The sequence below is a fragment of the Myxine glutinosa genome, chromosome 13 (assembly GCF_964187855.1).
Source record: "Myxine glutinosa chromosome 13, kmMyxGlut1.1, whole genome shotgun sequence".
NCBI classification, from domain to species: Eukaryota; Metazoa; Chordata; class Myxini; order Myxiniformes; family Myxinidae; genus Myxine; species Myxine glutinosa.
Genome location: NC_136273.1, coordinates 73,694,273 through 73,766,361, shown reverse-complemented (window position 1 = coordinate 73,766,361; position 72,089 = coordinate 73,694,273). Strand labels below are relative to the sequence as shown.

General features: G+C 43.9%; 3 protein-coding genes across 3 annotated transcripts in view; 1 reads left to right on the top strand and 2 right to left on the bottom strand.

Moving 5' to 3' along the window:
* LOC137415024 (thialysine N-epsilon-acetyltransferase) overlaps positions 1-9,486 on the top strand; it is a 98,272-nt gene extending 88,786 nt beyond the window's left edge. The window contains exon 6 of the mRNA XM_068100578.2: positions 9,255-9,486. Coding sequence (XP_067956679.2) covers positions 9,255-9,452 — 198 coding nt within the window. The 3' untranslated portion in view covers positions 9,453-9,486. The remainder of the gene's footprint in view (positions 1-9,254) is intronic.
* Positions 9,487-15,104: 5,618 nt separating this feature from the next.
* On the bottom strand, positions 15,105-53,756 carry LOC137419019 (indolethylamine N-methyltransferase-like). The gene is made up of 5 exons (XM_078767024.1): positions 53,746-53,756; positions 23,387-23,601; positions 20,494-20,701; positions 20,211-20,346; positions 15,105-15,716 (listed from the first exon to the last, which is right to left on the bottom strand). Exons 1-5 carry the CDS (start codon positions 53,754-53,756, stop codon positions 15,207-15,209), a joined length of 1,080 nt encoding a protein of 359 aa, XP_078623150.1. The 3' UTR covers positions 15,105-15,206.
* Positions 53,757-53,885: 129 nt separating this feature from the next.
* On the bottom strand, positions 53,886-54,794 carry LOC137415030 (olfactory receptor 10H28-like). Its single transcript, XM_068100585.2, has one exon. The coding sequence runs from the start codon at positions 54,792-54,794 to the stop codon at positions 53,886-53,888; it is 909 nt and encodes a 302-aa protein (XP_067956686.2).
* Positions 54,795-72,089: the final 17,295 nt, after the last annotated feature.

The window sequence follows — 72,089 nt, the reverse complement described above, 5'->3', positions numbered from 1 at the left end:
TATATATCTAAAAGTATATCCCCCCCCCCCCCCTCTATTTACATGCAATGGTTTGGTCCAAAGCTAACGGCTTGCGAGTACGGTGACAATCCCCCCCCTCTATTTACATGAAATGGTTTGGTCCAAAGCTAACGGCTAGCGGAGTTTGGTAAAGAAATCGCCATAGCGTGCACAAATGCGCAGGAAAGCGAAAGAATCGCAAATTAGTTTTAATTAGTTTTAAAACATAGTTTAACGCCAACATAGCGGCAACATAGTTTGCCAACGTGAAATAAATGAATACGCTCTCAAATGTGCCAAAAAAAAAAAAAACGCTACCCGTGCGCTCTACCCCGCCCGTACGCCCGTAAACAAAAAAAACAACGCTCTTTGCTTCCGCCCTTCGCTCTGACTGAATTGGGAGAAATAATGCGCATAAGAAATCGAGAAATTATTATTTTCTCCGGAAGAAATCGAATTACGTACCGTAATGGCGCACGCGCTGGGCTCAGCATCAGCTCGCTCTCACATCGGCCACGCCTACGCAATAACGCGTTCTGTGATTGGATGCCGGAAGTGCAGTCCTCACTGTCCGGAAGGTCGTATATCGCAGTTACGATGAATCGCAAATTAGTTTTTATTAGTTTTAAAACATAGTTTAACGGCAACATAGTTTGCAAACGTGAAATAAATGAATACGCTCTCAAATGTGCCATCCGAGGCAGAGTGTGTCCGCCACGTTCGGCACACGCGATAGCTCGCTGCTCTCTGATTGGTTGAATCGTTTTTTGGACATAGCTCGGTAAGTAATTGTCCGATTAATATGAAACCTTGAAAAGGCACATCCTCGGGTCCCCAGCAATATACCTGGCAAGTTTCAAGTATATCGGACTGGTAGTTGTCGAGAAACAGCGGTCACAGACATACAAACAAACAAACAAACGTACAAACAAACATACACACAGAGATTACTGGAATTATAGATAGATACTGTATCGCCATGGCTTGCAAAAGTAACATGTAGAGCACAGTCCCGTTAATTATCTTCAATGAAGGTGTGTTTACATTTACTCAAACATCCAGTTTTCATTCATGCACTCCCTTGGAGTTCCCTTCGTATGCTTGCAAAGTTTGGGGCTGCTAGGTTTTATGGTTTTGGAGTTATGGAGGACACACACACACACACACACACGCACATACATACATACACACACACACACACACACACACACACACACACACACACACACACACACACACATACACACACACACACACACACACACTAAACTGGCCACAATCAGAAAATCAATAACCTGCATATCAAAACAAGGAAACTCCTCACACCATCCACAAAATGTTTTACAAAAATCAATGCATATTGAGAACTAGAACGCCACTCAGTAGAGCGCATACTCCCGCCGTGGGTCAAGTTGGAATAGTACGATTTCACAAAAGTTTGAGGGAGTAGTTCAGTGACAACACAAGACAAGACAACACAAGACAGACACTGCACAGATATATATTTAGAATATATAGAAGAGAATGTTAAAAAAAACAAGGCAATTTCACTCACATTTTCGGATTCAGCGTTCAATTCTATATAAGTGAGTGTATTTTGAGGCGTGTGTGACTTCAAATAAAATTGTAAGCCAGGAAAACGTTCGTTTCATTCCTTAGGGATACAACATGTAAAACTGGGCCAAACGTGAAAACAAAACTCGCTCATTTTAAGTCGTACAAGCTAATGCGACCACTCATTCTTCTGGGAAGAATCCCGTGCACATGCTTGTCACACTTATAAGTCACCTAAGTCTTTATAAGTTCATCAAATACTGACACCGCGATTGACATTCGCTGAGGTAAATGTTGATATCTCTTCTAAGGTAAAAAAAAAAGAAAAGAAAAAAAAAGAAAGGTTTTAAAGCATTATACGTATCAAACGATACATTTTATGAAACGGGGAAACCTAACACACACTTTGGTGGTTTTAAAATGACAGAATATGTCTTTTTTTTCTTCTTTTTTTAGAAAAAAAAAATTGAACATTGAAGACGACGCTGCTAAAAGGAAATACACCGCTCTAACGCATAACCACGAGTTTAAACTACATTTACAACAAATATGAAAACTATTTTCATATCACAATGTTAAATATAGAATATATAGAAGATAATGCTAAAAAAAAAAGAGCCCTATCTTCCAATGGTAAAAAATCCTTCAAAAAATTCCTGGATCCGGAATAATATCCTGAGCTTCACCAAAAACTAATCAATTCTTCCTTCTCCCAAGGGCAATCATCCCACCAACTTTCATCCAAATCCGTTCAGAACTTTTCCAGATATCTTGTTCACACACACACACACACACACACACACACACACACACACACACACACACGGACGGACACGATCGAATGCATTACTCCCTGGCGGGAGTAATGAACCTACCGAGATGAGAAGTAGGTAAGTGCCTGATGGAGCTCAAACAAGTGCACCGAATGATAACTGTAGGATTGGCTGAGTATGAGAAAAGTGCAATAGACTACCGAATCCAATTAGTAACCAAACACCAAGACAACAAATCGCATAGGAAAAAAATCCAAAGACAGGTGCAAATGGAAGATGTCACACAAGAAACCGAAACGAGTACAGCCCCAACAATTGCGAATAAGAAGAAAGAAAAATATAAAACGAAATATCAAGACAGTCGTGGCCAAAAATATTGGCACCCTTGCACTTTTTTCAAATAACTCACAATTTTCTCTAAAATAAGTTGAAATTTACAAAAGTATTTGGTCTCCACAATTCCTTATTTCAATGTTAATGTTACAGAACCTTTGTTTTTAATTCAGAACTTAATTTATCCTTTTAAATAACAAAATAAAAAGAAATGGCATTGACAAAATTATTGACACCCTTGACTTAATATTTGGTAGCACACACAGCCTTTGGACAAAATAACTGCAGTCAATCGCTTCCTGTACCCATGAATGAGTTTCCTACTCCTCTCTACTGGGAGTTTGGTTCACTCTTCTTGTGCAAACTGCTCCAGTTCTCTCAGATTTGAAGGGTGCCTTCTCCCAACTGCTGTTATCAGAACTCCCCACAGGTGTTCAATGGGATTTACATCTGGACTCATTGCTGGCCACTTCAGAACAGTCCAGCGTTTTGTCTTGAACCATTCCTGGGTGCTTTTTGAAGTGTGTTTGGGGTCATTGTCCTGCTGCAAGACCCATGTCCTTCGACAGAGACCCCGCTTTCTGACACTGGGTTGAACATTGCACTGAGGTCAGCTTGAATCTGTTTGGCAGTTGATCAAGGTGCTTTCTCCACCATTCGAACAATCCTTCGCTGCAATCTTAGATCAAGTTTTCTCTTGCGGCCACGTCCAGGGAGGTTGGCTACAGTGCCATGGGCCTTAAACGTCCTGATAACATTGTGTACGGTGGACACAGGAACATCAAGGTCTCTGGAGATGGACTTGTTGCCTTGAGATTGTCCATGCTTGGCTACAACCTTGTGTCTGACATCCTCAGAGAATTATCTGGTTTTCTTTCTTTTCTCCATGCTCATTGCGGTGCACACAATGACACAAAACAGCAGAATGACTCCTTTTCTCCATTCAAACTGGTTGAATGAGTGATTTTTTTATATTGCAGGCACCTGCAACTCACCACAGGTGAGTTCAATTCTAAGTAATGGAGAATCACCTGATTGAAATCTAATTATTTCTAACAACTTCTAAAAGGTGCCAATAATATTGTCCGGGCCATTTTAGGATTTCTGTGTGGAATAAGCTAAGATTTAGTAATTTTTTCAGCTTTTTTTGTTTTGTTTCACTGCAAACCAAAGAAATATATTTGTGGATACCAAAGTATTTTATAATTTCAACAATTTTCTGGAGGAAATGGTGCATTATTTGAAAAATGTGCAAGGGTGCCAATATTTTTGGGCACGATTGTATATACCGACAACTGGCAAAAACGATAAAAGAGCAGGAAGGTATGAAAAGAGTTGGACAGATTGTGAGTAGCCAAAGAAGGCTCTTTTGAATGGCTAAAAAGAGGTCAGCTCAACTAGGATGGAGAACAAACCATTATACATGCCCAAGACCAATAGACAGGAGGAAAAGTCAGCATTTGTAACTCCTTGAGGCATTTCTTGTTAAAAGTTGGTAACAAGTGTTTTTAACATAATTTGGGTATGCTGTATCCGAATCCGGTTGTTACCAAGCTGGCAAATGCTTTATAGTGGCTCAAAAATCGCAATTCAAAATGGCCGCCAAAATCGCACATATTTGATGTGTCAAATTTTGTTATTTCATGCTTTAGGTTAAAACTATGTTAGCAGAGTAGGTATTTGGTCTTTTGAAAACACTTTCAGCATGGATAATTCAAACTAAGTTGATACCAAGCAAATACAAGCTGCTGGCACCCCGCCAGAGGACAAAATCCAATCAAAATCCAATGATTGCGGTGAGATCATCAATCGAATCTGACGCATTGTCCAGTTCATTTTTCAGCTGCTCGTCATGCTCCTCAAGGTAGCTTGTAAGTTGTGGTAGAAGCACTTGCCAAAGTGCCTGCAATGTTAGTTTGTGAGCTCGCATTCCTCTAGAATATGACTTGCCTGCCATACAGTGTTCTGTGGTGGACGGTCACATAATTCCACTCTCGAACCAGATATCTGCTAACCCCGACGACTGCATGTGCTGGCCAATAGCTTTGAGAAAGTTCAAGGAGATATGAAGACCACCAAGGCGAGGGATGAGAACTTCCTTGAACTCCGGTATCGCAGATTTCAACTCCAGTAATTTGCAATACATTGCTTGGTCTACTGTGAGTACTACATACTTTTGACCTAGCTTTGAGCTGATGTGCATGCAGCGTTTTATGACCGTAGTAAGAGTGTCAAGCTCATGCGCCGGGGCTTGAATAATTGGTAAGTAGCCAATCGTTGTCATTTCTGGATCCGTCGTACTGTAAAACTGATTGTGTTGTGTCCATCCCAACTGTGGATTTTCATTTTGCCGTTTCATGAAGAAAGACATATCTGTAGCTCGCGCCAGTTGCGCTGATGTGTTTTCATGTTCAACTTCGGTGTACCATTCTGGCTGGATTTCTGCAGTAAACGCTGGTGTACGTTGTGTTTCCCTGACATTGGCTTCTATTATGTTATTCATGGCATCTGGCACTGAAAGTGATTTATGCTTCGATGGTACAAGATCATGGAAGTTGAAGTCTGGAGCAGGACCTCGTTGCCACACAGCCATCGAGTGGCATGGAACGTGTTCTTTCCATCCATCGATGAATCATTGATGTCAATGTTATCTGCAGAAAAATGTACAAATTTTCCCGGTGTCAAATTAGGGGGAATGACTGCACCATTTTCAGTATCCATGTTCTGGATGGTATGCTCTGCCAGAGCATTATCCACTTGTAGGATGGAATCGTAGCTGAGGACATGACCTGCACTATTAACAGTTGCACCAGATGTTTGGACCTCGTTGCCTGGTGCAATGTACTTCCAAGTCCAATGTGCTTTGGGGTCCACTTTTTCCCATGGCTGACTGCAAATACAATATCTTGTGCAATGTTTAGGACGTTTGACCGAACTTTTGCCTCAAGTACTTCGTCGTCATTTTCATCAGTGTCACCATCAAGAGCTGACTGGCCTTCAAACAGAAGACGAAGGAACATATATAGGGAATCTGGTATACATGCAGCTGCATCATCTTCACTGACGTTGAATCCTTTGTGGCCTGGCTGTGACACGAGGTCTCCTCTAATCTTAAGGGCTACGTGGACTAATGAAAGGAAAATGTCATCTCCAGGTTGATGGACTGGCGTGAATAGTTTGTCGTTGTCTTGATCTTCCATCTGTGAAATGGGAATATGGCGATATTTTGTGGGAATGAGAAGCGTTTTGTTTCCCGAGGGTGCCCTATCTAGCATAGGGATGAACTCGTAGATCTCCGTCAAATGATGTTTTAGCTTTTCTGTGAAAGAAGCCCTGCGGCTGAGAAACGATGGTGGAATCTCAATGTTTGCATCCTTGGTCAGGCAGCAGTACCGATTGAAAACATCATGTAGTTCCAATACATGTCCTTTCTGAGCTGAGACTTGCAGCTCTGAACATAGCCACGCCATGGCTAGATCAGTTCTGTGACTAATGCTTTGAATAGCTTGTGTGGACCTCGTAAAGTTCACATAGCATTGAAGGTGGTATTTGCCTTCTGACGCAATCAGATCGTTGACACATGCAACTCGAATACGTAACACTTTATCAAACTGTGCCGCCTCGATTATCTGCGCACTCATTTTCTGTGTTGTTACAGATACAAGTCTATGCTTTATATGCACAGTTTGACAGAATAAGCATTTGTCCCAGTCAGTACCCAGGACAGATCCTCACAATATATGTGTTGATCTGGAAGAGATGCATGTTTCTTTGCTGCTCGATGCTTGTTCTCCATCTGTGTCCATACTACATCCTGATGTTTTCTGATGCTGGTGCAACCGCTGAATTTTTCCCTTGTCAGTAAATTGTGCGTAGCAATGTCTATGCCACACAACTGACTCTGCATCTGTTGACTGAAGCACAACTTCGAGTCTATCAATAACATCTCTGTTGCTATCATCTCTGAGTTTACTTCATGCGGTTACAGCATCTCGGAGTGTCAGCAAACCCTGCTTCCCAGCCTGGTGCACATCCTTGTCGTCCTTCTGACAAATGATAGAGACTCAGGGATGGTGATGAAGATCGCCTCTTGAGACGAAGCACTGGGTCCATTTTTCTGAAAAGAGATAAGCCATGGTTAACACTCGTACCCAATAAGCATGTTCTCAAATATACAGGTTATAATACTATACTTATAATTAAGTCTTAAATAAGCCGCTCCGAGTGTACACATTTAAACTGTAGCTTAGACAGCAATATGTTAGCATGTATACCTTACCTAATGCCATTGCGCTGATTAAGTATGTTAAACACCTTAACTAAGTCCACGGATTGTCGTCCAGCATAAAATGATTCCAATAATCTGAAAGAGAACTTATCTTCTATCTATAATTCCACTAATCTCTGTGTGTATGTTTGTTTGTATGTTTGTATGTTTGTCTGTGACCGCTGTTTCTCGACAACTACCGGTCCGATATACTTGAAACTTGCCAGGTATATTGCTGGGGACCCGAGGATGTGCCTTTTCAAGGTTTTAAATTAATCGCAGAAGTAGTTACCGAGCTATGTCCAAAAAACGATTCAACCAATCAGAGAGCAGCGAGCTATCACGTGTGCCGAACGTGGCGAACAGACTCTGCCTCGGATGGCACATTTGAGAGCGTATTCATTTATTTCCCGTCGGCAAACTATGTTGGCGCTATGTTGGCGTTAAACTATGTTTTAAAACTAATTAAAACTACTTTGCGATTCTTTCGCTTTCCTGCGATATGCGACCTTCCGGAGCTCCTGTGAGAGCGTGCGCCATTACGGATAGTACGGGTACGGGCATGCCATATGTTGGCGTTAAACTATGTTTTAAAACTAATTAAAACCATTTCATGTAAATAGAGGGGGGGGGGGATTGTCACTGTACTCGCAAGCCGTTCGCCGTTCGCTTTGGCGTTGCGAATGGACCAAAACATTTCATGGACCAAACCATTTCATGTAAAGCGTTCGCCGTTCGCTTTGGCGTTGCGAATGAACCAAAACATTTCATGGACCAAACCATTTCATGTAAATAGAGGGGGGGGATATAATTTTAGATATATATATAGTACGGGCATGCCCTAGTGAAAAGCAATAACATGAATGAGGCAGTATAACTACCACTACTCCAGGTATCATCCAATATGTTTGCTGTTGTAGAAATAGTCAGTATTGTGATTAATGAGTTGTTTTAACTCTAAACCTTAAGTACTACATTCAGACACCAATAACATATCTGTGGTTAGTGGGAAACCAAATATATGCATTTTTCAAATTTTACTGCGGCCATCTTGGATTTTGTCCTCTGGCGGGGTGCCAGCAGCTTGTATTTGCTTGGTATCAACTTAGTTTGAATTATCCATGCTGAAAGTGTTTTCAAAAGACCAAATACCTACTCTGCTAACATAGTTTTAACCTAAAGCATGAAATAACAAAATTTGACACATCAAATATGTGCGATTTTGGCGGCCATTTTGAATTGCGATTTTGAGCCACTATAAAGCATTTGCCAGCTTGGTAACAACCGGATTCGGATTCAGCATACCCAAATTATGTTAAAAACACTTGTTACCAACTTTTAACAAGAAATGCCTCAAGCATTTTATATAAGGGCCTTTTGAGGTTTTACGTCCTGTCTACAAGGACACTACATCAATGACTTAAAGAAAATGGTGGGACTGAGTCAATCGGACATGTGTCGGTTGTCTAAGGTAGAAACGGAAAGTATGAGCCACCTCCGATCAGGATGTAAAAAGCTCGTGTCAGAGCAGCTGTACACCCAAAGGCACAACAAGGTATGTAGACAACAAGGTCAAACACAATCCACTGTCACATCTACAAAAGTCTCAATGTCCCAGTTCCAGAAAACTCATGGAAACATGAACCAAAAGTAATCACTGAAAATAAGGAAGTAATGCTCACGTATGACCTAATGATCCAATCAAGCGTGAACGCAGAAAACAAAGAATTGCTACCGGATATAGTACGGAGGTACAAAAAGGAAAATAAGGCATTGCTAATTGAGGTGTGAGTCCCCAGCGATTTTGGACTAAATAACGCAGAAATCAAGAAAATGACCAAATGCCAAGCCCTCAAAAAATTAAGTGAAAAGGTCCTGGAAGCTGAAGAGTTCCGAAATTGTACCAGTGATTATTAGAGCAATGGGAATGATAAATAAGAACCTTACATAGATCTTAAAAACCATCCCTGGGAATATTACGACAAACGAACTGCAGTTGGAAGCTGTCCAAGGCTCGGTAATGATCCTCAAAAGAGTCCTCGGAACCATACTTTGAGAACAAGAAAACGTCACAAGCTGGTCCATGAATCACGATCCCTTACTGAAACGGAGGTGGATACTTTGAGACCTGGCAGGACTGAGTTCCACCTTCTGCAACCCGCATATGGAGATAACAACCAACTACACACACAGTCCATTTTATTGCTATAGAAATATTAAGTTGCTATTTATAAATCAAGAAAATTTATTGACAAATTGTTAGTTTTCACACGAGTTCATCACGTTTTTAAGTGACATTTTCATTTGATTGCTCTGTCTGCGGTCAGATGACTTTGCAGGAAGGATGTACATTCATGAGATGGTTTGCTGTGGCATGGAACAAGGCGGCAACAAACTTCTATCTAAAGGAGGGTGCACAAGATCTGACAATTAAGGACGATGAGCACAGTTTTGGCTTTTCTCAAGCTGCAATGGAAGCTATGGCAGAGCATTCCGAGAAACGTCTTGTGACCAATGTGTCGTAATCAATAAACAAGCTTTTGTAGCCCTTACAAATTGCTAATTTGTCCTTGTCTTTAATTATTTAGTTGCATGAATCATTGTGCTTTGTGTGACACAATGTCACAATATAAAGGTGTGACTGCAGTCAGGGTTGCCCAAAGTGTGCACCAAGGTAAAGCCAGGTCCGAAAAGGGAGGAGCACAACGAAACCATTCCCCAAAGTGCAAGACACCCACGTCGTCAGCTAGGTGAGTCAGAAAACCAGTGATCAAGCTGACCATTGAACCCGTTCCCCAGGAAACGACACTTGTTCCACAATTCCAGGGTTATTTTAAAACTTACCTTTATTAATGTTTCATCACAGGTCATTTAAAGGGGAAGTCAAATGCAATTTGTTTTTTCTGAATTTTTGATTTCGCTGGTGACGTCACATAATGATCTCCCCTTGATCCTAACAGTGGTTTACATAGGGAACAGTGCATGCCGAGCTCGGATTCCGATACTGATTCCACCATCATTAGCAACTCTGAAGGTTCTCAGTATGTTGAAACTGATCATTGGGATTTTGAAGAAACTATCGGAAACAAATTTAGTGATGGAAATGCTTTCAGGGGAATTGTGGAACCGTATTGTTTGGAACATTGTGTAAACGATTCATACGAAGGCGGTGTTCGTAGTGCAGATGAAAATGCCGGTCGAATGTTCACAACAAATTGGTAGGTTTGTTTTTCCATTCAACTGATGGTTTATCAAGGATTTTGTATTCATTGATAAATAAAATCAGTTATATTTAACTCCAGAAGAAATACGGCACGGACACAACTGTGTCACTGCTTGCACTGCCCAAGCACACGATTGTTTTTGGGCACACGACATGGGAGATTGTGGAGGGGGTGGGGAGAGGGTGTGGGTGTGGGTCTGTGGGTCAGACCAACTTCTCCAGGTCTGAAAAAGGTGAAACTCCAGCCTGGGAGCAACAAGAAAGAGCAATAAGAGATTGCAGACTCTCGCCGGGATGTGTTTTCAGTGTTTTTTTAAAGGCTTTTGTGTTAAAATAATATGGCGGCCGAACCACGTGACCGATGACATCATCATTTATTTTTCTCCACCAATTTATCCCCAGATGATGCTCAAGAAATTTCATCTTGATCAGATGAAGTTTTGTACATGTCGAATTATGATGTCATAATGGAGGCACCTATGACATCATCATTAACAGATCTTATTCCACATGGAGAGATCTTTACAATGAGCCATGTCTCAATTTTTTCTATGCAGCACTTTCGGAGATATAGAGGTGCAAATGTTTTCGGTTTTTCCAAGATGGCGGCCAAACTACGTGACCGATGACGTCATCATTAATTTTTTTTTTCTCCACGAATGTATACCTACATGACGCTCAATAAATTTCATCTTGATTGGATGAAGTTTTGTACTTGTCGAATTATGACGTCATAATGGAGGCAACTATGACATCATCATTAACATATTTTATTCCCCATGGAGAGTTCTTTACAATGAGCCATGTCTCAATTTTTTTAATATGCAGTGCTTTCGGAAATATAGAGGTGCAAAGTTTTTCGGGTTTTCCAAGATGGCGGCCGAACCACATGACCTATGACATCATAATTATCATAAAAAAATTATACAGGTGGAGTTGCACCTATGTTGAAAATTTCCTGTCAATCGGACCAATGGTTGTAGAGAAAAATCATATTTATTCTGTGCGGACAAACAGACAGACAGACAAACAGACAGATGAAAAATCACTCAGAGCAACACTTGGCAAAACAGAACAAAGTAGAATGGCATTCAGTAGAGCATCCTTTTGACCTCAAAATAATGAGTGCTTGAATTTAGTGACCTGATATGCAAATCATCTTCAAAGTTTAATTTAATCAAATGAAAATTGACAATTTTAGAAATTTGAAATTGTTGTTGACCTTTGGGATATGTTGACCTTTTGGCTAATGTTGATCTGCAAAATAGTTGGTGGTTAAATTCAGTTAGCTGATTTGTAAATGCTATTCAAATTTCAAGTCAATCGGATGAAAAATGAGGATTTTAGAAATTTGAAATTGTTGTTGACCTTTGGCCTATGTTGACCCTTTGGCCTATGCTGATCTCAAAAATAGTTCGTGGTTGAATTGAGTTGGCTGATATGTAAATGCCATTCAAATTTCAAGTCAATCGGATTAAAATTGAGGATTTTAGAAATTTGATATTGTTGTTGACCTTTGGCCTATGTTGGCCTTTTGGCCGGTGATGATCTCAAAAATAGTTGGTGGTCGAATTCGGGATGCCGACATGTAAATAATATTCACATTTCAAGTCAATCGGATGAAAATTGAGGATTTAAGAAATTTCAAAAAAGCGGTTGACCTGTGGCCTATGTTGACCTTTTCGCCTACGCTGATCTCAAAAATAGTTAGTGGTTGAATTCAGTTTGCCGATGTGTAAATCTTATTCAAATTTCAAGTCATTCGGATGAAAATTGAGGATTTTAGAAAAATTTAAATTGTTGTTGACCTTTTGGCCTATGTTGACCTTTTGGCCTATGCTGATCTCAGAAATAGTTGGTGGTTGAAACCAGTTAACCGATATGAAATTCCTATTCAAATTTCAAATCAATCAGATGAAAATTGAGGATTTACAAAATTTGAAAAAAGCTGTTGACCTTTGGCCAATGGTGACCTTGTCACCTATGTTGGTCTGAAAAATAGTTGTTGGTTGATTTCAGTTAACTGATATGTAAATCTTGTTCAAATTTCAAGTCAATCGGATGAAAATTGAGAATTTTATAAATTCGAAAAAAGTGGTTGAGCTTTGGCCTATGTTGACCTTTTGACGTTTTGACCTCAAATACATAGATGATTTTGTCCAACCACGAACTCCGCCATTTGGTGAAGTTTCGTGAAGATCGGTTTAAAATTGTGACCTGTAGGCAAGTATAAGTGAGCGGACAGACAAACACACACACACACACAAACCGGAGTGATCAACATACTTGCAAGAACATATATTTTTGTTGTTCAAGTAACAAACAAATGAAAAATCACTCATAGAGGGACACTTGGCAAAACAGAACAAAGAAGAATGGCACTCAGTAGAGCATCCTTTTGACCTCAAAAATAATTTGTGGTAGAATTCAGTGACCTGATATGCAAATCGTCTTCAAAGTTTTAAGTTAATCGGATGAAAATTAACAATTTTTAGAAATTTGGCCTATGTTGACCTCAAAATTAGTTGGTGGTTGGTTTCAGTAAGTCGATATGCAATTCCTATTCAGATTTCAAGTCAATCGGATGAAAATTGAGGATTTTAGAAATTCGAAAAAAGTGGTTGACCTTTGGCCTATGTTGACTTTTTGGCCAATGTTGATCTCAAAAATAGTTGGTGGTTGAATTCAGTTGGCTGATATGAAAATCCCATTCAAATTTCAAGTCAATCGGATGAAAATTGAGGATTTTAGAAATTCGAAAAAAGTAGTTGACCTTTAGCCTATGTTGACCTTGTGACATATGTTGACCTCAAAAATAGTTGTTCGTTGAATTCAGTCAGCCGATATGTAAATTATTTTCAAATATCAAGTCAATCGGATGGAAATTGAGGATTTTAGAAATTCGAAAAAACTGGTTGATCTTTGGCTTATGTTGACCTCTTTGCCGATGTTGACCTCAAAAATAGTTGGTGGTTGGTTTCAGTAAGCTGTAATGCAAATCCGATTCAGATGTCAAGTCAATCATATGAAAATTGAGGATTTTAGTAATCTGAAAAAAGTGGTTGACCCAAAGGCCTATGTTGACCTTTTGGCCGATGCTGATCTCAAAAATAGTTGGTGGTTGAATTCAGTTAGTCGATATGTTGTTGCCCGATATTGCCGATATGTTGTTGACCTTTTAAAATTTCAAGTCAATCGGATGAAAATTGAGGATTTTAGAAATCTGAAAAAGTGGTTGACCCAAAGGTCAAAGGTTGACCCAAAGGCCTATGTTGACCTTTTGGCCGATGCTGATTTCAAAAATAGTTGGCGGTTGAATTCAGTAAGCTGATATGTAAATCCATTCAAATTTCAAGTCAATTGGATGAAAATTGAGGATTTTAGAAATCTGAAAAAAGTGGTTGACGTTTGGCCTATGTTGACCTTTTGGCCTTCTGACCTCAAAAATATATAGGATTTTGTCAGACCACGAACTTCACCGTTTGGTGAAGTTTTGTTAAGCTCAGTTTAAGATTGTGACCTGTAGGCAAGTATAAGTGAGCGGACAGTCAAACACACACACACACACACAAACCGGAGTGATCAAAATACTTGCAAAAAAATGTTTGTTTTTTTGCCAAGTAACAAACGGACTCAAATGCAACACCTTCTCCTCGGGCGAGGGTAACTAGAGAGTTCATAGAACATGATACCCCATGCAGTGTTGAAGTATACACTTCAATTTAAAATAGAATACAGATTTTGAAGATCTTTTTTTTCAATTCGGAAGTTTAGCGGTACTGAAGCAGTCTTGTACACCACCCTCATACACTGTAAGAAGATGACGTTGAGTCACAGCTTAGGTGATGGAAGCTTTATTGATCACGATATAACGCAGCATCAATCTGCATCGTATGTAGTCATATCTGCGGCCTCTTCTTCACCGCGATGCAGCCTCCTCTCATATGGCACGCCCTCTCATGCTATATTGGGGGTATTGACTATCGATATATAACATGGTTCTTGGAGGTATTATGAAGGCCATTTATGTTCTACAGTGTTCAAGTATATAATTCAATTTTAAATAAAGGTTTAAAGGCCTATAAAAAAATTAATTCCGGGTTTTACCACAATTTTGTCCGGTGTCTATTACATCACTCGACATAACACAATCAATTATTCGTGCCTGTTGTTTGCGTCCTTTATAGCGTCCTTAAAAACAGCAAGTTTCCTGTTTGGAATGATTTCCAAATTTTATTTGACTGCCTCGCAGGCAGACAAAGTGAAATTATCTCAATCCTATCTGCACATGCGTGATCGGTACAAATTCAGATCCAATGTACTGTAAAACGGCAAACTTGTCTTCCTATTCTTGTTCCCATTTCTGTTCAAAATATAACATTCAATTTAAATAAGCTGTTCCTCGATTTTAAACTGAAAAGACAGACAGACAGACGGACCTGAACCAATTGCTTAACTCCGCGTTTTGCTTCGCGTGCGAGGGGGAATTACAACCACATTAAAATTTTACCAAGCGCAGCAGTGCGACAAAGTGTCAGAGTGAATGGAGACCGTTACCATGTGTTTTTTCTTAATCGGGTGAAATTATGGAGTACCAAAAAGGTCAAACTCTTCCAAATGAAAATATCCTTCTCCATGGCAATGCTGCACCCCATGAAAAATGTCAACAACCTGTTCTACTCTGGGGACCGGGACATATCACGTGGTCTGGAATATCAAATTCTATGCAATTTGCAAACATTTAACTTCAAAAATAAGCTAAAGGAGGAATTAAAATCATTCAGGCTGCTGGCGATAGGTCGCCTACTCTTTCCGGTGTATTAACCGCACTCGTGTATTAACCGCACCCCTTACTTTTAACTTTTTTGCCAATAAAAAAGTGTGGTTAATACACTGGAAAATATGGTACATGTTGCAGAATATGCAGTATTGATAATTGTTGGTCCAACAAAAGTTCATTTCAGAATGCAAGTTTATTTCCTTTCTATTCCTTTGTGATACATTGATTCAACAGCATAGAGTAAGCGTGAATTTTTTTTTGGTCAAATTGGTGACTTCAGACTTTATCTGCAATCAAAAAGAAAAATGATGTGACATCGGTTACATCCTCCTCGAGGTCTTTCGGCCTCGCGAGAGTTTTAAATGTTTGGATGGAGAACCCCGCACCTTGAACTGAATCCCTTACAAACTGCTCACTCATAGATAGCGCACTAAACAACACGGAGCCGACTTTGTAAAACGATTGACCCAAAGCACCGATCAACACAAAGTGACCACTTGGCAACAGAAGAGATCTCAAGGCTTGGAGCGCCCCGCGGAAAGATGTCTCATCGGATGAAGCGCACTCGAGGCAGAACGAGGATTGAACGACATTGAACTTTGGGAGAACCTCGGGATGTAGGGGGTTTGGCAGGGTAACATCACAGGGAATGATTTTCTTGATTGCATTCCTCAGCTTCTCAGCCTTCTCCTCTTCACAGCTGTAATGAGAAGGGAGGGCAGCAAGGTCAATATCCCAGGAGTTGGATAATAAAAGTTCAAAATCTATGATCAAATAAGTCCAATTCTATTGCACATTGAAGAAGAGTCACTTCAAAAATTGTAATGTTATGAACGATGATATGATGTTTTCCCAGTGGAATAAAATAGCAAAACGTTCCTGTATAATGAGTCAACATTTAGAATTGGGTGAAACGTTATCGGTCATCAAGTCGTGTGAACTCAGGGCCAAACATGAATTTTTGGGAGAACCTGATGAATCCGTAAACACTTGCAACTTCTTCTCCGAAACCGCTGATGGGTTTGTGACCAAACTTGGCACAAATGATATTTGTTATGTTGTGACTAAAGTTTGTTCGCGGCATTAAAAAAAATTGGGGTCTAAGGGGGTTTACTGGGGTAAAAGTGGATCCCGGTTTGACCCCCTCAAAATAGGTTCTTGCTTTCTTCTCTGAAACTACACACACTATTTCGATGAAATTTCGCCACAACCTTCATCACCCGTGATGTACAAATGTTTGCTCAAGGCATAAGAAAAATTGGGGTCTGAGGAGGTATACGGGGTTGGGGGGGGTGGGGGTTGCTCCCCAAAATAGGTATTTTTTGTTTGTTTGTTAAATGTCTTATGATTATGTTGGTATGATTCTACATGCTACCCTGTCTTCTATCAACCATTGAAATTGGTTTAAAATACCTTTATTCGGTGCAGTATACTGTTTATTCTACCAGGTGAGCGCCGAGGGTATTGCCCCTATGTTTTTTTTTTTGTTGATAGATTGATGTCTCTAGTAATATATTTAAGAGGTCTGCTCAGCCAAAGCTGTTGTGATATTTAGTTATTGGGCAAAAGTTATTAATTATTGTAAAAAAAGTTACTTTTGGGCAAAAGTTATTATTATTTTTAAAAGGTAACTATTTGGCAAAAATTATTATTTAAAAAAGGTAACTATTGGGGAAAAGTTATCTTATTATAATAGAGCAAACGCATATGGTTATGTATGTCGCTATGTATGTTTATTTGCGACGAAAACGTCTTCTTCAAATAAAATTACCACCCTCTTAATTAACCCTCTTAATTGCGTTAAGACAACAACAACAACAACATGCATTTTAAGGCCATTTTCCCTGCTAGAGCGGGGGTTAGCCTTGCGGTCCCCATGACAATCTTCTCCATTTTGCCCTATTTTCTGCATCTCTCCTTGTTAACCCCCTTGCCGCATTTCTTCTTCCACCACCTTTAGCCAAGTCTTTCTCGGTCTTCCCCGTCCTCGACTTCCTTCTACATCAATTTCCATCACTCTTCTCAACCAGTCACTTTCATCCTTCCTCAACACATGACCAAACCATCTCAGCCTGTTCCTCTTCACAGCATCAATCACAGGCTCTATTCCCATCATCTTTCGCAATTCATCATTTGTCTTCCTCTCTCTCAACGATACTCCGCACATCCATCGAACCATTCGCATTTCCACCCTTTGCCGGCTTCGTTGCTGCTCTACGTTCATTACCCATGTCTCGCTCCCATAAATCATAACACTTCTCACACATGCAGCATACACCTTTCCCTTCAGCTTCAGCGACACTCTCCTCCTCATCAGCACGCCACCCAGTTCCCGAAACTTCTTCCATGCACATCTCACTCGAGCAACCGTTGCCGAGTCTGATCCACCTTCTCCATTCAGCATGTCTCCGAGGTAGCAAAATGTTTTCACACCTTCCAGCTTCACGCCGTCTCCAAGATCCAACTCAACATTTCCTCCATCTGCAGCTCCCTCTGTGCACACCTTACATTTGAATGTAGCTGCCACACTGGTTAATGACCCTCTCAGACCACTACATTTTTGATGAACCCACTCAGCGCACATTGTACATTGAATGGAGTTCACTCCGACACCCTTCCTGCACACAGCACACGGCCACTTCCCAGTTCTTTCCACCTCACCACATGCTTTACCACTTGCCATCACCTTCGTCTTTCCGATATTCACCTTCAGACCTTTTGTCTCCATACATTCCTTCCACTTGTTCATCTTTTCCTTCAGTCCATCCATACTTTCCGCAATCAACACCAGATCATCTGCATACAACAACTCCCACGGTAAACCCTCCTTTACGTTCTGAGTCAGCACCTCCATCACAGCTACAAATAGTAGTGGACTTAGTACCGACCCCTGATGCACTCTAACCTTCACCTCAAACTCACCACTGTTCCCGTCCTTCGTCCTTCCAGCGTTAATTGCGTTAAGACATATACTTTATATACTTTGGGTCTTCTGGGTATTTCATATACTTCCCCTTTTTATTCTATACTTCCCCTTTTTATATACTTTGTTTGCTTGTTTGTTTGATTTGTTTGTTTGATAAATGTTAGCTCTTTCACGAGCCTCGACTCTGTATACAAAAAAAAAAAAAAAAGGACTGCTGAGACCCCTCAGACCTTTGACGACCCTTTAATTCCCCCAAGACCCTTCAGACCACCAAGACCCCTGAAGACCCCCAAAGACCCAAAACGCCCCAAATACCCAAAATACCCTCCAAGGCCCTGAGGCTCAAAAAGAGCCTGAATACCTGAAGACCCAAAACACCCTGAAGACCCAAAACACCCCGAAGACCTAAAACACCCCGAAGACCTAAAACACCCCAAAGACCCAAAACACCCCGAAGACCCAAAACACCCTGAAGACCCAAAACACCCTCGAAGACCCAAAACACCATGAAGACCCAAAATACCCCGAAGACCCAAAACACCCTGAAGACCCAAAACACCCCGAAGACCCAAAACACCCAGAAGACCCAAAACACCCAGAAGACCAAAAAGACCCAAAAGACGCTGAAGACCAAAAAGACCCCGAAGACCCAAAAGACCCCGAAGACCCAAAAGCCCCTGAAGACCCTGAAGACCCCGAAGACCCAAAAGCCCCTGAAGACCCTGAAGACCCAAAAGACACCAAAGACCCTTCAGACCCAAAAGCCTCTGAAGACACCAAAGACCCAAAAGACCCTGAAGACCCAAAATGCCTCAAACGCCCAAAATACCCTTAAGGGCTCAGAGGATCCAAAAGACCCTGAAGACCCAAAACACCATGAAGACCCAAAAGACACCAAAATGGTCAAAGATGCCTACCCCTCTGAAACGACGTGTGGCGAGGCGCGCGGAGCGCGCCAAGTCACGCTAGTTATTATTTAAAAAAGTTAGTATTGGGCAAAAGTTATTATTATTATTATAAAAAGGTAACTATTGGGCAAAAGTTATTATTATTATAAAAAAGTTAATATTGGGCAAAGTTATTATTATTATTCTAAAAAGGTAACTATTTGGCAAAAGTTATTATTATTATTATTATAAAAAGGTAACTATTGGGCAAAAGTTATTATTATTATTATTATTGTTGTTATAAAAAAGTTAGTAATGGGCAAAAGTTATTATTATTATTATTATTCTGAAAAAGTTACTATTGGGCAAAAGTTATTATTATTATAAAAAAGTTATTATTGGCCAAAAGTTATTATTATTGTTATTATTATAGAAAAGTTAGTATTTGGCAAAAGTTATTATTATTATTATTATTATTATTATTAAAAAGTTACTATTGGGCAAAAGTTATTATTATTATAAAAAAGTTACTATTGGGCTTAAGTTATTATTATTATTATTATTATTATTATAAAAATTATTATTATTATAAAAGTTATTATTGGGCAAAAGTTATTGGGCATCCCATGTGTGTCATGATGGAGCAAAACATACAATATTGACAAAAATTACATTTTTCCTTGTGGTATCATCAAAATCAAGATATGTAATATTATTTATATACATATTCCTTCAACTATGTATTGTGTATACAAACAATGCCCACTATGTTTATAAAATATGAGAAAATGAAGAAAAATCATCAAAAATCGTTTTAAAATACATTAATTTCCTTCAATTTCAGTATTTGTATTGCACATTATTGTCCATAACCCAGGTACTACTGAACATATACTTGATATAACAATATAATTGTCATCCAAAATTACCTCTGAGGACCCCTGCATAGATTACACCAATATAAATGATGAACTTGAGACTCCATTCCATTAATACCATATATCAACAATACCCTTATTTGATTTTATTTGCCGATGTTGTTCTACATTTGCCTATCGGTATACTCATTGAAATTATGATTCTTTTGCTGATATGTATTGCATCATGTTATTAGTGCATCATCATCATTATTGATACATTATTGCATCATGATATCTATTGCATCTATACTATCTATTGCAGTGAATCCGTACTACAAGTTATACCAGAGCTGATAAATAGAATAACATGACATGTTCTTGACCTTTACTTTGGTTCATTTTTTCAGAAAATACATGGAAGTCTACATTTCAGACAAATTTAGAGACATCCCTCTATCAAAAGAATAAGGCATCCGAATTATATTGAGTGGTGTATAGTTCAACTCGAAATAGCAGCCTTTTTATGTTTGGGAGACTATGAAATGTAGGGATGAGGTATGGGGCGGCAGAGAATGGAGTCATCAGCAATGCATTGCCCCATTGTTACCAGTAATCTGGTATTCATTTTGCCAACTTCAGAAGGATGATAGGCTGAGTCAACCCACCTGTTGTTAGCACCATGTAGTTCTGCAATTATGGTGAAGGAATACTGTGTTTCGGGCTTGTGTAACTTGCACTTGCATCTTGGGGTTGCATAACACATGCATCTCACCTGTCAAGCCTGGTCAAGCCTGTCAAGCCTGCTGAAGCACATTGGACATAGCAACCCTAACAACTCAGGTGGAATGGAAATGGGTTATGAAGGAAGGGAGGTAGTACACTGTACGAACCTGTGTCCCTCCAACTTACAGGAATACTGTAAGTAGGAACTCCAGTCGTGAGAATGTGGGTCCTTCGAGAGCCAACGATGCAGTTCTTGATGATTTTCCTCGGAGAACTCAGCAAGCACGATCTCGGAAAATTTCTCACATGCTGAAAACAGCTGATACAGTGAGGGTCCAGTGCCAACATCCAGCAGGCGGCTCCCTTTCACTGCACCTGGGGGCAGCACACAAGGCGTTTGGCTCACCTGAGGTCACCAGAAATTGAAGGGGCAATGCTAGAGATCATAACTCTCCTTCCTCCTTTCAATAAGAGACATCAAAGAGCAAAACGCAAAATATCTAATCAAATATGCCGTAGTCGTTAAATCCTCTGTTGTAAAATCAAATAGGGTAAGCATGCAGTATGCACAGGTCTTGTGACTTTTTGAGAAAATAATTATATAACACTAGCCGAAAGCACCCGGCATTGCTTGGGTTCTTTTTGAATGAATTTACTACTATAATTCAGCTTTTACTCGTGGCCGTAGAAGATTGACTACGATAATTCAGCTCAGCTTTTAATTGCGAAATTGGCCCAGCCCGGCCGAAGCGGCCTCGACCGGCCTCCCCACCTAGCCTATAACCTTCCCGGGGCCCGTCCCGACATTTTTAGTTCTTTTTGAAAGAATTTAATACTATAATTCAGCTTTTACTCGTGGCCGTAGAAGATTGACTACTATAATTCAGCTCAGCTTTTAATTGCGAAATGGGCTCAGCCCGGCCGAGGCGGCCTCGACCGGCCTCGCCACCTAGCCTATAACCTTCCTATGGCCCGTCCCGACATTTTTAGTTTCAGAGGTTTCCTCCTATCTTTCACCATTCAGGAGATTAGCATGTGCAGACAAACAAACAAAAACTTTCTTTTATATATATAAAATAATAATAGATCAGCAAAGCGTCGTTTCTTGATGTATTCTGCCTACGTTTTTATTTATTTATGACGTCATTTACATCCATTGTATTAATTTAGTGAATTACAGAAACTTATTTCAGAAAAAAAATTGTGCCATGTCTTGTATTATTGTGAGTATCTCGTATAACTTTTTTGAATTCTCCACGTAGCAGCAGTGGCGACTCAATTACAAATGATTGTACGAGAGAAGTCCCAGTTCAAAATTGAAAATCTATTACCAGACTCAGCGACATTGTAGTTAGAGTATCCGCTCTGAGAATCGGAGGTTGGTGGTTTAACTCTGACCCTAGGCAAGTTGTGCCAAATACTTTTAAAAGGTTAATGCTGCTTCCTCGCTTGACACTCAGCATTTAGATATAGAGCACGGACAAACTCCGTGTGTTAGCATCCCATTGGAGAGGAAAGGGGAGATGTCTCCTAAAATGCTCCACTGAGTGTAGGAAGAAAGTAGATGATGCTGTCTTCACCCAGAATGCACTGAGAAATTACTCCCCCCAAGGCCAAAGCTCCATAGTGTGTTTCAAAGGTCTGAGTACCATTTGGATTGTGTCTCCATTGAACATTATTAATTGTAATTATTATTTAATTTTTCTGGTTATGTTCTGGGAAGCTGGTAAATTTTCTTCACCAAGTGCCATTATTCTGCAGTAAATATGTCTACGTACAGCACGACGACAAAGTAAAATGGTAGAATGGTACCTTGAGACAGAAGTCTGTGAACAAGACTCAGTGGCTTTATCGCAAACATTTCAGTGAGAGACCGACCCAGGAAGAACTGTATTCTTCACAGTGTCTAGAAGTTCCCGAAAGAGGGCATTGCTCACAATGTTAAGAAATCAGAGAGAAAGAAGACTGGCCGTTCGGAAGAGAACATTGAGGCGGTGAGACAATCTGTCACTCAAAATCCAAGGAGATCCTCCGCTCACAAGAGCTTGGTCTTTCACACACTAGCGTGTTTCGGATCCAGAGGCAGGACATGAAACTTTATCCATGCAAAGTGCAGATCACACACACTCACTGCTACTGACAAGGCAGAGATGTTCAGCTACAGGAAAACCACTGAACAAAACACTGCAGGGGAAAGTTTAAACATATTTAAACAAAACCGTGAAAAACAATCTGGGAAAAGTCCCTGAAGTGAGGGCATGGATCAGAGAAAGGAGAAAGGGTTAAATGCGGTGGAAGAAACTAGAATTGGAAAGGCGATTCTAGGAAAGGCGATTCTAGGAAAGGAAAGACGAATTGGAAAGGCAAGGTTACAACTTGTATCCCCCTGATAGGCTGGATCTGGATCCAGACCTTAACTAGAGTCGAATCGGCTTGTTCTTGTCACCTAACCAACTCGTCCACAAAGTTTTGTCACAATCCGTCCACAACTTTTTGAAATATCGTGCTATATATCGTTTTTAGTCCTATCACTCAACATGGTGACGCATCGCTTAAAAAAAAAACTATCGGATCCAGATCCGAATTCGAATATTTACCAAAATTGAATCAATGCTTCCTTGTCACACACCCAACCTGTCCACCAAGTTTCGTACGAATCCGTCTACAACTTTTTGAAATATCATGCTATATGTCGTTTTTAGTCCCATATGTCTCAATGGTGAAGAATCACTTTTAAAAAAATTCTCATATCCGGATCTTCACTAAAATATAAGAATTTTCTCCTCTCCACCAAATTTCTTCCGAATCTGTCCACAACTTTTTTGAGATATCATATTGACAGATAAACAAACAGACAGACAGGCAGAGGTGAAGACATAACCTCCGTCCACATTGAGTGGCAGAGGTAAAAAAAAGAATGCCAAAACACAACTATGCTTGAACTTGATTCTCAACGACATGGGATCTTTATTGTCAAAGTAAAGAGGAATAACGTGATAAATCTTAGCAAGTATGATATGATAGATAATCCTTCAACGAGGTCGGATTTGTGGGTCTCACCAGAGTTGTAGGCTTCGTGCAGGCAATGGAGGATGAAATAGGCGACATCCTGTTCGCCTTGTCCGTCTGATTTCCCCAGCGGCCCAAAGTAAGAACTTAAATAAGCACTTGGTGAGAAAGAACGCTTATAATCTGCCCCCCAAGCAAGCTTGTGCTCAGATAGATTGAATTTGTCCATGTCTGTCTGTAGTCTCGAACTCTTCTTGCGTTTGCCTCTGATGAACACAGAAATGCACATGATATGACCTTTTATAACAATGAATCAGATTGGCATCTCAGCCTCGGGTCCTGCACAGCCTCTCTTCGTAAATCCAATTGGAACAGATTGTGTCTACCAGTTACACAAAATGTCACTCGATGAACTACTACTAGTCCACGTCCGAGATAGAATCAGTGCGTCACAGGGACACAAATCAGCCATGTTTATTTCTGTTTTACGCACTTCTCTCCGTTGTGTTGCTTTTTGGAGTATTTGAAGAAGTTGGGACAGAATGTCCTCCTTTTTTGTTCAGTATATTGAATATTTTTTATTGAAATTGTCATTATACCATCGCAATGACAAGATATAGTTCCAACCAAACTCAGTGGCTTATTGGTTGGAGCATCTGAGTCATACCAAAGACTTTGACAAATGGCCTCCTCCAGGTTCCTTATAAGAGAAACATGTAGATTAGAGATATGTGCACTCTCCCCTGTGAGCTGTATAGCCTGGGTTCGAAACTCGACCCAGGTACTGTCATCCTAGTATTTCACATGCAGGGAGATTCATCAATGGTGTCCCATCTGCTAACATGAGTTGGTGCACATTGAAGATCCCATGGTGTCTTTCATGAAGAGTCGTTGACCAATCAGCGCCACCAGGAACAAAGTACAAATTCTTGCACCCTCACGTATCCTGCATCGGATTGGTGACCTGTCAGGGATTGTAACCTTAGCCAATATAAAATGCTTCAGCAGAACTGACACTCCATAAAGAGAATGGCGCATAAGTACGAGTACAATTAACCCATCAACCAGAAAAACCTCTGCTGTGGATGTTCAGGATACTGAAGAGAGAACAAAGACTGGGGAAGTTTTACGGATGGGGAGCATCTTGCCCCATCTTTATTGCCATGGACATTTTGTCTCACTTTATTTGTTTCATTTTTGTATTTATTTTACATTAATCTATGGCTCATAGGTGAGCTTGTACATAAATCACGTGCAGAATAAGGATATTAGTAGATATCCGTCGACCTTTACCTGAATTATAAGGATATTACTAGATATTGGCGGACCAATTTTACATGATTTATTCAGATGTTAGCAAATATCCATGTACTTTTACATGTATTCCAAGGATGTTAGTCGACATCCAAGTACTTTTACATTAGTTTGAAGGATGTCAGAAAACATACATGTACTTTAACATGAACTAAAAGGATAGACTAGATATCCGTGTACTTTCACATTATTTCTAAGGATATTATAAAACATCCACATACTTTTACATTAATTGCAAGAATATAGTATTATTAAATATCCATGTACTTTAACATGAATTGTAAGGATATTGCTGGATATCGGTGTACTTTTTAATGATTCGCAAGGATGTTAATAGATATCCATGAAATTTTACATTATTTCTAAAAATGTTAGTCGACATCCATGGACTTTAACATGAATTATAAGGATATTACAAGATATTGGTGTACGTTTACTTTAATTACAAAAATATTAGTAAATATCCATGTACTTTTACCTGAATTATAAGGATATTACTAGATATTGGTGTGCTTTTATATTAATTACAAGAATATTTGTAAATATCCATGTACTTTTACATGAATTGTAAGATTACAAGATACCGGTGTACCTTTGCTTTAATTACTAGAATATTATTAAATATCCAATTATCCATGTATTTTTACACGAATTTGAAGAATATTACAATATATTGGTGTACTTTTATATTAATTACAAGAATATTTGTAAATATCCATGTACTTTCACATGAATTATAAGGATATTACAAGATATTGGTGTACGTTTACTTTAATTACAAGAATATTACTAAATATCCAATTATCCATGTATTTTTACACGAATTTGAAGAATATTACAAGATATTGGTGTACTTTTATATTAATTACAAGAATATTTGTAAATATCCATGTACTTTTACATGAATTATAAGAATATTACAAGATATCGGTGTACTTTTATATTAATTACAAGAATATTTGTAAATATCCATGTACTTTTACATGAATTATAAGGATATTACAAGATACCGGTGTACTTTTACTTTAATTACTAGAATAGTATTAAATATCCAATTATCCATGTATTTTTACACGAATTTTAAGAATATTACAAGATATTGGTGTACTTTTATATTAATTACAAGAATATTTGTAAATATCCATGTACTTTCACATGAATTATAAGAATATCACAAGATATAGGTGTACTTTCACTTTAATTACTAAAATATTATTAAATATCCATTACTTTTACATTAATTAGAAGGATATTACAAGATATCGATGTACTTTTATATTAATTAATAAAATATTGTTAAACATCCAATTATCCATGTATTTTTTACATGAATTTGAAGAATATTCCAAGATATTGGTGTACTTTTATATTAATTTCAAGAATATTAGGAAATATCCAAGTACTTTTACATGAATTATAAGGATATTACAAGATATTGGTGTACGTTTACTTTAATTACAAGAATATTAGTAAATATCCAATTATCCATGTATTTTTACACGAATTTGAAGAATATTACAAGATAACTGTGTACTTTTATATTAATTACAAGAATATTTGTAAATATCCATGTACCTTTACATGAATTATCAGGATATTACAAGATATTGGTGTACGTTTACTTTAATTACATGAATATTAGTAAATATTGAGCCTGGTATTGGCTTAGCGGTTTTTTTTTTTTTTTTTTTTTTTTTTGGTATACAAGATCGAGGCTCGTGAAGGAGCGAACATTTATCACACAGAAAGACAAACCGACAAACCGACACATAACCGACAAACCGACACATAAAACAAAAAGCATCGGGAGCGGTAGACAAGATGGGGAGAGAGGGGGAAGGACACAAACACAACATTTGAGAGCAGGAACCGAGAGACATGGAGACATCGAGAGAACTGTGGGAGGGAGAGGGCTTTGGGGGGGAGGCATGGGAAAGGGGGTGGGAGAGGCATAAAACATATGGACACTGCCAGGACTACCAGGAAAGAAGTTGGAATTACAAACAAGGTGGATCTGGGGTGAATTAGTGGGGGTAGAAAAGATCAAGGTTTTGGATGGGGGAAGATAAGAGATGGTGGTGAACAGCTGTTTTAAAGACCTGGAGGGAGGAGTGGGATTGAAGGGAGTGTGGGAGTTTGTTCCAGAGGCGGGAGAAAAGAGGAATGAAGGAGTGAAGGTGAGCAGAGAGCCGAGATTTTGGCAGTTTAACCATCAGAGGCTTGCTGGCAGATCTTGTGCGACCTGTAGGAATATTTGGGGGACAGAGCACAGAGAGAGCTGGGGGAGCAAGGCCGGAGAGGAGTCGGTAGAAGACAGAAAGACCACCTACCTGCCTGCGGTGAGTGAGTGAAAGGCCCTCAGAGATAGCTTCATCGCGGGAGATTCCAATGATTCTGAAAGCTTTGGTTTCAACAGCGTGAAGCCGAGCTAGGTGTAAGGCAGGAGCACCAGCCCATAGGGGAGAACAGTATTCCATTGAGCTGCAGATGAAAGCCTTGTATGTGGTGAGGAGCTCAGGTGTGCCTAGGAAGGACTTCGCACGACGGAGGATGCCCAGTCGGCGACTGGCTTTGCAGGCCAGCTTGGAAATGTGGTTTTCCCAAGAAAGATCATGGCAGATAGTGAGACCCAAAAGCTTGAGCGACAGAACTTCTTGGAGAGGATTGTTGAGAAAGTAGATGGGAGGGTTGTCCAGTCGATCTTTTCGGAGAGACATAGTAAGAGTGTGAGATTTGTCAGGATTGAAAGACATGTTCCACTTGTTTGACCAGTCTGTGATTTTGTCCAGGTCTTCAGAGAGTGAGGAGGCTGCAGACTGCCGATCTGAGGGAAGAGGAATGGAGCGGCAGAGAGTGGAGTCATCATCAAAGAGATAGAGAGGATTTTCCAGAGAGTCGGAGAGATCATTGATAAAGACCAGAAAAAGCACAGGGCCCAGCACACTGCCTTGGGGAACTCCAGCCTGAACAGGAAGGGGAGATGAGAGAAATCCATTCAGGGCCACACGTTGACTACGACCAGAGAGGAAGTCCGCAAGCCATGCATGGAGATTTCCATGGATACCATAGGAGTAGAGTTTGTTGAGCAGAGCTGGGTGCCAGACCGTATCGAAGGCACGCGATATGTCGAGGGAGACAGCTCTGATTTCCTGTTTGGCATTGAGGACCTCCATCCATTGTTGAGACAGGAGAAGCAGCATGTCCAGAGTAGAGTGACCTGGTCTGAATCCAAATTGATGTTCAGAGATCAAGCCATTGGAGAAGAGGAAAGATTTCATATCCGAAGCAATGATGGATACCATGACTTTGCTGATAATTGGGAGCAGGCTGATTGGTCTGTAGTTAAAAGGTTCTGTTTTTGCACCTTTTTTGTGTAAAGCGGTAATGTTTGCTGATTTCCAGGATGCTGGCAGATGACCTTGAGCAAAAGATAGGGTGAAAAGAACAGAGAGAGGGTGAGATAGAGCGGCAGAGCAGGATTTTAGGACCCGTGGGCTGATGCCGTCTGGTCCAGTTGCAGAATCAGAGTCGAGGTTAGACAAAAACTCCTCCACCTTGTCAAGAGAGAAGGACACAGAGTCCAGGAGCAGTTGGGTTCGACTGGGAAAGGTGGGAACAGAGAGAGATGGGTTTGGGACTAAAGATTTTGAGGCAAACACAGAGTTGAGGCATTCGGCTTTGTCACGTGCGATGTCAACTGTGTGGCCATTTGAGGTAAGGGAGGGGATGGAGGGGGAACAAACACCAGAAACGGATTTGACCAGACGCCACCAGGATTTGGAGGAAGGAGACAGGTTTGAGAGTTCGTTCTTGAGTGAGGAGAGATAGTGCTTCCTGGCACTCCTGAGGGTAGACACACACTTGTTCCGAGCTTGGTGGAAGGAACTGAGATTGCCTTCAGTTGGATTAGCCTTCCAAGAGGCAAAGGCAAGTTGTTTCAGGGCAACTGCCTCACCACAAGATTCGGTGTACCATGGACGGGAGGAAGGGTAAGACAACTGAAGACGAGATGGGATAAATCTGTGCATGAGAGAGATCAGTTTGCTTTGGAAGAATTCCCAGGAAGAATTGATGTCAGAGGCCGTGGAGATGGGAGACCAATCCAGACGATTGATGGCTGCATGAAGCCCGTCCCAGTCGGCCTGAGTGAAATGCCAGACTCTTCGACGCTGAGGAGGCTCTCTGAGAATGGCCAGAGAGATGTCCACTTTGACAAGCACATGATCAGAAGAACCGATTGGAGCAGAAGAAGAGCAGCAGACATTAGCAGGGAAGTTTGTCATAACCAAATCTAGAAGAGAAGAAACTCCATTGGCTGAGATCCGGGTCGGGAAATTGACAGATTGAGTCAATCCCAGTGAGTCACAGAAGTCCTTTGCTGAGGTGCCATGACTGGTGAGAGAGGAACCCACACCCAACCAGGTGGCATGATGACAGTTGAAGTCACCACATATGAGGAAGAGAGAGTTGGGATGAGTGGATAGAAGTTGGTCCATGTTGTCAGAGAGTGAAATGTAAATTGAGTCATCACTGTTTGGGGGACGGTACAGAACACATATGAACAAAAGGTGGGAGCGGAGAGGAAGCCGTAGCCAGAGGTACTCCTGGGGGTGAGGAGGAGAGAGGGCAGTGCAAGGAGAATGAGGAAGAGAGTTTTTGATAAAGATAGCCACCCCACCACCAGGTCTATCATACTGGAAGAGGGAGTAACCAGGAAGAGATATTGAGGAATCAGAGACATCTTGAAGGAGGAAAGTCTCTGTTAAGCAGATCAAGTCTGGATTGTCAGAAGCAACCTGTATGGAGAGATCAGTCAGGTTTGAGCGAAGGCCCCGGATGTTTGAGGTCCATACCGTTAAAGAAGAGAGAGGGGGAGCATCGGGTACAGGACAGGGGAGGGGAGGAGTAGGGTAAGATGAAGGATGAGAGGGGGAGGTAGGGAGAGCAGTTGATAGTGTGTCAGAGATTACAGAAGAGTTCCAAGAAAGGGAAGGATGAGGAGGATGAAAGGTTTGGTGGTGAAGGGATGAGGCAGAGTGAGGGGTTGTTTGAGGGGGGGCATGGGACAGTAGAAGGTTGGGGGGGGTGGGGAGGAGGCAATTTTGAGGAGGGGGGAGGAGGGAGAATTTGAGAGGAATGGTATGGGGGGAGATTTGAATGGGAGGAGTTGGGGGGGAGTTTTGAAGGGGAGGAGTGAGGCGGGAGTTTAGGAGGGGAGGGGCAAGGCAGGTGTTTAGGAGGGGAGGGGCAAGGGGGGAGTCTAGTAGTGGAGGGGCAAGGGGGGAGTTTAGGAGTGTAGGGGCAAGGGGGGGGATTTGGAGGGGAGGGGCAAGGGAGGAGTTTATGAGGGGAAGTGCAAGGGGGGAGTTCAGGAGTGGAGGGGCAAGGGGGGGGGATTTGGAGGGGAGGGGCAAGGGGGGACTTTAGGAGGGGAGGGGCAAGGGGGGAGTTTAAGAGTGGAGGGGAAAGGGGGGAGTTTAGGAGTGTAGGTGCAAGGGGGGGGATTTGGAGGGGAGGGGCAAGAGGGGAGTTTAGAAAGTGGATGATTAATGAAAGACGAACATTGATAACAAATTGGGTTTGTTGTGATTTTCAAGTTAGCAATCCGATTCAGAACGATGGAGGAGGGATGGAATGAATGTGAATTTAGACCATGTAGTGAGGGAGACGTATAAGATATTGAATTTCTTTTTTTTGACGTGGAATGAGTTGGAGAGGAAATTGAGAAAAGCCTTTTAAATAGGAAGAAAAACAGCGTGTTGTAATATACCACTGAATAAACCACTGAAGGGGAAAGGTTAAACATATTTAAAATAATATTTAAACAGAACCGTGAACAATCTTATATGCACAAAATACCAACGGGGGAGGGCCGAGAGGGACCACCACGAGTCACGTGAACAGGGCAAAAGGTGGATGGCAAGGAGATAATGGGGGCGGGGCGAAAAGCACCGTGATACACCTGGACAGAAAGTACAGGATGAGACAACGGCACACGTGGAGAAAGGAAAAATAAATGTTTTTTTTTTTGTTTTTTTTTTGGGGGGGGGGGGGGTGGGGTGGGGTGGGGATTTAAAACGTTAGACAGAGAGTATTACGTTCGGTGTAGAAGGGAAAAACTGAGAGCCAAGCAAAACACGATGTAGGGGACTTAAGTTAACAAACACCGACAGGGGTACAAAGCCGCACACGAGGCGCAGAACAAGATTAATTAATTACGAGTTACAGGAAATTCAAACCAAAACTAACTATAAACAAACAATAAAGCATGGACGATAAAGTAACGAGTTGAAATTTGACAAACACACGAATGAAAAAATAACCACTTTGGATGCCCGGAGAGAAACCAAGCCTCCAGGTCGGAAGCTTCAACAACTAGGCCGCGTGGCCGCGCGCGGCACAAGATACTCGACTATTTTTTACAGGTATGAAAGATTAACCCCGATAAAACTTCCGAGGGACACTTAACAGGTACACACACGTAAGATAAACAGTTTAGATAAGAATACAAATGTGACAATGACTTAGCTTCGAGCGTGCGCGAAGATCGTGGAACAGCTTCGAAAATTTGTGACCGCCCCGATCAAGATCTCGCGAGATCGCGAGATCCGGTTAGGGTGCCGGCTTGGGATCCTAGGATCCTGGGTTCGAATCCCGGTCGATTGCTAAATTAACAACAGAGGGGTTGACTCAGCCTGTCATCTCAGCCTGTCATCCTTCCGAGGTCGGCAAATTGAGCACCAGCTTGCTGGGATGAATGATCCCGGTGTGTACCCTGGCTTAGAATAGGTACACCATATCCCTGCCATCATAAGAGGCGATTAAGGGTTGGCGTCAGGAAGGGCATCCGGCCATAAAAACATTGCCTCAAACAGGGAACCATGATTGTCATGGGGCCCGCAAGGCTAACCCCTGCTCTTGCGGGGAAAATGGCCTTAAAACGATCATTCAGTCATCTATCTATAATTCCAGTAATCTCTGTTTGTACGTCTGTACGTTTGTACGTCTGTTTGTCTGTGACCGCTGTTTCTCGACAACCACGGGTCCGATATACTTTTAACTTGCCAGGTATATTGCTGGGGACCCGAGGATGTGCCTTTTCAAGGTTTCATATTAATCGGACAATTACTTACCGAGCTATGTCCAAAAAACGATTCAACCAATCAGAGAGCAGCGAACGATCGCGTGTGCCGAACGTGGAGGACACACTCTGCCTCGGATGGCACATTTGAGAGCGTATTCATTTATTTCACGTTTGCAAACTATGTTGGCGTTAAACTATGTTTTAAAACTAATAAAACCGAATTTGCGATTCATTCGCTTTCCTGCGCGTTTGTGCACGCGATGGCGATTTCTTTACCAAACTCCGGAAGCCGTTCGCTTTGGACCAAACCATTGCATGTAAATAGAGGGGGGGGATTGTCACCGTACTCGCAAGCCGTTCGCTTTGGACCAAACCATTTCATGTAAATAGAGGGGGGGGGATATAATTTTAGATATAGATATAGTACGGGCAATGCCCTAGTTCATTAAATATTAGTAAATATTCACGTACTTTGACATGAATTATAAGGATATTACAAGATATTGGTGTTCTTTTATATTAATTACAAGAATATTTGTAAATATCCATGTACTTTTACATGGATTATAACGATATTACAAGATATTGGTGTACGTTTACTTTAATTACAAGAATATTAGTAAATATTCACGTACTTTGACATGAATTATAAGGATATTATTAGATATCAGTGTACCTTTACATTAATTACAATAATATTGGTAAACATCCATGCACTTTAACATGAACTATCAGGATATTACGAGATATTTGATTTTAACATGATTTGCAAATATATTTATTCACATCTATTTAGTTTTACATAAATTACAAATCTATTACTCGATATTCGTGTGCTTTAACAGGATTGGCTCGAATATTTGGAGACATTAGTGTACTTTGAATGAAACAAAGTATTCAGGTGTTCGATGATCTTGCAACACCATAAAATTATGTGCACACACTGCCAACTTTATGTCAGAGGTAATAGTGTGGTTCTGTTTATGTTGAGCAAAATTGCATGTTTGCACAAATTTGTGCATTATTTTTCAGAATGGAGAAACTCTATGTGAATCAGTGCGCAACAAACGATTGCAATGCGAAGTGTATTTTTTTTTTGTAACAATAAAAGGATGATGGAGCTCTATCTTTGGGAAATTTGTCCTATTTGGGAATTTTTGTTCCTAAATAGTACAAAATATTGCATGACTGATGGATGGCTATAGATCAGATACTTTCATTAGGACATCCTTACCTATGTATAAATGTGGTTACAACTGCCTTATAGCACAGAATGATATTCACAAGGAATGTGGAATTTTTAATAATGTCTCTTCCTTTTGTCAACATTCAAGTGAAGCCTGAAATAACCCCTGCTGAGTATATGTCCAACAGAATGGTGTGGAGGTAGCTTGCATTTGAGCTTTCAGATGGTCAGGTCTGGGTTTGATTCCTGCATGGATATAAACATCAGATTGGTGTTTCATGGCACAATATTGCACCACAAAGTGCACAGACCTTTGGATTGACGTTAAGCCGACTAGTAGTACCACTACTTTAATAAGGCCAATTCGTCCTATACCTCCGACTGGCCAGGTGACATGCTAGTTCCAAGTCTTTCACAAACTGGATGTCCAGGCCTGATGTTCGATGTAGGTTGCAGGAATTTGTATTTTGTTCTGGATTCCGGCAATAACTGGCCTACTCTTAGGAACAGCTGGGCTGAGATTCGAACCCAGGCTAGTGCACATACCTCTAAGCTACCCTGGCAGCCACTAGTTACCCCCTTGATTGGGGCATTGTTGAGCCAGCTATTTTATTTAAAAAAAATTTTTTTTTAAAGTTAGAATCAAAAAGAGATATGGTCATTTTCCCAACACCAGCTCGAGTTTCAGAAACTGAGAATACAAATCTTTAACACTGCTGCATTTTGCTAAATTTCAATCCACAATCTCTATGAGGCCAGTCCAGTGTCCTCATCGTACCTAAATGGACTTGATACAGATCACACTCAATGTGCGTGCTGGTCAGCCTTCGTTCTGCTCTGATTAAATCAAATCGAATGATCCTTTTCGTCATATAGTTGTAAAATAAAAATGTTTTCGTGTGACCTAAAACCTGCCTTCATGTACTGATATTACTGTGAACAGACGACCATGAATTTCAAATGTTGTTTCAGTTTTCAAACCTCTTTCATTTAGCCATTTAAATTGTCCTTGTACATATCCCCTAATCCTCTTGTAATGTCAGTCACGAGTTGTATGTAATGAAGTACAGTATTGTGTCATGCATAAATGCAAAACGACTTCATTTATCTCAACAATGCAAAGTACCCAGAAAACATTATTGACTTATTTTGTGTTTTCTAAAATTCGTGTAAATGTAAAGTTTCCTGTCAAAAGAATGGAATGTTTTTTGAAAAAGAAACTACTATCAGGGATACCTGATGTTTCCCGGTACTGTTCTGATACTGTTGGCATCTTGAAGAAATGTTTTTTTAAAAATTTTTTTGTGGGCACCGATAACACTTCCCTACACCCACTAAGACTAAGGAATGGGGTTGGGGAACATTTCATATTACCTTTCACATAGCTACAAAGGCTTAGGCACGATAGCCATTTTAAAACAATTCCAAAAAAAAATCCAAACAAAAAAATCCAAAAACAAAAATCCCCAAAAATTTATAAAGCAAAAGAGTCCAAAAAGAAACATGCGAAATTAAATCGAACTTTTAAAAATAATCTTGCGGAAAAACTTTCCCTGACACTTACTGATGAACCTCTGAAAGTTTGACAAAGATCCGTTTGCCCATCTGAGAAAAAACATCTCTTGTCCGATAAATTTGCAATTGGTCACTACTGGCTTTGACACCAATACAGATTTTTCTTATGCAGATCTCTTGGCATCAAAAAGCGACATATTTCGAACATTGCAGTCTCCTTGTGTTTTATACTTTCCCCCCCCCCTTCCCGCACCTTCTCCCCCCAAGCCCTCTCCCTCCCACAGATCTCCCGATTTCCCTGCTCTCAAATGTTGTGTTTGTGTGCTTCCCCTTCTCTCCCCATCTTGTCTACCGCTCCCCTTATTATATGTTTTACGTGTCTGTTTGATTTTTTGTGTGATTAATGTTAGCTCTTTCACGAGCCTCGATCCTGTATACAAAAAAAAAATAAAAAAATACAGTTTCAAATGAAAATTGCTATTAGAGCATTTAAATTGCATCAGATGTGGCAATAAATGTGAATTGCTCCCAGCTTGCCGGCTCGATGACAGAAGACGCCATTTGCATTTTCACAGACTCTATGGCTACCTCGTTTAGAATCCTACCGCTCCCCTTATTATATGTTTTACGTGTCTGTTTGATTTTTTGTGTGATTAATGTTAGCTCTTTCACGAGCCTCGATCCTGTATACAAAAAAAAAAAAAAAAATACAGTTTCAAATGAAAATTGCTATTAGAGCATTTAAATTGCATCAGATGTGGCAATAAATGTGAATTGCTCCCAGCTTGCCGGCTCGATGACAGAAGACGCCATTTGCATTTTCACAGACTCTATGGCTACCTCGTTTAGAATCCCATGCGGGCACGGAAAACCTGCCAGCAGTATAGACTAGGGATTTCCCCCCCTTCCCCCCCCAATTTCGTTCCATGAAAAAAAATTATGGAGGAAAACCAGGACACGGGAGGCAGTTTGGTCTACCATGATTGTACTTTATCTCACCGAGTGAAGGTATCAATTTACTCAAAGCTGTCCTGCCATCCCCCATCCTACAACCCTAAACGGTCTACGGAGGTCTTCCATCCACGTACTCAAGGTCCGACAGGATCTGATGCATTTATCGTTAAGTCGAAGGTATAGGAAAGCTACTGTGACTTTTACGAATTCGTTATACTTCTCTTGTCTGCGCATTACATCTCAGTGATTAGTTTGCTCGATAATTAGAATTTGTACTTGCACAAAAACGACGCTTAAGTGCTTCTGTGTGTCTGGTCGTGACAGATTGGTGCATGGAGGGCCCATCATGAAGCTTTATCACAAACTTGAACTGCTCAGCGGAGGTTTGAGTGAAGGTTATGGGACAGATGGCACCGATTTTGTATTACCAAACACGATGTGACTTTTCGAAAAGATGGTGCAGTATAGATAACCCGTCTAAGAGGTAATAATAACAGGCTTTCCGTGTATTCAGTGGCGTAAGTGTCCAGATCGGACAAGGTAAGGTAAACAGGTGGAAAACACGGAACACTTCCTTCTCTTTCTGACCTGGAAACATTTTTTTTGTCTGTGAATTGTAAAACAAGCTCAATATATAATGTTGAGGTTATGTCAATTTAAACCACTGATTACCAGTGATTTCACTTTTTGAAATCTGAATATAGGGTCCCTGTGGATAGTAAGGCCCACCCAAAAAAATAAAACCCTTGGGACTTCCGGTCCAATTCTTTGATCTAGTTTGTGCCGATTTTCGCCTTTGCCCATTTCCTCAGACATATCAGTCAAGTTTTTCCTGTTATTTTGCTGTCTTTGTGTTTACCGTGTGCTTCTAGTTCGGTTTTGTTAAAAGATTTGTGCCAATTTCTGAGTATTCGTCTGATGCTTTGGTAACGAGTTATTTGAGGCCTAAACCTCTCCCTCATTGTGCGTCCACGATCGTTTTTTATTTGTCGTTTCTCTGTACTAACTTCAGTCTCTTTATTTTCACCATAATCTCCTTCGCCCTCCCTCATTTCCTCTCAAATATACCCTTTGTTTAATGTCTTGAACCAGAAACACGCTTTTGATGAGACTTGCCCGTAAGCTTCATATCTGATGATTAACGAAGGTGTATTGACCGCATCAAAGTCTGCGCTCATCATGCGGGTCTGGGGAGGGGGGGGGGGGGGTAGTGTGACGTCAATGGGGATGAATTCAAACCATTGGACGATTGTTCTGTTCTGCTCGGCCTTGACCCTGGTTCAGCGACGGTCTCAGATGGCTTCAGAGCCATGCTCTCAAATCCTGCTCTGCCGTGCCAAGGAAGGACGAATGAATGAAAATGACGAATTCATTAGATTTTGGTGAAGTTTTTTTTTTTAATTTCCTAATTCTTCACCACCAGCGTGACTCCGCGCGCCTCACCACACGTTGTTTCAGAGGGATAGGCATCTTTGACCATTTCGGTGTCTTTTGGGTCTTCATGGCCATTTGGGTCTTCGGGGTATTTTGGATCATCTGGGTCTTTAAGGGTCTTTTGGGTTTTTGGTGTCTTTTTTAGTATACAGGATCGAGGCTCGTGAAAGAGCTAACATTTATCACACAAAAAAAAAATCAAACAGACACACACAACATATAATAAGGGTAGCGGTGGACAAGATGGGGAGAGAAGGAGAAGCACACACACAACATTTGAGAGCAGGGACATCGGGAGATCTGTGAGAGGGAGGGGGCTTGGGGGAGGAGGCGTGGGAAGAGGGGGGGGGGAGTGGGAGAAGTATAAAACACAAGGACACCAAGGACTTCCAGGAAAGAAATTGGTATTTCAAAAAAGTGGATCTGGGGTGAAATTAGCGGGGGTAGAAAAGATCAAGGTTATGGATGGGGGAAGATAATTAGAGATGGTGGTGAACAGCTGTTTTTAAAACCTGGAGGGATGAGTGGGATTGAAGAGAATGAGGGAGTTCTTTCCAGAGGCGGGAGAAAAGAGGAAAGAAAGAGTGAAGGTGAGCAGAAAGTCTTGATTTTGGCAGTTTCATCAGAAGAGGGTTGCAGGCAGATCTTGTGCGACCTATCGGAGTATTTGGGGGACAGAGCACAGACAGTGCAGGGGGAGCTAAGCCGGAGAGGAGTCGGTAGAAGACAGAAAGACCACCAACCTGCCTGCGGTGAGTGAGTGAAAGGCCCTCACAATCAGCTTCATCACAGGAGATTCCAATGATTCTGAAAGCTTTGGTTTCAACAGCATGAAGCCGAGCTAGGTGTGAGGCAGGAGCACCAGCCCAGAGGGGAGAGCAGTACTCCATTGAGCTGCGGACGAAAGCCTTGTATGTGGTGAGGATCTCAGGTGTGCCAAGGAAGGACTTCGCACGACGGTCGATGTATTTGCTCTCTTCTCTGAAACTACGCACACAATTTCAATGAAACTTGCTCACAGCATTTATCACCCGCGATGTACCAATGTTTGTTCCTGGCATAAAAAAAATCAAGGTCCAGGGTGGTCTTTGGGGGGGGGGGGGGGGGGGGGTTCACCCCACCCAAAATAGGTATTTGCTCTCCTCTCCAAACTACACCCACCGTTTCAATGAAACTTGCGCACAACCTTTATCACCCGCGATGTTTGTTTGCGGCATTAAAAATATCAGGGTCTGAGGGGTCTTGTGGGGGGTTTGAGCGACTGTTGCTCCAGATCCAGGTGAGCTTCAGGACCCGCAGTCTATTTTTTATTATTAGTCACCTCTTCTTTTATTGTGTTTCATCAGAGGGCATTTCCTGAAACCAAAGTCTGCTCAAGTTAACAAACAAATTTTACAAAAATGTTCATTGATTTGCGATTAATTGAGGTGTTGATAAAATGCAATGAATACATCTTTTACTGGCCGTGTGGAGGTCGTACATTGGCTTCCGCGTTTTGCTTCCATTCCGGACTCATTAATAAACCGTCAGATTGGTGCTTTGCGGGCTGGTTGTTACATCACAGTGTGACATCCCTCGAATGGATGTTAAGCCGGCTGTCCCGTCTACTGCTATAATGAAGCCCGAGTCCGTGGATGTAAAATATCCCACGGTGTCTTATGACGAAGTGCAGATGGAGTTATCACCGGCACATCGCAACAAATTCCTGGCCTAACCTACAGGGGGCACTGCATCATAGGCTTTGCCACGCACCCAGGCAATGATACAAACCCGCAGTCATACACCGAGTACAAAAAGAGGAAGAATTAACTATTTGTCTGTCTTGGTGAAATCACATGTTAGTGGTTTGTTTCGAAAAAGTTTTATCCATAATGCAAAATGCTTTAGCCTATCATCAGCATTTGCTTGTTACTGGAGGGCCAAGAGGGGAGGAACTGATTCATTCACCCAATATAAAAACCCTGCTTCAATTTCAAGTCAATCGGATGGAAGTCGACCACTTTGTGACCTTGACCTTTTGACCTCACAGCAATTGGCTTCGAGTGTTTTATTAGTGAACCAATTCAGTTACCCAATGGGCAAACCCTGTTCAAATTTCAACTTGATCGGATGAAAATTGATGATTTTATACAACCTCGACCTTTGACATTTTGATTTTTTTTTTTAAACAAATCGATTTCTGCCTTTTGATTTGTCAACCAATTCAGTGACCCAACAGACAAATTCTTAAAATTTCCGGTCAATCGGATGAAAATTGATGATTTTATACAACCGTGACCTTTTGATCTAAAAAAAACAAAAAACAATCAGCTTCTGGCTTTTGATTGGTGAACTAATTCAGTGACCCAACAGACAAATTCTTAAAATTTCCGGTCAATTGGATGAAAATTGATTTTGCGTAACTGTTACATATTTATGTGAATGTATGTGAATTACCATGCAGGTGTTTGCTTCCGTGTGTAGTATATTAAGTTGTTGTGTAGTTGTTGTGGTTGGAGGGTCAGGAGCCCTTCTGAAAGAGTGGCAGGAAACGGAAGTGGCCGGAAGCGGAAGTGACGGGAAACGGAGGAGAAAAGACACGAGGGAAAGGAAGGCTTCTTTTTCCTCGCCCCGCGACGACGAGAAGGTGGAATCGACCTTACGCTGCGCGGAAAACGCGCCGTTGCGAAACGTCTGGCGAGAGGAGTTACCTGGGCGGTAAATACCTTTGGACACGTCCAGTCACTGTGAGTTCGTGCACGAAACCAAGCGTCCGGGACAGTTTGCCCCGTCTACAAAGACGCGTACGGGTCCGCACGTTGGGCCTCGCTCGCGTCGGAAGCCGCGCTGGGTTTTGCCCCGTCTACAAAGACGCGTACGGGTCCGCACGTTGGGCCTCGCTCGCGTCGGAAGCCGCGCTGGGTTTTTGCCCATCTACAAGGACGCGTAAGAGTCGCACTTGGGGCCTCGCGCACGTTGGACGCCGCGCTGGGTTTGCCCCGTGGCTTGGCAAGGAGGTGCGCTGCAGCCGCGGCCCCAGTCCGAGACGGCACGTTTAGAGCACGTCCGCCCGGGGCTCGTTCAACCGCCCGTGTGCGGAGAGGAGAGACATTGACCACGGAGGGAGTCAGGAGTGGGGCTCACGTGAGGAATGTATAAGATTAAGATGGCCATCTTAGAGTTTGTGTAGATGAGTTCACATGGTTGTAATATTGATTGTGCATTGTTGATGGTTGTTGATTGCTCAGTGAATATATTATTGATTATTCCGGATCCTTGGTGTGGGGTTTCTTCTTGACCGGAATTCATATTGATTGCGTTACGAAAGCGTATAAACCATATATCTTTCTGGCGGGGTCCCTCCCACGGTCCGGGGGTCACCAAGACCAGGTAGTTACCGGGAGGACCACGTAACAGAATTGGGGGCTCGTCCAAATTACGATTTGCGGTTTCGCAATTGGGTCTACGTCCGGGATCTAAAAGTGTATAAAATAATAAAATAATAATATTTTTGGTAATTAAAATTTATTAATTAATTATTAATTGGTAATATTTTTTTTTGAGAAATTGGGGAAAGTCTTGGGGTGAAGGTTAACAGGTGTTAACGATAGGCACCATGGCGTTTGTGGCACAGAACTTTGGGGTAACCCCGAGTGAGGCACAGTTCCGAGCGTTGCTAAAGTCGGATCTCTTGAAATTGGCCAAACATTTTAACTTGGAGGTCCGAACTAATTTGAGGAAGGCAGAGTTGCAGGCCACGGTGATACAATCTATGGTGGGATTAGGAACATGGGACGAGTTAGCCTGGGAGTGGCTACCCGAAGAACCAGAAGACGTGGAGCTCCGGAAACTGGAGTTGCAATTACGGAGCCAGGAACGGATCAAAGAAGAAGAAAGGAAAGCAGAAGAGAGAAGAGAAGAGAAACAAGCAGAGGAAAGGAGAGTGGAACGAGAACTCCAGGAAAGGTTAGCAGAAGAAGAAAGGAAAGCAGAAAAGGAAAGAGCAGAAGAAGAAAGGAAAGCAGAGGAGAGGAGAGAAGAGAAACAAGCAGAGGAAAGGAGAGTGGAAAGAGAACTCCAGGAAAGAAGAGAAAAGGAACAAGCAGAGGAAAGGAGAGCTGCAAGGGACCTCGAAGCAGAGGAGAGAAAAGCGGAAAGGGAATTAAAGGAACGTGACATGGAGCTTCAGCAAGAAATCAAAGTCAAGGAGCTGGAGTTAATGAGAGAACGGGGAGAGGCACCACCCTTGCTGACGGGGTCGACACCTCACCAGAAAACCTGGGATGTGGGCAGACATGTGAGGCTGGTTCCACCGTTCAGTGAAAAGGAAGTCGCGAAATTCTTCCCACACTTTGAGAAAGTGGCTCGACAATTAAACTGGCCGGAGGAGGCCTGGACCATACTCGTACAAAGTGTGCTGGTGGGGAAAGCTCAGGAAATTTATTCGGCGCTACCAATGGACCAATGTGCAGATTATGAGGTACTGAAGAAGCACATCCTCAAGGCCTATGAGTTGGTTCCGGAAGCTTACAGGCAAAAATTCAGGAATGCCAGGAAGAGGGAGAGTGAGACCCATGTGGAGTTTGCCAGAGTGAAAGAAAACATGTTTGATCGGTGGTGTGAGTCAAAAGGAGTCGGGAAAGACTTCGAGACATTGCGGGACTTGATCCTGGTGGAGGAATTCCAGCAGTGTGTCCACGAGGACATCAAAGTGTACCTGCAGGAAAAGAAGGTACCAAAGTTGTGGGACGCAGCCACCATGGCAGATGATTATGCCTTAACCCACCGAATAGGGGTCCACGAACCTAACTCCTCGCCTAGATCTCCGCAGGGGAGGTGGGGAACAGCAGGTGCGGAGAACGACCATACATGGCGGCGGCCTCGAGATGATTATGGGGACAACTATGATACCCCACCGGTTCGAAATCAGAGGGATGCGGGCCCAAGACAAACTTATAGTTCGGGGGGCCCGAGGCAGACCCCGAGTTTTTCCTCCGGGCCTACTTGCGCGTTTTGCAAAAAACCTGGACACTTGATGTCCAGTTGTTACCTCATGAAAAGGGACAACCCAGAGCGGAGTCCGACTATTACAACTCCGAATGCGATGGCTAGCGTAAGAAATCGCCATCAAGAGGGTTACCAACCATTTGTTTCCGAGGGGTTTGTGTCACTGGATGGAGCCTCGACTAACCGGAGACCGGTTAGGATATTGAGAGACACAGGGGCCCATCAATCTTTAATGCTTGAAGGCATTTTGCCATGGTCCGAGGAGACGGCAACGGGGGATAGTGTTCGTTTACAGGGGATCGGGGGCGGTGTTAGTGCTCCCCTTCAGGTCATCCAGTTGGAGTCCGATTTGGTGTCAGGACCGGTCACCGTCGGTTTACAAGCCACGTTTCCTGTAGAGGGTGTATCTGTGGTTCTCGGGAATGATTTGGCCGGGGGTCAAGTTTATGGTAACCTGAGGGTTGAGAAAGAGCCCAGCAGGGAAAATAACACCACACCAGCTCGGGATGGTGACAAAAGTGCCAAGTTATTTGTAGGGGGACTGAACTTCAAAACAGAGGAAGAAGTTCTGACCTCTGTCTTCAACAGATATGGGCCGCTGGTGGAAGTGCGGTTGGTAAGAGACTGGGAAACGCAACAGTCAAGAGGGTTCGGCTTTGTCACGTTTGCCAGCACAAAAGACGCCAGAGAGGCAGAGAAGAATTGGAATGGCAAGGATTTGGAGGGTCGGACCATAACAGTAGGGAAGGCATTTCGTAGGCGTCGAGAGGTCTACAGGAGAGGACAACTGGGCGGTAGTTTTGGTGGTGGCCGCAGTCAATATTATTATGGAGGCTCCCTGAGTTACGGCCGCTCCCGAAGGAAGAATTGGCAAAGTAGTGGCCGAGAAGAAGACCGGTATTCAGGGGACTACAGGGACCAGTGGTCCCACCCTAATTATTAGGGACGTTCCGAGAAGTTGAAGCACTGAAGGCGGCGGAGCCGCCGAGCCAAGATTCCAACACGAATTAACCGTGAACGCCGTTCCTAAAGGCGCCCATGTAGAGAACTTTCCTGCACGGACTAACCGTGAACTCCACGTTCCTCAAGGCGCCCATGTAGAGAACTTTCCTGCACGGACTAACCGTGAACTCCGCGTTCCTAAAGGCATCCATGTAGTGAATACTCGGCTTGGCCTCCCGGAAAAGTGCTATCGAGTGGCTTAACTGGCTTTATTTTTAAGTGATAACTGTGCCCGGGGGGAATTGATAATGTGGGGGGGTTGAGTTATCTGGTTTATTTCTCCAAATTGGCCGGCAAAGAAAGTTTTCGCTGGGTTCAAACTTTCTTTCTTGAAGGGGGGGAGTGTTACATATTTATGTGAATGTATGTGAATTACCATGCAGGTGTTTGCTTCCGTGTGTAGTATATTAAGTTGTTGTGTAGTTGTTGTGGTTGGAGGGTCAGGAGCCCTTCTGAAAGAGTGGCAGGAAACGGAAGTGGCCGGAAGCGGAAGTGACGGGAAACGGAGGAGAAAAGACACGAGGGAAAGGAAGGCTTCTTTTTCCTCGCCCCGCGACGACGAGAAGGTGGAATCGACCTTACGCTGCGCGGAAAACGCGCCGTTGCGAAACGTCTGGCGAGAGGAGTTACCTGGGCGGTAAATACCTTTGGACACGTCCAGTCACTGTGAGTTCGTGCACGAAACCAAGCGTCCGGGACAGTTTGCCCCGTCTACAAAGACGCGTACGGGTCCGCACGTTGGGCCTCGCTCGCGTCGGAAGCCGCGCTGGGTTTTGCCCCGTCTACAAAGACGCGTACGGGTCCGCACGTTGGGCCTCGCTCGCGTCGGAAGCCGCGCTGGGTTTTTGCCCATCTACAAGGACGCGTAAGAGTCGCACTTGGGGCCTCGCGCACGTTGGACGCCGCGCTGGGTTTGCCCCGTGGCTTGGCAAGGAGGTGCGCTGCAGCCGCGGCCCCAGTCCGAGACGGCACGTTTAGAGCACGTCCGCCCGGGGCTCGTTCAACCGCCCGTGTGCGGAGAGGAGAGACATTGACCACGGAGGGAGTCAGGAGTGGGGCTCACGTGAGGAATGTATAAGATTAAGATGGCCATCTTAGAGTTTGTGTAGATGAGTTCACATGGTTGTAATATTGATTGTGCATTGTTGATGGTTGTTGATTGCTCAGTGAATATATTATTGATTATTCCGGATCCTTGGTGTGGGGTTTCTTCTTGACCGGAATTCATATTGATTGCGTTACGAAAGCGTATAAACCATATATCTTTCTGGCGGGGTCCCTCCCACGGTCCGGGGGTCACCAAGACCAGGTAGTTACCGGGAGGACCACGTAACAGTAACCATGACCTTTCGATATAAAAAAAAAACAAAAACAAAAGAAAAAAACAATCTGCTTCTAGCTTTTGTTTGGTCAACCAACACAGTGACCCAATATGCAAATTATTAAATATTTCAGGTCAATTGCAGGAAAATTAATGATTTTATCCACTTTGACCTTTTGACCAAATTCTTAATCTGCCTTCTGCGTATTATCATGATCAAGCTTTGTTGAAAAATTGACGACAAATGCTCAAATGGTAAAGAAGTTACTGCCCGGACACACGCACACACACGACTTGGAGGTACTCACACTCTCTTCTAAGTCCGTGTAGCCTGGGTTCGAATCCCGACCCAATTATAAACGGTCAGCCCAGTGTTTCACAGGCAAGGATGATTCATCAATGTGTGCGCCAGTCCCATTAAACCAGGAGTCCCATATACCAAACATCTCACGGTGTCCTTTGCGAAGAGTAGGTGAGCTATCTCCGGCACCCTGAAACGAATTCCAAATTCCTGCCTTAACTACTGCTGGGAAGGCAATGGCAAACCACCCAGTGTAACCCTTGCCAAGACACACAGTATGGTACATCATAATCTGAGAAAGTGACTTTAGTTAAATCCTTTATTTGAATTCTGAAAGGTCATCCCTCGTTAACTCACATTCACACTGTTAACTCCACCCTTTGACCAATAAGTTATTGTTAACCATCCTGCTAAACCTTGCGGGTTTCAACGCTTTTATTTGGTACAAGTAAATGGAGTAAATGCAAGTGCATATCAAATTATCTACTATATAAGAGAGATGTCTGTCTGTGTGTGTCTGTCCGTCTGTCTCTGTCTGTCGCCATTTTTCTCAGAGATGGCTGAACGGATCTTCGTCAAACTTTCAGAGGTGCATCAGTGAGTGCCTGGGAGTGTTTTCGGCAAATAATAATAATAAAAAATTGAAAACAAAAGTTCGTTTTTTTGGAGTTCAAAAAAAAAAAATCGCTCGATAGTGCCTAAGCTTTTTTAAATTAATGACAATTATATACAAGAACACATTTGCATAAATAAATACAAAACAATCACCAGACATTTGAATACAAATAAATCAAACAATTCTGGAAGTGTATGAAGTTGGTAGTATGGCTTCTTCTTCTTCCTGATCGGCATCACACTTAACTCAGAAACGTGATGAATGCCACATTCACCCCATTCACCCACCAGCATAAATATGAACTCCCTTCCTTTCCTCTCCCCCTGCCCTTCCCCCCCTCCCCCATCTCTCCCCCTAACCTCCTCTATCCCCCTAACCCCCCTCTCCCTCCTCTCCTCCCATTTCCCCCTCTGTCCTCCCCCCCTCCTCTTTCCCCTCCCCCCACACCCCTCCCCTTCCCCCCTCCCTCCCCCCACACCCCTCCCCTTCCCCCCTCCCTCCCCCTTCCCCCCTCCCCCACTCTCCCCCCATCACCCCTTCCCCTCCTCCCCTCCCCCCCTCCCCCCCCGTCCAGCAACGCCGGGTACTTCTGCTAGTACACAATAGAAAATTAGAAAGGTATTCATTGGAGCATTGACCCGACCACGTGGTGTCGGTCCATACGAAAGCATAAATAGACATTTGGAATTTTTTGACCTTCATATCCGAAGATAACCATTCACATGAAACATCCGAAACATCTGGTCATGTTGTTTCGAGTGCAGGAGCTGCTGCCCAGACAGTAACCACATTATGAGACAGCGGGTGGGTGCAACCTGGTGTCAAGGAACCTCCAAAATACCAGACCACTTGTGACCCCAAGTCCAGGCTGGAATTTGTATAATTTAATCAGGGTGCCTGCGATAACTCGCCGACTCTTCGTGAAGGACACCGTGAGATCTTTAACGTCGGCTCCCAGCTATCCTCCCAGCCCAAACAACCCATTCATTCACATGAGTCAGTGTGAATGAAATCCGGGACTTTCCATAAACAATGTTTTAAGTCAAAATTTGGTCTTAACCTGTAACCTTAGATTCACACAGACCAAAATGCAATAGTTACATCATCGGTGAATGTCAAACCCACCAATGAAGTCTCAACAAAAACGGCCAGAGGCAACAACAGAGTGTAAGCGCTTTCGAAAATGCATCATATCCTTAACCGCCGATAATGACGTCACTGCGGGGGTTCAGGAAGGCAGACTTCCAAATTTGCGCAAAAGGATTTGCCGATTCCAATTTGAAAACCTGAAACCACGTCCGGGTCCATTTAGTGTCAAAACAAAAAATCCTGACTACACGTGGGAGGACTTTTCACTGTTTGGGACCTTTCGTTGTGCAACAACTGACTAGTGAACTTCCGTTTTGAGCGCGTGTCATGACTCATGTGTCATGTCGCGAGTGAATTACTCTACGTGTCATGCCTATTCCGCCTTTTAGTCGCATTTTACGGTTTCATTTACTCTTCAATCAGCGCCTCGCTGCTTATCTCCAGATATTTTTCTCTACCCCAAATACAATGCTGGCTTCACAATGGGGCCGATGACGCCAGGCCCACAATCAGAAGGGGTCCGTAGCGACCAGGAGTTTGTGTACACATTGTGATACGTTTCAACAAACAATATTGTCGTGTTACTGGGGATTAAGATCCTCCAAGGTAACGGGTAGCCGATCGAGCTTTACACTCTGAGGCGTTCAATCCAATGGCCGTGTGAATACGCATGGGGTATGAGGGCAGCGAAGGGTAGCGAAGCTCTTACCTGTACGGATCCCACTGGACGTCTTCGACCCTGGTAATCAACTCAAACTGACAAGGAATTATAATACAAAAATACCGGCTTTAATGAAAGAAAGGCTGGTAACAAAAAAATGCACAGTAAAACTAAAATTTAAAGGGGGAGATAAAATAAAGGCCAGGGGTGAAGGGCCTTGGTAAGAGAGGTGACCAAGAACCCGATGGTCACTCTGGCTGAGCTCCAGAGATCCTGTGTGGAGATGGGAGAAACTTCCAGAAGGACAACCATCACTGCAACACTCCACCGATCTGGGCTTTATGGCAGAGTGGCCAGACGGAAGCCAAACAGTTCAATCTTGGTTTCATCAGACCACAGAATCTTGTTTCTCACAGTCTGAGAGTCCTTTAGGTGCTTTTTTGCAAACTCCAAGCGGCTTTCATGTGTCTTTCGCTGAGGAGAGGCTTCCGTCTGGCCGCTCTGCCATAAACCCCAGATCGATGGAGTGTTGCAGTGATGGTTGTCCTTCTGGAAGTTTCTCCCATCTCCACACAGGATCTCTGGAGCTCAGCCAGAGTGACCATCGGGTTCTTGGTCACCTCTCTTACCAAGGCCCTTCCCCCCTCCCTAACCCCCCCCCCCCTCATTGCTCAGTTTGGCCGGGCGGCCAGCTCTAGGAAGAGTCCTGATTGATCCAAACTTTTTCCATTTAAGAATTATGGAGGCCTCTGTGCTCTTGGGAACCTTCAATGCAGCAGAGATTTTTTTGTAGTCTTCCCCAGATCTGTGCTTCGACACAATCCTGTCTCTGAGCTCTGCAGGCAGTTCCTTCGACCTCATGGCTTGGTTTTTGCTCTGATATGCATTGTCAGCTGTGAGACATTATAAAGACAGGTGTGTGCCTTTCAAAATCATGTCCAATCAATTGAATTTACCACAGGTTGACTCCAATCAAGGTGTAGAAATATCTCAAAGATGATCAAGAGAAATGGGAGGCACCTGAGCTAAATTTCAAGTGTCATCACAAAGGGTATGAATACCTATTGCAATGTGATATTTCAGTTTTTTCTTTTTAATAAATTTGCAAAACTTTCTAAAATACTGTTTTCTCTTTGTCATTATGGGGTGTTGAGTGTAGATTGATGAGGGAAAAAATGAATTTAAACGATTTCAGCATAAGGCTGCAACGTAATAAAATGTGAAAAAAGTTAAGGGGTCTGAATACTTTCTGAATGCACTGTATATATATATATTAATAAAAGTGTAAAACATGGCGGGTTGGAAAAGTTTTATTTGACAGTGCAGCCTTGCGAGCGATATATATATATATATATATATATATATATATATATATATATATATATATATATATATATATATATATATATATGTAATTATATATATATGTAATTATATATATATACATATATACATATACATATATACATATATATATATATATATATATATATATATATATATATATATATATATATCAGTCACTATGCGACCTTCATATCATCAGTGGAGAACCGCCAGCAAGGTGTCCCATACAGCTGCTGCTGCACCTTGCTGGGAGCGATAAGCTCCGCCTGCCACGCGGTAACGTTATCTCTGGTATCCACTCATCATATGGAGTCGACCTGGTTGCGGTTGGGAGTTACTAATAATGGTATCTGTAATCTGGTTCTCCAACCTAATGAGCGGACAACATGACGTCATCGCCACTGGACAATATCTCCACTGATGATATGGGGGTCGCAAAGTGACTGATATAAAAACCGAAAGGGTCACAGAGTTACAAGTGTATGGAAAGCCTCACTGCGTTGCCCTGATGAAGCCCCAACAAGGGCGAAACCAGGTCGGTAACTGTGAGTTTTGCATGCACTTGTGACAGTATCTGTATTTATAATCCGTAATGACGCACTGCTAGATGGTTCCTCTGGAACTTTGCAGGCAAGGCGGACGTGCATGGCGATGACGTCATGTTGTCCGCTCATTAGGTTGGAGAACCAGATTACAGATACCATTATATATATATATATATATGTATACATTAATAAAAGTGGAAAGAAAGTTTGTGTTATTTGCAAAGAGTAGGCTGTTTTTAACCACTATTTTATTACTTGAGAAAATGGAAGATTTTTTCAAGTATATTGGTTGGTGATGTGCATTATTCTGCCTGTTTGTTTGTCTGGCTGTCTGTATGTCAATCACCTACAGGGCACAATTTTCAGCCGATTTTGACGAAACTTCACCAAATGGTAGAGTTGGTCATAAGCAAGTGGCGCATTGATTTTTAGTTCAAAAGGTCAACATAGGCCAAAGGTCAACAACTTAAGTCAAATTTGTAAAATCCGATTGACTTGAAATTTGAAGACGATTTGCATATCAGGTCACTGATTTCAATTACCAATTAATTTGAGGTCAACATCAGCTAAAAGGTCAACATAGGTCAAACATCAAAAACTTAGGTGAATTTTCTAAAATTTTCAATTTCCATCTGATTGACTTGAAATTTGAACAGGGTTTGCAAATCACTTTACTAATTTCAACCACCAATTGTTTTTAAGGTCACATTTGTTTTAGGGATTTTGCAAGTATCGTGTTCTGCACGACCTCTTTCTTGTTTATATTTTTTCACTTATTATTTATTTTATGTGCACTTGTGTATATTTCCTTCTGCCGTCGGGCTACCATTGCTGGCACCCCAGTGGCAGCCACCTCCATCTGCAACTTAACCTTGTAAATAAAACTTATATACAGCGTTGTGCTGTGTTATAGACTACTTCTTTGTCGATCTCGTGACTTTTGCATTGGATCCCAAAATGGCGGCCCACAAAAGGTTATTCTGGCCTTGCACAAATTAATAAAGGGAAGCATATGTTGGGATTTTTGTTGTTGGGGGCTTGCCATCAAATAAATTCTGCAACACCCTGCCTTTCCATAATTCCAGCATTACCGATAATAGCGATGGCTTTGATAATGCTCTCTTCTTGTATTGAAGATCCTCACTCACACGATTAATTACAAAATATCAAGTTTATTGAGGATATCCTTCCGATCCAATGTACTTACTATGCGTGGTCTGTGCTGCAGGGTGTTGGTTCTGCCGAATCAGTTTCTTTGCCAAGGGTTTTTTCACTTTTCAGTTTCAGTTTCTTTTTTTCACAATTAACTCAATCAAACAAATACAAGGCACACATCATGCTGGCGGGTTTGCCATCCCCTCTCCCAGCAGTCGTTGGGCAGGAATTTAGCCATGGTGCCGACGATGGCTTGTCTAGTCTTTACCTGTTCACTTCAGACAGAACACCCATTGATTAATCACCCTGCCTATGAAATCACGGGGATGGCAGTTTATAGCTGTGTCGGGATTCAAACCCAGGCTAGATACCTTAGAGAGATACCCAGGCTAGATACCTAGATCTAGATACCTAGATAACCAGGCTAGATACCTAGATACCAGGCTAGATACCCAGGCTAGATACCTAGATACCAGGCTAGATACCTAGATACCTTAGAGAGATACCCAAACTAGATACCTAGATCTAGATACCTAGGTAACCAGGCCAGATACCTAGATACCAGGCTAGATACCCAGACTATATACCTAGATACCAGGCTAGATACCTAGATACCTTAGAGAGATACCCAGGCTAGATACCTAGATCTAGATACCTAGATACCTTCGAGAGATACCCAAACTAGATACCTAGATCTAGATACCTAGGTAACCAGGCCAGATACCTAGATACCAGGCTAGATACCCAGACTATATACCTAGATACCAGGCTAGATACCTAGATACCTTAGAGAGATACCCAGGCTAGATACCTAGATCTAGATACCTAGATAACCAGGCTAGATACCTAGATACCCAGACTATATACCTAGATACCAGGCTAGATACCTAGATACCTTAGAGAGATACCCAGGCTAGATACCTAGATACCTTAGAGAGATAACCAGGCTAGATACTGAGATAACCAGGCTAGATATGTAGATACCAAGCTATATACTCAGTCTAGCTACCTAGATACCAGGCTAGATACCTAGATACCTTAGAGAGATACCCAGGTTAGATACCTAGTTCTAGTTACCTCGATAACCAGGCTAGATACCTAGATACCAGGCTAGATACACAGGCTAGATACCTAGATACCAGGCTGGATACCTAGATACCTTAGAGAGATGCCCAGGCAAGATACCTAGATCTAGATACCTAGATACCTTCGAGAGATACCCAAACTAGATACCTAGATCTAGATACCTAGGTAACCAGGCCAGATACCTAGATACCAGGCTAGATACCCAGACTATATACCTAGATACCAGGCTAGATACCTAGATACCTTAGAGAGATACCCAGGCTAGATACCTAGATCTAGATACCTAGATAACCAGGCTAGATACCTAGATACCCAGACTATATACCTAGATACCAGGCTAGATACCTAGATACCTTAGAGAGATACCCAGGCTAGATACCTAGATACCTTAGAGAGATAACCAGGCTAGATACCGAGATAACCAGGCTAGATATGTAGATACCAAGCTATATACTCAGTCTAGCTACCTAGATACCAGGCTAGATACCTAGATACCTTAGAGAGATACCCAGGCTAGATACCTAGTTCTAGTTACCTCGATAACCAGGCTAGATACCTAGATACCAGGCTAGATACACAGGCTAGATACCTAGATACCAGGCTGGATACCTAGATACCTTAGAGAGATGCCCAGGCAAGATACCTAGATACCAGGCTAGATACCTAGATAACCAGGCTAGATACCTAGATACCAGGCTAGATACCTAGATACCAGGCTGGATACCTAGATACTTTAGAGAGATGCCCAGGCAAGATACCTAGATACCAGACTAGATACCTAGATAACCAGGCGAGATACCTAGATGCCAGGCTAGATACCAGGCTAGATACCTAGATACCTTAGAGAGATGCCCAGGCTAGATACCTAGATACCAGGCTAGATACCTAGATAACCAGGCTAGATACCTAGATGCCAGGCTAGATACCAGGCTAGATACCTAGATTCCCTAAGAGAGATACCCAGGCTAGATACCTAGATCTAGATACCTAGATAACCAGGCTAGATACCTAGATACCCAGGCTAGATACCTAGATACCAGGCTAGATACCTAGATACTTTAGAGAGATACACAGGCTAGATACCTAGATACCTTAAAGAAATACAAAGGCTAGATACCTAGATCTAGATACCCGGCTAGATACCTAGATACCAGGCTAGATACCTAGATACCAGGCTAGATACCCAGGCTAGATACCTAGATACCAGGCTAGATACCTAGATACCTTAGAGAGATACCCAAACTAGATACCTAGATCTAGATACCTAGGTAACCAGGCCAGATACCTAGATACCAGCCTAGATACCCAGACTATATACCTAGATACCAGGCTAGATACCTAGATACCTTAGAGAGATACCCAGGCTAGATACCTAGATCTAGATACCTAGATACCTTCGAGAGATACCCAAACTAGATACCTAGATCTAGATACCTAGGTAACCAGGCCAGATACCTAGATACCAGGCTAGATACCCAGACTATATACCTAGATACCAGGCTAGATACCTAGTTGCCTTAGAGAGATAACCAGGCTAGATACCTAGATACCCAGACTATATACCTAGATACCAGGCTAGATACCCAGACTATATACCTAGATACCAGGCTAGATACCTAGTTACCTTAGAGAGATACCCAGGCTAGATACCTAGATCTAGATACCTAGGTAACCAGGCCAGATACCTAGATACCAGGCTAGATACCCAGACTATATTCCTAGATACCAGGCTAGATACCTAGTTAGCTTAGAGAGATAACCAGGCTAGATACCTAGATACCCAGACTATATACCTAGATACCAGGCTAGATACCTAGATACCTTAGAGAGATACCCAGGCTAGATACCTAGATACCTTAGAGAGATAACCAGGCTAGATACCGAGATAACCAGGCTAGATATGTAGATACCAAGCTATATACTCAGTCTAGCTACCTAGATACCAGGCTAGATACCTAGATACCTTAGAGAGATACCCAGGCTAGATACCTAGATCTAGATACCTCGATAACCAGGCTAGATACCTAGATACCAGGCTAGATACCTAGATACCAGGCTGGATACCTAGATACCTTAGAGAGATGCCCAGGCAAGATACCTAGATACCAGGCTAGATACCTAGATAACCAGGCTAGATACCTAGATACCAGGCTAGATACACAGGCTAGATACCTAGATACCAGGCTGGATACCTAGATACTTTAGAGAGATGCCCAGGCAAGATACCTAGATACCAGACTAGATACCTAGATAACCAGGCGAGATACCTAGATGCCAGGCTAGATACCAGGCTAGATACCTAGATACCTTAGAGAGATGCCCAGGCTAGATACCTAGATACCAGGCTAGATACCAGATAACCAGGCTAGATACCTAGATACCAGGCTAGATACCTAGATACCTTAGAGAGATACCCAGGCTAGATACCTAGATCTAGATACCTAGATAACCAGGCTAGATACCTAGATACCCAGGCTAGATACCTAGATACCAGGCTAGATACCTAGATACTTTAGAGAGATACACAGGCTAGATACCTAGATACCTTAAAGAAATACAAAGGCTAGATACCTAGATCTAGATACCCGGCTAGATACCTAGATACCAGGCTAGATACCTAGATACCAGGCTAGATACCTCAGAGAGATACCCAGGCGAGATACCTAGATATCTCAGAGAGATACCCAGGCTAGATACCTATATCTAGATACCAGGCTAGATACATATATCTAGATACCAGGCTAGATACCTATATCTAGATACCAGGCTAGATACCTAGATACCTGTGTGTACCTTAGAGACGAGTGTGTGTACCTCTCGGCCATCCTATCAGCTCAGGATGTCCTAACTATTACCATTATCAAATTATACTGTGTAGTTTATTAATATACTGTACATGTATATGTAATTTATTGATCTTAAAGGTGTTGGATACATTGATTGCAGTTGCCGAGTCACGGAAGTCTTGTAAAATATTTCGATACTTCACTGCAAATGCTCTTAAAGAAGGAGGCGAAACTCGCCCGGATTTCCTGCGTCCGTAGTCCGAAGATGAACGGGTTAACAGCTGCCGGTGTCACAATCACGATGAGGTCCAAGACGGAGCCAAGCGCAGGGCTCCTGATAAAACGTTTAAACGCAGCGACGAAGAGCATGCAGGTAAAATGTACCGAGCACACGGCGAGCTGTGTGAAACAGGTGTGCAGCGCCTTCCTGTTATCTTTGCTGGGGAAATCCCGTCGGCATTTTCGGACGATGCAGCAGGTGGAGAAGGCCGCGGTTAACGCGGTTAATCCGACCACGGTGTAGACCACGCAGGTGGAGTATACGCTCGGCAAGCGGACGTTCCTGCAAGCGCTTTTCGCAACGATAGGAACGTGGCACGTGACGTCATATATGACGATCGAATCGTCACAAAACAGCAGCATGGTCGCAACCGCGGGAAAAGTGGCTCCGAGCGTTATCCCGAGGAGCCAGACGAAGGCGACGAGCTTGGCGGCGCCGTTCCCTTGCGCCACCAGGTGCACGTACCTGTACGGGTAAAAGATGGCCCAGTGACGGTCCACGTACATCAGGATGTTGTTGAGGAAGTGCTGCAGGAGCGTGAAATACATCCAGAACATTTCGAGCAAGCAGGTGCTGAAGGATACCCGTCGTCGTGGCACCAACACGCTCGTCAAATGAGCGACGATGCCGAGGATCCCCCAAAACACGTCGGCCACGCAACTCGCGGCGATGTGCAGCAGCACGGGCTTGTGGAGCCCGCGGAGACAACACGTGCCGATCACCGCCAGGTTGGTCACCGTGGCCAAGCACATGAACACCGTGGAGAGCACCACGACGTCTCGGCGACTATTGTCCATTCCAGAAAATACGGACGAATCGAAGGTGACGGTCAGAGGGAGGAAGCTCCCCTCGGTTTGGTTCATAGTTTTACTGCAAAAATGACAGCAGTGAAAAAACCATGAAAAAATAAAATAAACTGCAACGACACTCTGTAGAGAGCATACCTCCACCTGGTGAACAGTTTACTTTTTATATCCCAGAAAATCACAATACAGAATCACATTTAATCAAAATCAATCACAGGTATCACCATAGGTCCAGTCTTTCATACCCTGATCTACCCCTCGTTTTTGGCCCGATCGCTCAATGGTGAAGAATCACTTAAAAATTAAATAACTCTCATATCCAAATCCATATTAAAATCTTCACCAAAACCGAATCGATTCTTCCTTGTCACACACACACACAACCTGTCCAAATTTCGTCAAAATCCGTCTCCACAACTTTTTGAGATATCCCGCTATGTATCGTTTTTGGCCCTATCTCCCAATGGTGAAGAATCACTTGAAAGATTAAATAATTCTCATATCCGAATCCATATTCAGATCTTCACCAAAATTGAATCGATTTTTCCTTGTCACACACACAACCTGTTCAACAAGATTCGTCCAAATCCGTCCACAACTTTTTGAGATATCCTGCTCTACATCGTTTTTGGCCCCATCTCCCAATGGTAAAGAATCACTTTAAAAAATTTTTCGACCCGTATCCGAATCCGGATCTTCACCAAAATGTAATCGATTCTTCCTTGTCACACACCCAACCTGTCCACCAAGTTGCATCCAAATCCGTCGATAACTATTTGAGATATCCTGCTATGTATCGTTTTTGGCCCGATCTCCCAATGGTGAAGAATCACTTAAAAGATTAAATAATTCTTATATCCGAATCCATATTCAGATCTTCACCAAAATGTAATCGATTCTTCCTTGTCACACACACAACCTGTCCTCGAAGTTTCGCCCAAATCCGTCGATAACTTTTTGAGATGTCCTGCTGTGTATCGTTTTTGGCCCCATCTCCCAATGGTGAAGAATCACTTAAAAAATTATACTAGCCGGATCCGAATCCGGATCTTCACCAAAATGTAATCGATTCTTTCTTGTCACACACACAACCTGTCCTCCAAGTTTCGTCCAAATCCGTCGATAACGTTTTGAGATATCCTGCTTTGTACCGGTTTTGGCCCTATCACCCAATGGTGAAGAATCACTTAAAAGATTAAATAATTCTCATATCCGAATCCATATTCAGATCTTCACCAAAATGTAATCGATTCTTCCTTGTCACACACACAACCTGTCCTCCAAGTTTCGTCCAAATCCGTCGATAACTTTTCGAGATATCCTGCTATACATCGTTTTTGGCCCGATCTCCCAATGGTAAAGAATCACTAAAAAAATTAAGTAATTCTCATATCCGAATCCATATTCAGATCTTCACCAAAATTGAATCGATTTTTCATTGTTACACACACAACCTTTTCAACCAGTTTCGTCCAAATCCGCCCACAACTTTTTGAGATATCCTGCTATACATCGTTTTTGGCCCTATCTCCCAATGGTTAAGAATCACTTAAAAATTATACTAGCCGGATCCGAATCCGGATCTTCACCAAAATGTAATCGATTCTTCCCTGTTACACACACAACTTGCCCTCCAAGTTTCGTCCAAATCCGTCGATAACTTTTTGAGATATCCTGCTGTGTATCGTTTTTGGTCCCATCTCCAAATGGTGAAGAATCACTTAAAAAATTAAATAATTCTCATATCCGAATCCATATTCAGATCTTCACCAAAATGTAATCGATTTTTCCTTGTCATGCGTACAACCTGTTCAACTAGTTTCGTCCAAATCCGTCTCCACAACTTTTTGAGATATCCCGCTATGTATCGTTTTTGGCCCTATCTCCCAATGGTGAAGAATCACTTGAAAGATTAAATAATTCTCATATCCGAATCCACATTCAGATCGTTACCAAAATTGAACCGATTTTTCATTGTCACACACACAACCTGTTCAACAAGATTCGTCCAAATCCGTCCACAACTTTTTGAGATATCCCGCTATGTATCGTTTTTGGCCCTATCTCCCAATGGTGAAGAATCACTTGAAAAATTATACTAGCCGGATCCGAATCCGGATCTTCACCAAAATGTAATCGATTCTTTCTTGTCACACACACAACCAGTCCTCCAAGTTTCGTCCAAATCCGTCCACAACTTTTTGAGATATCCTGCTATACATCGTTTTTGGCCCGATCTCCCAATGGTGAAGAATCACTTTTAAAATTCTATTAGCCGGATCCGAATGCGGATCTTCACGAAAATCTAATAATTTCGTCGGTGTCACAAACGCTACATCTGTGCCAAATTTTGTCCGAATCCGTCCACACCTTTTTGAGATATTTTGTTCACAAACGGACAGACAGGGGTGAAAACACAATCTCCATCCACCTTTGGTGGCGGAGGTAACAACATGTCTATCAGTAATTGTGACGCCAGCGACAGCACTTTTGGAATCATGTTTGGCAGCAGTTAGGAAAGGAGATTTTTTTTTAATGTCCAGATTCTGCCGGCGATAATTTACTCGGTCGGGATTCAAACCCAGGCTGGATAGCACAAGGTCGAGTGTGCAGCCGCACACAGACACCTCGAAGTAAGAAGCCATTTCGAAATGAGCACATCGCGTGGGAAGTGTGAGGAATGTAAGGGGAAGTTGGACAGATTAGGGGAAGAAAACGTGAAACGTTCCTTTCTCGATCAATAAGGGCTCAAAACAACGCAGGGAATCACGACAAGGTCACACGGTATGGACAGGATCCTGCGCCGGACAGACAGACAGACAGACAGAACAGTTGATGTTTTGTATCCACTGATAGGTCGGATCTGGATCCGCACCTGAACCAAAATCGAATCAATCCATCCTTGTCAAACACCCAACCTGTCCACCAAGTTTCATCCGAATCCGTGCATAACTTTTTGAGATATTCTGCTCAAAGACAGACAGACAAACACACACACACACACACACACACACACACATACAGACAGACATAGACACCTTTAATTAACTGTACAGTATTGGTTGTTCCATAACTTTAATATAATTTGAAGGATTGCTGCAAATGTTGTTAATTTCACAACCTCCGATATTCAATTTGATTTAAATTGTAAACCTCAAAACATATAGTTTCCCTACCTAAAGTAAGAACCGTAACCTGTAAGCAATTGACTAGTTTCATCGCCCCTGTAATACAACCCGACAAACGTTTCAAACTACATTCTCTACTTGCGATGATGAACCTCATCTTACAAGGGTGTTTGTTTGTGCATTTTTGGGATCCAGTAAATGAACGGTAATTTATGGTGTTTATCCGGAACTAACAGTCTTCTGGCTTTTAAGTGATTTATGTGGTGTTGTATTAACGCTATTTTATTATCGCAAACACACACACACACACACAGACACACACACACACACACACACACACACACACACACACACACACACACACACACACGATATGTACGTGCACACTCTCATATATACAAACACAGATACACACACACACACACGACATATACGTGCACACTTTCATATATACAAACACAGATACACACACACACACACACACACACAACATATACGTGCACACTTTCATATATACAAACACAGATACACACACACACACACACACACACACACACACACACACACACACACACACACACACACACACACACACACACACACACACACACACACACGACATATACGTGCACACTTTCATATATACAAACACAGATACACACACACACACACACACACACACACACACACACACACACGTGCACTCTCATATATACAAACACAGATACACACACACACACACACACACACACACACACACACACACACACACACACACACACACACACACACACACACACACACGACATATACGTGCACACTTTCATATATATACACACACACACACACACACACACGACTTATACGTGCACTCTCATATATACAAACACAGATACACACACACACATACACACACACACACACACACACACACACACACACATACACACACACACACACACACACACACGACATATACGTGCATACTTTCATGTATACAAACACAGACACACACACATGCATGTACGCACACACACACACACACACATATGCACGTACACAAACACACACACACGCATACACACACGCATACACACACACACACACACACACACACACACACACACACACATACACACACACACACACACACACACACACACACACACACACACACACACACACACACTACTAGTGATCTGCCCACCTCTCCGCACCTGCAGATATACTTTTCGCGCTGATATTTGTCTGTTTGCACCTTGTCCCTTTGTAGTTTTCGCGTTTGCACCTCTACCTGCTCTGTTCTCCAGCTCTTCCATGAACCTTCACTGCTGAATAAAAAATATTAAATATAGGCCTACACAAGGAGAGCACCAACATCATTATATACTTACATCGATCAATAACATTTATGAACTAGAAAGTATCAAGGAATCAACTGAACAAAAAGCACCAGTTTGCTTATTTTATAGAAAACACCTTTGATCCAGAGGGAAATAATTAATTCTTCCGTGTTACCCATGAGACCTGATAACGACCTGACGATACACTTTTTTTTCCTTTTTTTTTCCACAAATCTTACAAAATACTGCTGATGTCAGCAGAGGGATTTAAATCTGATCCAAAGCTTTCTTCGTGTTTTCAACATTACACCGACAGAGCAACTTTGTGTTCACTCATCTAATTGTACTCCAGTAAATAAAACTTCGAAATTAAAATAACGGTTCATTGCATACGCCATACGGCAACAATTAAGACCTATACATCAGTCACAGTGGTGTTGTGGCTTCTCTCTGACCTGGAGTGACCACTGCCATTTGGGATGAAGTCAAAAAATGTCTGATTTGGTAATATTATCTCACCTGGAATGAAGTTCCGGGGAGCTGGTGCAATGGCGCGTCGTCCGTCCATCAGTCTATAAACACTTGCAACTTCTCCGAAACCGCTGATGGGATTGTGACCAAACTTGGCACAAATGACATTTGATATGTTGTGACTAAAGTTTGTTCACGGCATTAAAAAAAAATCGGGGTCTAAGGGGGTATACTGGGGGTCAAAGTGGATCCATGTTTGACCCCCAAAAATTGGTATTTCCTTTCTTCTCAGAAACTACACGCACAATTACGATGAAGCTTGACCACAACCTTCACCACGCATGATGTACCGAAGTTTGTTCACAGCATTTAAAAAAAACTACATCGGCACTCTTCGACATCAACTGATATGGCTTCGCCAACATTATTACATCATTATAATACTTGTATTGTGGGGGATACCCCATAGAGAATGGGTTGGTCGTAATTCACTGTCACGGGACCAATGGGACAATTGACGGTATGGGCGTGGCATGCGCTCGGTTATGGGAGTCACGCCCCTTTAAGAGGATCGGGCGGAAGTGATGGGGGATATATAAAGAGGAGTTCCGGTCGGGTGCAGGAAGTCTTTGGAAATAAAGGAGCCTTGAACAATTCAAGAAGTTTTTTTAGCCTTTGGTTGCCCGCAACTCCTACATTGGTGACCCCGACTTGCTCTTGGACGTTTTCGGAGCTTTTAACGAACACGGCGACAAGCGCAGTTTCGATCAAACTACCGGAGTTTTGGGAACGACAGGCTGCCGTCTGGTTCGCACAAGCTGAGGCCGAATTCGCCATTCGGAGCATTTCTGCTGACGACACTAAATATTATTATGTCGTGGCTGCGCTCAGCGGCTCCACCGCGACCATGGTGATGAGCCTTCTCCAGGATCCTCCGGAGGGCGGCAAGTACGAGACGCTAAAGGCGCTGCTACTTGATGCCTTCGAGCTCATGGAGGCCGAGAGCGCCCGTCAGCTCCTTTCTCTGCCCGGTCGGGGCGACTCCAAGCCGTCAAAGCTGATGGACCACATGTTGTCCCTCATGGGCAGCCATCGGCCATGTTTCCTCTTCAAGGAGCCGTTCCTGCAGCAGATGCCAGGACAGGTACGGTCAGCCTTGGCCAACTCGCCTGTTAAGGATTTCCGCGCCCTGGCCAGGGAAGCGGACAAGTTTTTCTCCACCAGACAGCAATGCAGTGTGGCTGCATGGGACCCCGCCCCCGCCAGAGAGCAATGCAGTGTGGCTGCATGGGACCCCGCCACCGTCGAGCCCACGCCGCTGGCGGGCACCGTTGTGACCACCACTACAGCCCGGCGGTGGAAGCCCCCAGGCTTGTGCTTTTACCACGCAAGGTTTGGTACCAAGGCCAAGGCATGCTGGCCAACCGGGAACTTCAGCGAGTCGGGAATCGGGGTGACCGGCGCTCGTTAACTGTCATGAGCATCGGCCGTTTGGGCAGTTTGTTATTCATTTCGGACACCGACTCCGGACGTAGTTTCCTATGCGACACAGGTGCCCAGGTGAGCGTTCTGCCTGTGTCAGCATTGGACCGGGAGGCCCGGAGCCACGCCCCCGCCCTGGAAGCCGCTAACGGCAGTGCCATTCAGACTTTTAGTAAACAGAACGTGGCACTGTGTTTTGGCGGGCAGGGGTTCACGTGGGATTTTGTCATGGCGAGGGTGTCCACCCCCTTGCTGGGCGCTGATTTCCTCTGCGCCAACGGCCTATTGGTGGATGTTAAAAATCGGCAGCTCTTTAATGCAGAGACCTTCAGTTCTCTTCCATGCTCGCTGAGCGGTTCCGGCTCGACGAGGCATGCTTGCATGCTCTCGACCTCTGATGAGTTTGCTCGCCTCATCAACGAGTTCCCAGCCCTTACACGGCCCACCTTTTCGGCCGTTGTCAAGCACGGGGTGGAGCATCACATTCCGACCACCGGCCCGCCTGTCTACGCCCAGGCTCGACACCTCAACCCGGGGAAACTCGCTGTTGCTAAGGCGGAGTTCGACACGTTGGAGCGTCTTGGCATCGTACGACGGTCCGACAGCCCGTGGGCTTCGCCTCTCCACATTGCGCCGAAGCCAGGTGGCGGTTGGCACCCATGCAGGGATTACTGCTGCCTTAACGAAGCCACTACCCCTGACCGCTACCCAATCCCGCACATCCAGGATTTTTCTGCCTGCTTAGCCGGTAAAGTTTTTTTTTTTTCTAAGGTGGACCTCATTCGTGGTTACCACCAGGTCCCCGTCCGACCGCAGGACGTTCCTAAGACCGCGGTGATTAAACCGTTCGGGCTTTTCGATTTCCTCCGCATGCCTTTTGGGCTCAAGAATGCGGCCCAGGCTTTCCAGCGCCTGATGGACAGCGTGTTACGGGACTTGCCGTTTCTGTTTGTCTACCTGGACGATATTCTCATCGCCAGCACTTCCAGGATGGAGCACATGCTTCACCTCCGATCGCTTTTTGAGCGCCTCAGGTAGCACGGCCTTATCATTAACCTGGCCAAGTGCTTGTTCGGGGTGGCCTCAATTTACCTTCTGGGCCACTGCATCATGAGGGAGGGGCTGTTCCACTGCCGTCTAAGGTAGAGGCTGTGAAGGGTTTCCCGCGTCCCCTCACCATCAGGGCCCTGCAGGAGTTTTTGGGCATGGTGAACTTTTACCATCGTTTCGTGCCCCGTGCGGCCCAGCTGATGCACCCCTTTATGAGGCCCTCAAGGGCAAGCCTGCCAAATGCACCATTGACTGGACCGAGGAGATGGCCAAGGCTTTCATGGATACTAAACTGGCCCTCGCCAGCACAACCATGCTGGCGCATCCGTCGCCCGATGCACCGATTGCTCTCACCATGGACGCTTCAGACTACGCTGTTGGCGCCATGCACGAGCAGTGGGTCAACGGTGCCTGGCAGCCGCTTGCCTTTTTAACCGGCAGCTCTGCCCAAGCGAACGAAAGTACAGTACCTTCGATCGCGAGCTCCTAGGCCTCTACCTGGCTGTCTGACACTTCCTTTACCTGTTGGAACCCCGCCCGTTCATGGCGTTTGTGGACCACAAACCTCTGGTTTTTGCCATGGCCAAGGTCTTGGAGCCGTGGTCTGCCTGTCAACAACGCCAGCTCTCCTTCGTTTCCGAGTTCACGACGGACATCCAACATGTTGCTGGGAAGGATAACACTGTCGCCGATTGTCTCTCCCGATCCATAGCTGGCGCGGTGCACCCTGAAATCGACTATGCCCGCATGGCAGCCATTCAGATCTCCGACCCGGATGTCCAAGCCTGTAGGGCGGCGGTCACGGGGCTTTGAATGTCTGATGTGCCGTTCAGGGACACGGGCACCACGTTACTGTGTGACGTTTCCTTGGGACAGCCTCGCCCCATCGTGCCCACCAGCTGGAGACGGCTGGTGTTCGATGCCGTCCACGGTCTTTCTCACCCGGACAGGAAGGCGTCGCAAAAGTTGGTGGCGGCGAAGTTTGTTTGGCACAGGCTCAGGAAGGATGTGCGTGACTGGGCCAACACCTGCATTGAGTGGCAATGCGCGAAAGTGCATCGCCATACCCAGGCTCCGTTGGCGCCATTCCCAGTGCCCGAGCGATGGTTTGACCATGTTAACGTGGACCAGTGCCCCTTCCCCCTCACGAGGATTCACCCACCTCCTCACGATGGTCGATAGGACCACCAGGTGGCCAGAGGCCGTCCCACTTACATCTACGACGTCTGCCAATGTGGCCCGGGCGTTCATCGGCACTTGGGTTGCCAGGTTTGGCGCCCCCTCGGACATCTCTTCAGACAGGGGGCCCCATTTCACTTCAGAGCTCTGGGGTTCTGTTGCCCAGGGGTTGGGGGTAAAGCTCCATTGCACCACTGCATATCATCCCCAGGCTACTTGATTGTGTGAGAGGTTCCATCGCCCTATGAAAGCTGCTCTCAGGGCCAGCCTCCAGGATGACAGTTGGGCCGACAGACTCCCGTGGGTCATGTTGGGCCACAGGACAGCCCCTAAGGAAGACCTCCAGTCCTCATCCGCTGAGCTTGTCTATGGCCAGCCGCTGCGGGTTCCCGGGGAGTTTATTCCTGATGCCACAAGCCCCTGGTCTGCTGCCCGTCAGCGGTCGGTTCTCCGGGAGAACGCCAAGGTGTTTGCACCAGTGCCCACATCTCAACACAGTTTGCCTCAGGCCCACGTCCCACCGGATCTACGTTCAGCGGAGTACGTCTTTGTTCGCCATGACGCACACCGAGGGCCGCTTCGGCCGCCTTATGACGGGCCTTTCTGCTTTCTGGAGGCCGGGGACAAGTCCTCTGTGGTCGACATCGGCGGAAACCCGGACCACCTTTCGGTGGACCGCCTCAAGCCGGCTCCCTTGGACCTATACCCCCCCCCCCCCCCGGTTGGCCCAACCCCCACGGCGGGCCGTCCCCTGTCGGGTAAGCCCCCGGTTGGCCCCCCGGCAGGCGGGTGACCTGCCAAGCCCCTAACAGTCCCTGCTCGGGTCATCCGGGGTCATTTCGGCTGGGTGGTTAAGGCCCGCCAACCACTGACATTGCCAGTGCGAGTGAATTCTGGGGGGGCGCATGTGGGGGATACCCCATAGAGGCTGGGTTGGTCGTAATTCACTGTCACGGGACCAATAGGACTATTGACGGTATGGGCGTGGCGTGCGCTCGGTTATGGGAGTCACGCCCCTTAGTTTAAGAGGATTGGGCGGAAGAGATGGGGGATATATAAATAGGAGTTCCGGTCGCGTTCAGGAAGTCTTTGGAAATAAAGGAGCCTTGAACAATTCAATACGTTTTTAGCCTTTGGTTGCCCGCAACTCCTACAGTATCAAGTTTGATTTAAATCCATTCAGCTGTGCCCAAGGTAGCACATTTTTACCTGACATGGCCTCTAACCTTTGACCTATCAACCCAAAATTTAATCAGTTTATTTCTACATCATTATACATACCTGTGCCAAGTTTTAATTTAAATCCCTTTAGCTCTTCACAAGTTCTCACATTTTTACCTGACATTACCTCTGACCTTTGGCCTTTGACCTCGGGACCACCAAAATCTAATCAGTTAATCTATAGATCACAATACATACCCGTACCAAATGTGAATTGGATCACTTCAGCCATTCTCAAGTTATAGACCGATTACAGAATTTGACCTTTGACTCCAAAATCTAATCACTTCATCTTTACAATCTATATCTATCTATAATTCCAGTAATCTCTGTGTGTTTGTTTGTACGTTTGTCTGTGACCGCTGTTTCTCGACAACCACGGGTCCGATATACTTTAAACTTGCCAGGTATATTGCTGGGGACCCGAGGATGTGCCTTTTCAAGGTTTCATATTAATCGGACAATTACTTACCGAGCTATGTCCAAAAAACGATTCAACCAATCAGAGAGCAGCGAGCTATCGCGTGTGCCGAACGTGGCGGACACACTCTGCCTCGGATGGCACATTTGAGAGCGTATTCATTTATTTCACGTTTGCAAACTATGTTGCCGCTATGTTGGCGTTAAACTATGTTTTAAAACTAATAAAAACCATTTCATCTAAATAGAGGGGGGGGGGGGGGGGAGGATTGTCACTGTACTCGCAAGCCGTTCGCCGTTCGCTTTGGCGTTGCGAATGGACCAACACATTTCATGGACCAAACCATTTCATGTAAAGCGTTCGCCGTTCGCTTTGGCGTTGCGAATGGACCAAAACATTTCATGAACCAAACCATTTCATGTAAATAGAGGGGGGGATATAATTTTAGATATAGATATAGTACGGGCATGCCCTAGTATATATAAAACACTGTGTGTGTGTGTGTGTGTGTGTGTGTGTGTGTGTGTGTGTGTGTGTGTGTGTGTGTGTGTGTGTGTGTGTGTGTGTGTGTGTGTGTGTGTGTGTGTTGTTACCGATAGACTCTGAAACGGAGAGGCTCACGTGCTTGATATTTGGCATAGACATGGCCATTGAGCCTGGGACGAACATGGCCGAGACCATATTTGACGAGATCCATATTTTTTTATTCATATTTACCTCAGCGCATTTCAGCGAAGTGCCCGCTAATCTCAGCCAGTGCGAGCAGCTCGCTGATTCGCTCAGAGCGATCACGTGATGTTCCATCCCGTCACACGTCACACGTTTGCACTTAATTCAGGGCGAAAAGTGATTGCGTGTTTTCACCTTTATGCGATCGTGTTTTGTGTCGATTTTGTGCGATATGAATTAAATTTTAATGCATATTTCGTGTTTACGAATTCGAATACGAAGGATTTCCCCTTTCCCCTTTCGATTTCGAATACGAATCGAATACGAGCTTGAGTCGAGAGGGCGAATGTACGGGTTGGGAATGTACGGGTCTCCCTTCCCCCCGCCCGGCAACGCCGGTACTGGAGGGCGTGGGTCACAGGATCGGTGAGTCTCCAAAATCCGCTTCGTGCTCTTGCGAAGATGCAGGACGATGTCGCGATTGTTGTGCTGCTCTCCGACCATGAGAACTGCAACGTCATTGTTGACTGGCCCTCCCCTTCCCTCCCCTTCCCTCCCCCTTCCCCCTCCCCCTCCCCCATCCGTCCTCCCCCTCCCTTCCCCCTCCGTCCTCCCCCTCCCTCCCCCCTCCACCCTACCCCTTCCCCTTCTCCCCTCCCCCCCCTCCCCTCCCCCTCCCCCTCCAACCTCCCCCCTCCCCCTCCCCCCTCCCCCCTCCCCCACCCTCCCCTTCCCCCTCCCCCTCCAACCTCCCCCTCCCACCCCCCTCACCCTCAGGTCCGTGTGGGAGCGCTCCATTTAGGATTTTAGTTTTACCGTGCATTTCTTGTTCCCTGGCATTATTTTTATTAAACCCTTTTATTGTTGCATTTTTATTCCGTGTCAGTATGAACTGATTATCGTGGTTCGAGGACGTCCAGTAGGATCCGTGCAGGTAAGTTCATCACTCTCCTTCCCTCGCATGTAAAGAAGATCTGCCATTGTTGGATTGAACGCCTTGGAGGTAAACTCGGTCGGTCATCCGTCCGAGACCGGTCTTTATTGGCACGGACAGGACAATAGTTTTTTTTGTTTATTTAAAGTCTTCTGATTACGTTAGTATGATTGTACATGCTGCTCAGTCTTCTAGCAACCATTTAAATTGGTTAAAAATGCCATGGCATGGTTTGAAATACCTTTAGTCAGTGTAGTATACTGCTTTAATCTACCAGGTGAGCGCCCAGGGGTATTGCCCCTGTTTGCTAACTGCAGTAGTGATTCAGAAGTTTTATTTCACCATGTTGTTGCTTAAGTGAGAAAATGAAATGAATTGAAAATGTCAACAGGGTTGGTCTATTTGACGTTTCCACCTGATCACCTCGGTGATAGTCCTCGGATCGATCCAAGGTTCAAATATTATATTGTTACGTTTGTGGGGGGTAGGCATGAAATACCTTAGGAAAGTTAGAATCGTGTAGAGTAGCATGCTCCGAGTGTCGCGAAGAAGAAGAACCCATCTCGGTGTACAGAAGTAGGCTGTCTGTCCGGGTAAGAGCGTTTGCATGTCGCCATGAGGGGCGTGGCTTTGTGTTAAGTAATTCTAGGGCTTAAAGGTTAATTCCCCAGGTGTAATTTTCCCCTGTGATCTTCGTCGACGTCGAGGAGTGCCACTCCATGCCATTTTGTGCGTTTCCCACGCGGTGGTTCGAGGGCAACGACCAGCCAGCCTTACCAGCCATTTGGGGATGCAAAGCTAAGTGCTGGACGGCTCGAAACGAAACATCATTTATTTTTACTTATTTTCCCCTTGTTTGTATACGAGTCTAAGTGGAGACGTCTCAAATAGGAATTTTAGTTTTTACCTCACCTTTCATTGTTATTTGCATTTATTTTCATTAAATCATTATTTGTCGAATCTTATTTTTCTTGTATTGTGGATTTTGCTGTTAGTGGGGCGGCTTAGCCCAAATATTCAAAAGAATTGTGCATTTTGTGATACAAGCACCAAATTTGGCACAAATGAACATTAATATGTTGCGAACATTTTCAGATATTGGGCCACTTGAAATTCTCTCTTTATGTCCGCCATATTGGATTTCAAAATGGCCGCCACTTGAAATCTACATTTGCTATTATCTCTGGACGTAATGCAGCTATTGACTTGATTCTGGTATCCCTCCGAAGATGCGTGGCAAAGTGTTTACAACTGCCGCTGTAGACAACATAGATCACAACCCCAGTGCAACAACATCAAAGGACTCCTTCCATGGTACCGCTATCTCCCTCATACAACATCCTTCTTACACTGGTGAAGGAGTGGATCGGAGTATCGTCATTGTTGGAGGATCTGGGGATGCACGGTCCAAGACAGTCGCCCCCTTGCCGCACTACTACACTGATGTACCCCCTGTCACTAGCAGCATCAAGAAGTCGCCTGTCCCAGCTGCTAAAGTGGCGTCATTGACCAGAGGAGACTTCAAACAGCAGACTGATGAAGAATACCAATGGCTAGGCAATGCAAAGCGAGTCCTGGAAGACAACACTGGTACAGTGGACAATGACAACACATCTTGGGCTGCATTTCATGCCAGCCGACAGCCACCGGATGCTCGAGTCATCTGCCCCACGTCGCTGCTTCCACTCTTCCTGGAGAGTGCCCACACAGTGGCCATGATCCGGCACTCAATGGACGTCGTGAAGAATGCTGTGGAACACCTGAATCCTGGACAGACACCAGTGGTCACCGTTGATCAGCCACTGTTTGCTTTAGCCAAGCAGATACAGTGGAAGTGGCCAGAGAGCTATGGTGAAGACCAGATAGTGGTGATGTTTGGTGGCCTCCACATAGAGATGGCGGCACTGAGGACACTGGGGGACTGGCTGAAAGGGAGTGGTTGGGTGCAAGCACTTGTGCAAGCCGAGATTGCGACAGCAGGGACAGCAGACTCATTCCTGCGAGCATCCCATGTCTTGCGCACAAGAAGAGCACATCAAGTGACTGCAGCAGCACTGTACATCCTGCAACACCGTGCCTACAACCACTACTGTCTGGGAGAAACCAGGGATGCAGAGGACCTTCCGGAGTTTGAAGACTGGTGTTGCCAGAGAGGAGAAGACATCCCCCAGTTTCACTACTGGGCAACCGTGCTGGAACTAGAACTGTTGGTTCTAGTGTATGTGCGTTCTCTCAGGCAGGGATCGTTAATGATGTACCTCGATGCTCTGACAGAGCTGGTCCCCTGGTTCCATGCACTGGATCACACCCACTATGCTAGGTGGATACCAGTGCACCTGAAGGACATGGCCGAACTCACCATCAAACACCCAGATGTAGCCAGGAAATTCAGGGAAAGCCACTTCACCGTTCAGAAAACACAGAGGGTGTTCTCTTCAATCCCGATTGACCAGGCACATGAGCAGAATAATGCCTGCATCAAAGGAGACGGTGGAGCAGTTGGGCTCACTGACAACCCTAGTGCCCTACGTCGCTGGATGGTTGCGAGACCAGAAGTTGCCAGGGTGATCGAAGAATTCCAGGATAGGAACCAACACTGGAGACGGCAAACAGCAGACACACGTCATCGTGATCAGACGCCAAGTGTACAGGCCTCATTTGTGAAAGATGTTCGCTCTCTCGTCGGTGTCATAGAGGAGATGGGCAACCCATTCGAGGAGGAGAGTCAGGATGTAGTCAAACTGGACACAAAGGAGATTGCAGATCCTGCTGCTGTGGAGACCGTGATGAATGCCAAGAGGATTGGCCAAGAGCAGTTCGAGGCTTTCACCAGAGAGTGTCTGTTGGACAGAACAAAGGCAGTGGACGCACCCATTCCTCGTAACAAGCTGAAGGTGTTCAGCACTTCCACTCCAAGAAGCCAGAGCAAAGGTCAGCAACAGCTCGCCTCCATCAAGAATGACCGTGAACTCTTCGCACGCCTGTACATTGGCTGCCAGACGAGGGATGGAAACCTTGAGGAGTTCTTTTGTCACGAGAATCAGGCATGTCCTCCTGCATTGTCTGATGGTGGAAGCCTCTGCACTGGTACCAAGAGTGATCTCCTCACATGCTTGGAAGAAGTCTCCGACGCAAAGACAGAGACTCCTGTCACGACCTGTATTGTGCTTGATGGAGCAGCCATCGTCCAGATGCTGAAGCCGGCTGAATCAAAGACCTTTGAAGAGTATGCACAACAGATCTTCATCCCATATATGTCCACGAAGCTGCAAACAGTGTCACGCTTGGATCTGGTCTGGGATACTTACCTTGCTGATTCACTGAAAGGTAGTACACGTGCAAAGCGGGGACAAGGTGTGCGGAGACGTGTGGTGGCTGCCGCAGCCATACCAGGAAACTGGCAGAACTTCCTACGAGTGGACAGCAACAAGACCGAGCTGTTCAGGTTCCTCTCAGCAGCTCTCATGGAATGGTTTGACCAGGAGGACAAGCAACTCGTCATTACTGATGGAGAGGCAGTGCTCAGCAAGCCACTACTGCCAGATCTGACCTCACTCGCCCCATGTAACCATGAAGAGGCTGACAGTCGGATGTTGCTGCATGCATCTCACGCAGTCCAGCATGGACACCATGCAATACTCATCCGGACTGTAGACACCGATGTTGTGGTGCTGGCAGTGTCCCTGGCACAGGAGTTGCAACCAGAAGACAAACTGTGGCTGGCATTCGGAACAGGCCAGAGTTTCCGATACCTAGCAGCACACGAAATAGCAGCTGGATTGGGACGAGAGAAGGCTCGTGCACTGCCAATGTTCCACGCTCTAACTGGATGCGACACTGTGTCTAGTTTTCATAGACATGGCAAGACCACTGCGTGGGCAGTCTGGACGGTACTGCCAGAACTCACTGAGGCGCTGCTGCTGCTGTCCTCTGCACCTCGTGACATACCAGACGATGCAATGCGCATCATCGAGAGGTTCGTGATCCTGTTGTATGATCGAACCAGCAAATGCACAGACATTGACAAGGCCAGGAGGAAACTCTTCGCAAGGAAGAACAATGTGCAGCTCATCCCTCCAACGAAGGCAGCTCTGGAGGAACATGTCAAGAGGGCAGTGTATCAAGGTGGACATGTGTGGGGTCAGATACTGCTGCCAGCACCAGAGCTCCCTCCACCAACCAACTGGGGTTGGTCAAGGACTGGAGAAGGACAGTACACACCTTACTGGACCAGGCTAACTGAGGCAGCTCACAGCTGCATTGAGCTGGTTTCTTGCAAGTGCAAGAAAGGGTGTGTGAGGCGCTGCAAGTGCAAAAAGGCTGCCCTTCAGTGCACAGCCCTCTGTGTGTGTGAAGGGGACTGCACATGACGATGAGTCAACAACATACATGTACTTGTGGCAATGCTGAACTTGTTAACATGACACTGTTTATGTACACGTATCTTCAGTACCGGTATATACCTAGCCTCAGATACCAGTACACCTAGCCTCAAATACTAGACCATGTAGCATGTCAGTATTATACCTAAGACATTTACAGAACTCAGACATTCTTTTCAAAGTATTGTGTTGAATCCAATATTTGCCTAGATAATTTCCAAATAAAATTATATAACAGACTGTGATAGATAATATTAAGTTGAAATTGGTACCATTGGATTCCTTGCCCCCAAAAACATACATTTAGATACCAGAATCAAGTCAATAGCTGCATTACGTCCAGAGATAATAGCAAATGTAGATTTCAAGTGGCGGCCATTTTGAAATCCAATATGGCGGACATAAAGAGAGAATTTCAAGTGGCCCAATATCTGAAAATGTTCGCAACATATTAATGTACATTTGTGCCAAATTTGGTGCTTGTATCACAAAATGCACAACAGGTTTGCTATGCTGCTACACTATGTCTCGTCTTTGTGTTTGTGGGTTCGGATATCCCCTGTGTGTGTTCCCGATTAGATAAGGCTTGGGCCTTCCCGCGTGCGCCAGAGACAATCCCACCAAGGTTCGGAGTACGCCTCAGAGTTTAAGCTCGTTTCGGTCATTCGTCCTCTTGGGGTCTTATTCCCGGGGACAGGACAATAGTCTGCATCAATGACTCGATTGTCCACTGCATGCAATTCATGTAGAAGTATTGTTGTGGAAATGATCTTTCAGGGGTTAAATCATTAATAAAAAATAATTATAGTATAGCACCAGTTATTTTTTAAATGAGGACCCAAACAGTCAGACCACCTCGACACTAATCTATCCCTTGATACCCTACAAAATAGATATGATGTGTCTTTTTCCAATTTGCGATTTATAAAGTCGGTAATTTTGCGATTAAAAGTTGAAATCTTCTTCTTCTTCACAATTAGCCAGACGTCACCGAGTGAAAGCGACC

Excerpts from the sequence above, each read along its gene's own strand:
- LOC137415030 (XM_068100585.2), bottom strand. The coding sequence starts at position 54,794 with ATGGACAATAGTCGCCGAGACGTCGTGGTGCTCTCCACGGTGTTCATG.
- LOC137419019 (XM_078767024.1), bottom strand. Across the intron at positions 20,702-23,386 it reads GCACGAAGCCTACAACTCTG|GTGCAGTGAAAGGGAGCCGC; the intron begins GTGAGACCCACA and ends TGCTGCCCCCAG. Across the intron at positions 15,717-20,210 it reads AAATGAATACCAGATTACTG|AATTGGACTTATTTGATCAT; the intron begins GTAACAATGGGG and ends AATGTGCAATAG.